At 34.0% G+C, this 72,089-nt stretch overlaps 5 protein-coding genes and 1 long non-coding RNA gene across 8 annotated transcripts; 1 reads left to right on the top strand and 5 right to left on the bottom strand.

Moving 5' to 3' along the window:
- On the bottom strand, positions 14,086 to 16,823 carry LOC109710539. Of its 2 annotated transcripts, none has more exons than XM_020233205.1 (5): positions 16,331 to 16,823; positions 16,142 to 16,198; positions 15,817 to 16,050; positions 14,800 to 15,722; positions 14,086 to 14,547 (listed from the first exon to the last, which is right to left on the bottom strand). In XM_020233205.1, the coding sequence occupies exons 1-5, from the start codon at positions 16,524 to 16,526 to the stop codon at positions 14,236 to 14,238; spliced, it is 1,722 nt and encodes a 573-aa protein (XP_020088794.1). In that variant the 5' UTR covers positions 16,527 to 16,823; the 3' UTR covers positions 14,086 to 14,235. The 2 variants fall into 2 exon arrangements, with proteins under 2 accessions (XP_020088794.1, XP_020088793.1); XM_020233204.1 differs by having other exon boundaries at positions 16,142 to 16,213; positions 16,331 to 16,822.
- LOC109710022 lies at positions 21,172 to 24,077 on the bottom strand. 2 transcript variants are annotated; one of them, XM_020232435.1, is made up of 7 exons: positions 23,627 to 24,077; positions 23,486 to 23,548; positions 23,290 to 23,391; positions 23,059 to 23,181; positions 22,835 to 22,957; positions 22,604 to 22,726; positions 21,172 to 22,523 (listed from the first exon to the last, which is right to left on the bottom strand). In XM_020232435.1, the coding sequence occupies exons 1-7, from the start codon at positions 23,772 to 23,774 to the stop codon at positions 21,343 to 21,345; spliced, it is 1,863 nt and encodes a 620-aa protein (XP_020088024.1). In that variant the 5' UTR covers positions 23,775 to 24,077; the 3' UTR covers positions 21,172 to 21,342. The 2 variants fall into 2 exon arrangements, with proteins under 2 accessions (XP_020088024.1, XP_020088025.1); XM_020232436.1 differs by having other exon boundaries at positions 23,290 to 23,385.
- Positions 30,173 to 32,877, top strand: LOC109710062. Its single transcript, XR_002216274.1, has 3 exons — positions 30,173 to 30,954; positions 32,243 to 32,427; positions 32,538 to 32,877. It is a non-coding gene; the product is annotated as an uncharacterized LOC109710062 (long non-coding RNA).
- Positions 36,513 to 43,853, bottom strand: LOC109710020. The gene is made up of 5 exons (XM_020232432.1): positions 43,549 to 43,853; positions 42,831 to 42,890; positions 42,117 to 42,251; positions 41,649 to 41,783; positions 36,513 to 37,907 (listed from the first exon to the last, which is right to left on the bottom strand). The coding sequence occupies exons 1-5, from the start codon at positions 43,670 to 43,672 to the stop codon at positions 36,727 to 36,729; spliced, it is 1,635 nt and encodes a 544-aa protein (XP_020088021.1). The 5' UTR covers positions 43,673 to 43,853; the 3' UTR covers positions 36,513 to 36,726.
- On the bottom strand, positions 46,979 to 52,155 carry LOC109710796. Its single transcript, XM_020233555.1, has 4 exons — positions 51,878 to 52,155; positions 51,693 to 51,758; positions 51,339 to 51,473; positions 46,979 to 48,301 (listed from the first exon to the last, which is right to left on the bottom strand). The coding sequence occupies exons 1-4, from the start codon at positions 51,999 to 52,001 to the stop codon at positions 47,121 to 47,123; spliced, it is 1,506 nt and encodes a 501-aa protein (XP_020089144.1). The 5' UTR covers positions 52,002 to 52,155; the 3' UTR covers positions 46,979 to 47,120.
- LOC109710092 (protein O-linked-mannose beta-1,4-N-acetylglucosaminyltransferase 2-like) lies at positions 66,271 to 69,766 on the bottom strand. The gene is made up of 3 exons (XM_020232524.1): positions 69,308 to 69,766; positions 68,445 to 68,510; positions 66,271 to 67,614 (listed from the first exon to the last, which is right to left on the bottom strand). The coding sequence occupies exons 1-3, from the start codon at positions 69,432 to 69,434 to the stop codon at positions 66,440 to 66,442; spliced, it is 1,368 nt and encodes a 455-aa protein (XP_020088113.1). The 5' UTR covers positions 69,435 to 69,766; the 3' UTR covers positions 66,271 to 66,439.

Here is a 72,089-nt window from a genome sequence, read left to right as displayed (position 1 = left end):
ACTCTTTCAGATTTAAACTGTATCCATTATGATGAAAGTTACACTCTTTAAATAAAAGTTGTACTCTTTGAGAGATATTTATACTGTTTCTCCTTTTCTTACACCATTTGAGATTTAACTGCATCCCTTTAAAAGATATTTATACTGTTTCTCCTCTTGCTGTACTGTTTCTCCTCTTGTTGTACTATTTTTTCTCTAGTTACACTGTTTCTCCTCTTAAATGGTGCAGTTTAAGAAGAAAAAAAGTGTAACAATAGAAGAAATAGTGCAACAAGAGAAGAAACAGTGCAACAAGAGAAGAAACAGTATAAATATCTCTTAAAGGGGTGCAGTTTACATCTCAAAGAGTGTAACAAGAGAAGAAACAGTGTATATATTTCTCAAAGAGTGCAACTTTCATTTAAAGAGTGTAACTTTCATCTTAATGGATGTAGTTTACACCTAAAAGAGTGAAATAAGAGGAGAAACATTATAAATATCTCCCAAAGAGTGCAATTTTCGTTTAAAGAGTGTAATTTTCATCTTAAAGCTGCAATTTACATCTTAAGTAGTGTAACTTATATCCAAATAGTGCAACGTTTTCTAAAACAGTGCAATTTTATTTTAACGGTGCAATTTTATCTTCATATTTCTTTTTCTATAATTTTTTATCTTTATTTTTTTTTTCTTATTTCTTCTATAGTTTTTTCTTGTCACCCCTCTCAGCCAGCTCCGGCGACGACGCCGCTAAGGACCCCTCACTCCGAGGCTGCAGCAACCTCCACGGTGTCGGCGTCGACGAAGATGCGTCGTCGGCGAAGATGCGTCGTCGTCAAAGACGGCAGAGGAGGAGGGAAAGGGAGAGGACGTAAAGGGCGGGGAAGGGCGCGAGAGGCGTCATCGTCGGAGACGGTGGAGGAGAGTCGGAGGGGAAAAAAAAAAAACGAGTTGCGACGCGGCCTTGGGAGGGTCGGAGGCGAGGAAGGTAGGGGGTGCGCGGGCGAGAGCGAGGGCGAGAGCATGAGGGTGAGAGGCGAAGCGGGCCGTTTCCGCTTCCGCCTCTGCCTCCGCTGCCTCTTCGGCGAGAGAAAAAAAAAATGAACGAGAGAAAAAAAGAGGAGAGAGAAAGAGGAAAGAGAAAAAGTAATAAGGGTATTTTGGTCAGTTTGCTGAAAATCCGATGCGAATCTATAAAATTGAAAAAAGTGGCCAACTTTTGCAAAAGTGCAAAACTAGTGGATTTTTTATGCAAATTGGCCTTTTTTTGTTAATATTTATGTATTAGCAAATAATTTAGAAAATCATTAGGGCAACAAAATGTTTGTAAATTAATTATTCATAAAAGAATTACATGGTAAAACAAATGGAAAAATGCGTGTTTGATACATTTAAGCTTAGATTTATTGATTTGCTATGCTAAAAGAAATAATTTTTTTAATCCTATCAAGTCGTTTAATTTCAATGATCAGAGTCCAAATCAGTAATCAATACGGTAAAATATGATTTACAATATTTAAAGTGATGCGTTCCAAATCCCCTCTATTCAGATTGTTATCGTCGCACCTTCATATAATTCAAATTCAAATTTGGGTTCTGTAAAAATGTAATGCTTTTAGGAAGGCAATAAGATCTATTGACACCTGAGGGGAGAAATTAAAGAGTACTGGCGCAACAGGATGCCTATTAAAGAACCATGTTATGTACTATAAATATTTGGTATGCAACAACTCGGCACATCACTGACCATTTCTAGTGCAAGTAGCAAAGAACTTGATGGTTAGTACTCGAGGTGCCAAGCTCGAATCCTAATTGATTCACATTTTCAGCTAAATTTATTTCTAAATGAAATAAACGAAACGGATAGCGTGCTACCTATCTCTAAAAAAAAAAAAAAAACAACTTTGCACATCCAATGCCCCAGGCCTAGACTCACCAAGTCAACTAACCAACTGATCAATTGAACAACACAATATCTCCACGTCCTACCATCCACTTTCGAACCCTTATGTGCTATTCTACCCGGGCACATTAGGGGTGTCAACGAGCCGAACACAAGCGGGTTGCGGCCGGCTCGTGTTCGGCTCGTTAAAGTATCGAGCTAAAAAATTCAATTTATGTTCGGCTCGTTAATAAACGAGCTGAACACGAGCTGACTCACGAACTGACCAATGAACAATAAATTAAATTGATTAGATTGAATATATATAGAGTCCGGCTACTATACTATTATGAATATGATCGCCCTCATACTCATAAGTTGTTTTCGATGATAGAGCTTCCAAATCGACGATCCACACCGTTAAATGTTATTTACAGCATTTAAAACTTCTAGAAATTAAATTTTATAATTTTTCGACATCATTTACCTTACGATCAAGATGTCACAAATTTGATAATTTTTAATGGTCGGTATGGGATACTTGCTAGTTTAACGGTGTAAAAGAATCGAAATTTGTTGAATTTTTGATAGAAAATTCTATTCACTACATAGATAAAGATCAATAACTCCGATCTTGAATTGAAGGTTCCGATCATCCTTTTTAAGGACGTCGTTCGATTTTGACCGTTCATTTTATGCCCACTTGATGGACTTTATTATGATTTCAAAAATTTACGAAATTTATTTTCTAGAAGTTTCAAATACTCTAGATCATATTTAACGGAGTGGATCGTNTATATATATATATATATATATATATATATATATATATATATATATATATTCTAATTGACTATTTAGAGGAGCTTCTAACCACATAGCAAATATAGTTACGACAGGATAATTAAGTACAATAATTAACTAAATAAGACTACAATAAATATGCGGTCATTGGATGGGCCATAATAGTTCGTTTAATTGGGATGGTATGAGCCCACGAAATTATAAGCCCAATCCATAGAACACATTTGGGCCCTTCACATTTACTTAGCCTATATGACACCTTTTCGTTTTTTTAAAAACAAGGCTCACGGGTTCTCTCAAACTTGATGGGTGGTTAGAAAATTAGTAGCACAAGAATTGTTGTGCTCCTAATAGCACAGTAGCACTGCTATATATATATATATAGGCTGGAATACTATCAATAGCACCAAACTATTGATGCTATTAGTTTTTTAGCCTTTCGATTGAGAAATGTGTGGTTAGGATAATGTAGGGGTGTAAACGAGCCGAACACAAACGAGCTGGGGCCGGCTCGTGTTCGGTAAACGAGCCGAACACGAGCTCGCTGGTTAAAGTATCGAGCCGAAAAATTCAGCTCGTGTTCGGCTCGTTAATAAACGAGCCGAACACGAGCTAGCCCACGAGCTGGCCAACGAACAATAAATTAAAAGAAATTAGATTGAATATACATAAGAAATAAATTTAAAAAATCTCATCCATTAGACTTTGATCTAATAGTTGAAGCTTTACATATAAATGAGTCTTTTTATAATTAAGCTCGCATTTATATTTTTAGTTTGCTAAAAATTAAATAATAAAAATATATATTATATATAATTATTTATTTACATATAAAAATATAAATTAAATAAATTATATAAATATAAAATATATGTATTTGAGCTGTTATCGAGCCGAACACGAGTGAGCTGACTCCAGCTCGTGTTTGGCTTGTTTAGTAAACGAGCTAAAAAATTCAGCTCGTGTCTGATTCATTTACTAAATGAGTGATTCGATTTCGAGTTTATTTTGAGCGGAGCACGAGTTGGCTCGCAAACAGCGAGCTGGATTGCCACCCCCTAGGGCTCATCATAACATACTTAACACTCACCTCAGACGTACATCATTCGGAGTAATACAATAACGTACCTCGCTTGTTATAACGTTTAAGATATAATAGGGCTAAATCTTTTAACATGACTATAGCAATTTGGGCGGGCTCAAGAGGTTAAGAGGGTTAAACGTGCTAGAATTAGAGTAGTTCTAGAATGGGTGATTTTTTGGAAAGTACGGTGTCATAATTGATATCAGAATCAATCACCAGTCCGAAGTGTGATATAAGTTTCGACTGAGTTAGGGTAACATAGTAGGCAGAACACGACTCCTCGGCTGCTGATTTTTATAGGTGGAGTATGATTCCCCACAAGGTTGTCTATCGTTAATGAGATGTGTCTCACATCGTATTATGCTTGTGAGTGTACTGAAGCTTGACGAGAATATCAGGGTTTAAAGGAGAGAAAAATATAATGACCCTAGAATTTAGAATAATAATCGTATATATAAGATATGATAGAGTTAAATCTCTTAACCCGGCTATAAAATTTTGGGTGGTTGTTACGCCCAAGAGATTAAAAATGTTAAATATGCTAGGATTAAAATAGTTCTAAGATAGATGACTTTCTAGAAAGTAGAGAGTCCAATATAATTGAACTAACGTGCCCAAATATCCCCCACAGACTGTTCGAGGTGATCCAACAACGTAGCGACGGATTATCAAATGCAAGGTTGGGATTATCAAATATGATCTAAGATAATAAAAAAAAGAACTCTTCATCAAAAAAAATTCAACTAATTTTGATTTTTTATACCGTTAAACGAGCAAATGACTTATATAGGCCTAAAAATATTGTTGCAGTTGAGGTCTTTCAATTGTGATGTAAATGACTTTCAATAATTACTAAATTCTATTTTTAAATATTTCAAATATTATGGATCAATTTCAATGGTACCGATTATCAATTTGGACTTTTGATCATTACAAATGATTTAATAGGAAATTTTTTTGTCCTTGTTTAATGATTAGTACATAGTTTATACTAAATTATTATCTAGAGGGAGAAAACTAGTCAATAAAATGTAAGATTAGGAGCAAAAAATACATCTATGTACCACATGCTTATTCTTTTGTAATGGATTTATGATTATCTCATTTTCAGTTAGTTCACATGTTAGACTGCCCCAAATAACAAGAAAGTAACCAACTAATTTGCAATTGGCATCAATGAAACCCCTCTTTGACTTGTGGAAATGAAAATGAAGGGCAAACAAAAATGAAGCTAACTACTTTGCACTTAAAATTCAGGTTGGAGAGTACCCCACAGAAACCCTATCGATTATAAAATGGACTGTTTAAAGCTTTATTGGAAAGACACAGGACATTAGAGAAGTGCTATTCTCATTGATTACAAAAGGTAATGAGGCTGTGGCATTGATGTCGGATCGTTGGCGCTAATTATTAATCTAAAAAATTCGAGTTATTAGAAATACGTAATAAATTTATTTAAAATATGCTAATTTAGATAATAAATTCAAAACTTTTAAAAAAATTAAGCTAAGGAATTAAAATAGTTTATAATTAGGTAAATTCTGTACAATTTTGTCGAGATATAATAAAAAGCAGCATAAGCAATGCTATTGTGCACTCTACAAAATGGGTGTAAATTTTACGCCCCTTATTTAAGGACCAACTTTTAAATCTTATCTTGTCATAAATTCTTTCTTAAAAATATAAAAATTTAAAGAGTTTTGTGAATCCTAAAATAAAAGAGTGCAATTTTTACATCCTTTTTGGGTGGATTGGTAGCATTTCCCTACAGTCAAAAATATTAGATGACAAATGGATTCGGGTTCGTGGGGCTCCTACCCTAGTCGGTCTTGCATTGGGTAACAAACAGAGACTAAAAATATATATATATATATTAAAAAAGATAATCTATTCCGAATCCGACCCTATCGGCTAAGGAAAATATTGTAAGAGTCAGAGGACCCATTTCCTTCTTTTAATCCGCCTCAATTAATCAAAAATCGACTCAACATCCACTCCCATTCTAACTCAATCCGAATGAAGCGTTAAGTAAGAGAAAAATAAAAAAGAATAATAATCAACTCATTTTAAATCCGTCCTGATCAGCCAATAAAACGGAGTGAGCTTTGAGGAACCCCTCCCACCGCGGATCCATCCTATTTGCATCTCACTATGTATTTTACACCCCTAAAATTAAGAATTGGTACAACTCCTTAGAATTTGGTAAATAATAATAATAATAATAATAATAAGTTGAAGTACAGAGCAAAAGTCAATAAACATAGGTTTTAGAGAGTCAGACTACTGTATGATCGTCTTCGTACTAATAAATTATTTTCGATGATAGATCTTTCGAATCGACAATCCATATCGTTAAATATAATTTAAAGCATTTCAAAACTTCTAGAAATTAAGTTTCGCAATTTTTCGATATTATTTACTATACAATCAAAAGACACTAAAATTTATAATTTTTAATGGCCGATATGAAATACTTGTTGCTAGTTTAACGGTGTAAAAGAATCAGAATCAGTTAAATTTCTAATAAAAATTTTATTCACTATTTAGATAAAAATTAATAATTTCGATCTTAAATTGAAGCATTCAATTTTTTATTTTTAGGAGGTCGTTTCATTTTAATCATTCATTTTATACTTGTTTGATAAACTGTGTAATAATTTTAAAAAATTACAAAATTTATTTTTTAAAAATTTTAAATGTTGTATATCATGTTTAATGGTACGAATTGTCGATACGAAGGTTCTATAATAAAAAATAACTTATAAATATAAAGGCATCCGTATTCGTAAGAACATAATAGCTCTACTTAAGTTTTATATTTGTTGATGGTTTGCATTGCTAATAAAGTTTCACACAATTTTACCAATCCAAATCTAATTAAATATCTTGGAATTTATCTACTCGGCCACGTGAACCCAAGCCAACATAGGCTTCATTTGGGATTGCGGGGAGATTGCGTTACGTGCGGTGAGAAAGTACGTTGGAAAAATACCCTATTTGTTTTCATATGTAATATTGCGTTTCACATATCGCGATGAGTCGGTTATTATATATTTTCTGCGATCCCACCGAAGAATACAGAAACATATCCCTATATACTTTTTTCTTAACTCTATTTTATCTAATAGCGTTAGATATGCCTCAATACCAAACTAAACCATAATTATGTCCTTAGTATTCACCAGTTTCATAGTTTTTATTTTTTTTTCCATGAAATTTTGCTTATTTATTTTTGATTTAAAATTTTTAAATTTCTTCTAAAATTATCAAAGTATCTTTCTAAATCTTAATTTTTATTAATAAATTCTAAAAATTAAAATTTTTTTAAAAAAATTAATAAAAATATTTTGGTTAACACTTAACAATCAGGAATATATTTGAGAAAATCGTCTTATCTATTCTTGTATTTATCTTATGTGTCGATACTTTATTAATTTTTTATTTTTTATAATATTTTGAGCGAAAAAAAATGTAAGGAAACATTTTTCAAACTGTTTGAAGCCGGAAGAATATAGTAGGTTTTTTTTTTTTTTTTTTTTTTCCTTTATATATAACAATGACATTTGTTTTTGTATAAGTTTTAAGTAAAACATAAATGAGGCCCAATAACTATAAGCCACTTTGAAATGACCCTGGACTTTAATTTGATTGAGACTACATAAGTTTTTTTTTTAAAAATTGGTGATTTTGGTTGAATAAATGAATTTGTCAATTTTAACTTTTATTAGATCAATAATTTAATTATTTTGTATAATTTTTTTTTTTGAGAGATAGGTAGCACGCTATTCGCTTCGTTTATTTCATTTAGAAATAAACTTAGCTGAAAATATAAATCAACTAGGATTCTCGAATTTGGGAACTCGGGTACCAACCACCAAGTCCTTTGCCACTTGCGTCAGGATAGTCAGTGTAAATAAAATTAGATTAGTTTAATATATTTACCGAATCTTTCCGGATATGAGACGATAGTTGAAAAATAGACTAGATAAGAGAGAAAAAGAAAGGAGAAAGATGGTGATGGGTATAGAATTGACAAATTTTTTCACGGGGATTCTTGCGTAGATCCATTTCAAATGACACGAGGGCTGGATGAGCATTTTTTTCTTATTTGCGGGAACATGACGGAGTCGAAAGTTCTAAAAATTTGTAAGAACAGGAACAAAAAAGGGACGCCTATGCACTGCTCTATTCAAATACCATTTCTGTAGAAAATGATGTAAAATAGTTAAATTTTGTCATTTGTTAAAAAAAAAAACTTTAAATGTCATTTCTGTAGTTTCACACTTTCTCACTTTCATATCATGTGGTTTAAAATGTATCAAATTTGTGTTCTGTGATTTTATTTTTATCTTTTTATTATTTATTTCACTAATTTTTTTCATTAAATCAGTAACAAAGTTAAAACTAAAAAGTACCAAAGTAAATATTCGATAAATCTAGATGGAATATCTAAAATTTTTTGTATATAATTTAATGAAATATTAACAGAGAAGCTGACGAAAAGATAAAAATGAAAGTGTATATTAATATTAATGATATAAAAAAAGTTGACGTACATATAAGAATTTGTATAACATAAATTAATGTAGGTTGATTTGTTCGGTATGACAAGAAAACAAACCAAGTATAATTTCTAACTAAAACGAAGACATTTTAAAACGATAAGACATAGACACGAACCGTATCCTTTATATTCAGAATTTTTTTTTTTTTTTTCTTTTTCTTCTTTTCCTATCGTTTTTTAATAGGAGAACACCACTTTCTTAGTACATAAATTGTTTTCCATTTGAATTTTATTGTGAGTACACCAAAATATTATAAAAGAGTGAAATCATAGAACATCAAATTTCATATAGTTCAATCACGAGACACCNGGATATAGTAGAATTATTAATAATTTGTTTGACTGTATGCAGTTCAGAAGTGTATTGATTTTTTTTTTTTTTTTGTTTAAAAAGGTCATAATGATGGTAAGTTTATATCTTGTTTAAAAGTTTCTTTTTTTTTTTTTTCCAATTGCTCTGGTTGTAATTGCAGCTTATTTGGACATATAATTTCAACTGCTGTAGTTAAATCTTCCCACGCAGTTCTAACTGCAATGATTAAATTTAAATGGATCAAACTGAACACTAAATTTGAATTTGTATATAATTATTGTTAGATGTACTTCGAAATTCGGTTATCGATTTTGATTTTGTGCTCCTGGTTCGCCAATAGTTTCGCGGTGTGACAAATTTTAAAAACTAATTTGTGAAGGAAAAAGTTGATGTATGTGATAGAAAGCGAAAGGTTTAGGCCGACATGCCTGATCGGGTCCGATATTGAAGGAACTTGATAAGGAGTAAATCCCTCATTTTTTCTTCTTTGCCCTAGAGGCATGATCGCATGATAGCATGTTGTAATCTTCGGAAATTGTACTCTCTTTTTCGCATAATAAAATTTTCTTCTCCACCTGTCCTTTTTGTCTGTAAAAAATTTTTCACATAAATTTTTATTTTTTTATTATTTTATAATTTATCTATTTTGCAATCGTTATTTTTTGACTTATATATATTTATGCGGTCGTCGTAACAGTGCAGTGACCATACGCGCAATCACTACAACAGAATTAGGTTATAGGAACACATGTTTGGAACACTTTTGAGTAAGTGTCCAATTTATACTAAAATTTAAAAAAATATCTACTAATGCCTAAATATAAAGCCTAATCTAACTAAAAATAAAAGATTACTCTACTCAACCCACCACACCCAGTCCATTTGGCCTGATTACAAACAGAAAAGAAAAAAAAAAAGAAAAATCAATTACCATCTTTTCTTCTCTTTTTACTCAATCCACTGAAATTCTAGACGAAGAGCCTTTCCTGTCGTCCTCCTTCGCCACCGCAGCCAACGAGATAGAGTTTCGGCGGTTACTAAATGCTTAAATAAGTGTTGGTAAATTAGCAGCACTCTTTTAGGTTATAGCGACACTCTTTAACTGTCACTATATACTTAGCGACCCCACATATAGCAACACTTTTTAAAAATATCGGTAATTTTAGCTAGTAGCACTTTTTTGACATGTACCTATATTTAAAAGTGTCGCTATAGACCATTTTTATTGTAGTGAATTAACCAAATCCTCAGCTTTAAATAGTGAAACAAAGAAGACAAATATAAAGTAAATATTAAGTACATCTATTATTGCACATTGTGCCAAGTATTTAAAGAACTAAAATACAAAAAAAAAAAGAAAAAGAAAAGAAAACTATTTATAAGCTATTAATGCAACTTGCATGTTATCTCCCATGTTCACAAAATTCAATGTTTTCTCTCACATGCTCACCCATTAATTCCGGTGCTTTTTTTTTTTTTTGTCTATTTATATTGTTGCGTGACAAATTAGGATAGTATAATATAATATAATATAATATCATACATTACATTTTGAAGGTAAAATTGTTTCGAGACCCCCTCCATTTTGTTACAATTATTTTTTTGAGTTATTGTAACTAAATAAAGTTCAAATTTATCATTAAATTTGGTGACTCTAATACTTTGATATTAACAGCTATATAACTAGATAAAATTATTGATGAATTTAGATATTTAATCCTTAATTTCGTATTTTTTTATTTTAATATCTTATAATTTAAAGTATTTCAATTTAGTACCCGTAGTTTCTTTTTTTTATTATTATTTCTCCACTAATTTTTTTTGGTCAAATCAGTCATAAAGTTAAAATTAAAAGATGCTAAAGTGAATATTCGATAAACTTAAGTGGGATATCTGATGTTTTTTGTACATAATTTAATAAAATGTTGACGAGGAGTTGACGAAAAGAGAAAAATGAAACCACATGGTACTAAATTGGTACACTTTAAATCACATAGTACTGAAATAAGAAACTGCAAAACCACGGGGTGGTATTTGAAGTTTACTCCTAATAAAAAAGTAAAATATCCAACGTTAGAAGAATAATGTTGAGGGAGTTATTTCAAGTTTGCGAACAGTTGAGGGGCTCTTGACACAATTTTACCAGTAATTAATATTTCGTGGCACGTTCGACGATGACTTTTTTGGCCGTTGGTGTGATGGCACGACAAAAGCATTGAGACTTGTAATTTTGTCACCGTATGGCTCTAGAACGTTCCCATTCAATACAAATTAATATACAAAATAAATAAATAAAAATAATGTTTAAATAATACTTTAATATACTCTTAATCTTAAAAGGATAAATTTCAAATACCATCTCTATGGTTTCGCACTTTTCCACTTTAATATCTTGTGATTTAAAGTGTATCAAATTAGTATTCTGTGATTTTATTTTTATCTTTTCGTCAGCATTTCCGTTAATATTTATTAAATTATATACAAAAAACTTTAGATAGCTCACCTATGTTTATCGAATAATCACTTTAGTATCTTTTAATTTTAACTTTGTTATTAATTTAACGAAAAAAAATTAGCGGAGAGAATAATAAAAAGAAAAAAATAAAACCACGAAAGACTAAATTGATACACTCTAAATCATATGATATTAAAAAAAAAGTGTGAAAGCATAGGGATGGTATTTGATATTTTTCTTTTTAAAAATATCTACTATATATATCTCTGTTGACAAAAATATTCTTATTAATGTTCAAAAATTTCTTCAAATATTTTTAAATTTTGAGAGTTTACTAGTAAAATTTGAGATTTAAAAAGATATTTTGATAATTTAAAAATAAATTTGAAAAATTTTGAATCGCAGTCAGGGATAAATAAGTAAAATCTCCAAATAAATATAGCTTAACTATACTCTAGCACACTATACTTTAAAGAATTTTTTTTCTTTTTTTTTTTCGCTATACTAATTTATTTTCAAAGATATCGTTGTATTATTATATTTTATTAATCTCTACTCTATATTTTAGATTTATTTATTTTTTTCTATCTTGTACTATTTTTTTCATAAATATTACTAAACTATTTGTCCCTCGCCAATCTGTACATTTCCATTAATATATCTACATTACTATCGATAAAATTTATTATTTAAGATAAGATCGAGCAAATTTATTACGAAGCTCGCATTACATGATAGAAAAAAGTTAAAACAAATTTTTGTGATAGACTCATTAAAAATTTTTATTATTTTATTTTCATCTATCTTTTACTAATTTTACGTATTTATTTATTTTTTTATCAAAATAAACTGAATATATACTCCACCATTTTTAGTATGTATTTCTAATAGCTTTTATTTAAAATTATAGGTTTATTACTTATAGTGCATGATGTGAAAAGAAATTGATAATTGAGTGATGTGTTTTAAAAAAAAAAAAATCGAACAATATAAAAAATGAAAAAAAAAATCTGTAAACTACAGTATAGTATAATATAATTAAGCCAATAAATATTGATAAAATTACATGGAGATTCCCAATTAGGTTTTTCATTTCTTTTTTGTTTATTTGTTCAAATATTTTTTTCTGATTTGATTGATATTTTGTGTAATTAATGCAGTTTTCACCTCATATTAAAATTTTAATTGGTAAAATATCTGTAACTCTAGCTATAAAACCAAAAAGCCTAATATTATCTTCCACTTCTGATTCGAAATTATTTTTTATCTCTTAATTATCTTAATTTAATTTTTTTAATTTTAGTTTAAAATTTTGTAAAATTAATGTCTGCAGTAGCTATTAGACATATCGGTTAATGAAATAAACAGTTTGGCTAATAAAAGCACCATAATTTAAAAGTACTTAATTTACTATACAAATTAATTAATTAATGCCACTTAAAGAAAAAATTAAAAGTAAATGGATTGTCAATTAAAATAGAAATAGTTGAGGTGTCTATTTCAAAATTGGCCGTAGTATCTTGAGGTGGTGCTTTTAGTACATTCTTACCAAAAAAAAAAAAAAAAAAAAAAAAAGGAGGCAATTGTACAAGTGTAGTAGCCCTTTGTTTAAATGTTCTAACTAACATAATAAAAATAATCATTATTATTATATTGGTTCACCTATTTTTAATTTACTTTAAAATTATTAAATATTTTTCATGATGAAATTTTATTTTATTTTTTAAATTATTAGGGACTAACTAAAGTACTTCAATGTAATTAAGAAAGAGTCTAGAGAAATTAAAGGAATTAAAGAGTATATATAGGGACCATCCTTATAATATTATTCTACCTTAATTGTAACAACCACTATATGAGCTTAATTAAGAAGAAGTGCTTTAATTAATTTGGGCATATATATATATATATATATATATATATGTGGAACATTCTGATATTCCTCTCAAAGCACTTTTTCCACAAGCATCCAATGGTTGCTTTGAATCTCTTCTTTTAGGAATCTAACCTTTTTAAAGTTCCATCTATTTTCTCTTATTCAAATTGAATACCCCCAACTAACACCAAACATAAATGGTACAAACTTTAATGAAGGAGAAAACACTACTTACACTAACTTCTTGTACTCAACAAGGAGTAGATTTTGATTAGATAGTAATTGACCTTTTTTTTTTTTTTTAGAAAGAGAGAAAGTAGCAATTTACTCATCTAAAAATGCGAAACAACTAAACTGCGAACTTAAAATCTCAGATATTAGCCAGCTGTACTAGATACAGTCGTTAAGAAATGATGTTCATGTGAAATAATTATTGTGCTATTTAACACTCCTTCTTATGTCCTTAGCTCGAGACTTTTTTATAAAACTCATGACTTGAACTTAAATTAAATGGGAAAAATTAATAGTACTAGAAACCTAACGTGACTCGAACTTAGGATCTTCTATTCTGATATCATGTGAAATAACCGTTGTACTCTAAAATTTTAAATCGTTAGAGAATGGTGTTCATATATTTTTCTATTTAATAGTCCCAAATAAACGATTTCAATCTTAGGTACGAAAACAAACAATTCATTTCGGGCCTAATTAACTTTAGGGAGAAAATTGTTGAACTATCTCATTAAGAAAAGCTTTATATATCCTTTAGAATAGTTCTACTTAAATAGCAACTTAGTGAAAACTCGGGTTAAGTAAAACGAGTCCTTAGTATAAATGAAAATTGGATACTTAATGTAGTTCAATTATTGTCTATTTTTTTATTTTTTGGTCACATGGTATGTATACAATGAATTTGATCCAAATTAAATCCATTCTATAGTTATTATTATAATTAATTTATTTTACTTTTGTGCTAATGATTGGTTTAGATTGAGCCCTCAATCTCATTCGTTATGCAACGCTGCACCTAATTAGCTAATCTCTACCATTTCTTTTTATTTTTTTAATTTTTTCCTTGTTAGTTACCGGTCACTTTTGCACATCTCTATCCATACTTTTCAACAAGAAAAATAATAATTCAAAACTAAGTTTCCTTTTCCGTGAATCAATCAATGTAAATCAGCAATTCCGATGTAGCAATAATAATCCTTTTAAAGAGAGAAAAAAAAATTAGAAAAAAAAAGATTAAACTCACGCGCGCAAAATTACAATTAAGCCCTTCTACTCTTGCAAAAGATTGAGCGTCTCCAGGAGAGTCGGTCTGAACCTCCACAGGTCCAGCTTCACATCCTGGGTCATGATAATGTCAGCCAGGGCTTTCCATCCCTGGCCATGGATGGCCAACGGGTTAGTGAAAACCAGGTGATCCTTCGGATACCGATCGATCAAAGTGCTCTCTTCTCTCGATATGTAGTACTCGACGTACTTCAGGTTCATGTCGCGCGCCGGCTGCCCGTAGAAGTTCGTCGCCATCCAGTCCATCTTCCCCCACGGCACGATCTGGACCATCACCGCCCGCGTCGGCAGAAACACCTGAGTAATCAAAAAAGTGTTAAACATAAAAATGTTTAAACACCGTTCTCTAACAGTTTAAGTTCTTAGAGTACAACGGTTGTTTCACATGGTATCAGAACAGGAGGTCCTGAGTTCGAGTCATGTCAGGCTTCTAGCATATTAATTTTCTCCCATTTAATTCAAGCCCACGTCATGCGAAAATTTACAAACTGAACAGCCAGCGTATCTTAACTAATAAGAAACGTATAATTCATTCTTGTTATATGGGACCTGGTTGGTGAGGCCGGCGCCGTGGACGGCGAGGAGGACGTCGCAGGAGTTGACGAGCTCGGCGAAGCGGGGGACGTCGGCGCCGGCCTCGGAGACGTCGACGCGGAACCCCATCTCCTCGGCCATCGCGGCGACCTCGCGCAGGTTGAGCAGCTTCCGGGTGCGGCCCCGCGATATGATCAGCATCCGCGGCTTCCGGCCGGGCTCCTCCCCGAGCGCGGCCGGCAGCGCGCGGGGCAGCCCGTAGGCCGCGCGCATGAACCTGGTGAAGTCTACCATGGAGTAGTTCCGCGGGTTGCGGGTCGGGTTCGGGTAGATGATCAGGTCCCGGTCTCTCACCAACCCGATAGTCGCGTGCGAGAAGCAGTGCACGCCCGAGTCCGAGTCGAAGTCGATGGGCTCGTAGCGGCTCAGCTTCCGCAGCACCGGCTGGTACTTGTGCACCCACCACGGCTTGTAGTTCGTGATGAAGAACTGCACTTCTCCCTTGTAGTGAGCTGAGGTCAGGAAGAGCGGGATGAGCACGTCCGCGGTGTCGTGGAAGAAGTTGCCGGTGTATCCCGCGACCGAGAAGACGACTGCAGGCACGGCGTGCGTGGTGGTGCATGAAGGAGCAGAATTGTCTGTTCCGTCGGTGCCGGCGGACTTCAGCACGACCTCTCGCACCCCCGGGAGGAGGAAGTTGTCCTTCCGGGCGTAGGGCCGCAGCCGGCGCTCCCCCGAGGGGGCGAGGGCGGGCGGCGTGGAAGGCGAGACGAAGAACGCCGTCAACTGCTTCGGGCTGATCCGAATGTCGCCGCTCATGTCGCAGTACTCGGGCCGCGCGTAGGGGAATCCTTCGTCCACGCTCTTGTCATCGCATGTGAGCTTCGGCTCCGCCCGCGGCGCCGCCGGTTCGGATTTACTCTTGTCGTTCTTTCCGTCTGCGCGTGAATTGTGAGAAAAAAAGTTATATACATGTAATAATTAACTAACGATTGTGATTAAAGAAGGTTAAGTTAATGAAATTAAGATTACATAGTTCAGAAATGGTGCTCTTTGAGGATTCTTCCGGAGCTGTGGAGGGGGTAGGATTGGTCGTGCGAGAAACTTTATCTCCCAAATTTACGAAATCGTTTTCTTCGGTCGGATCCAATTCGGGTTCGCGCTGCTGTAGCTGGTCCACCTCCGTAGGTTTTTTCGATGTTTTCTCCTCATCTTCTTCGTTTGCGTCTGGTTTTGTTTCCACTGTTTCATTCCTCGCAACAATCTCTACACAATATAGCAAAAAAACAATTAAATTCCAATTAAAATCATTTGAATTTCAAAAGCTCTTGTTCGTGTATTATTCATCTGATCTTACCTTTTGGAAGAGTTTCTGTATTAGAAAGTTTCGTCGGAGCCTGATCCTCCGATAACCCTAATGACGGTTTCGTTACCGAGAAAGAAGAAGAAGATGAATGTGAAAAACAAGATTGCAGATTAGCAGCAATATGAAATTTTACGCGGGACCGGAGAATCGGCAATATGAATGAATATATGATATGCTTACAGAAAACAGGCGAATAGATGGCGAAGAACTTCGCGAGGGAGATGTAAGTGAGGAGCACCAAGCAGCACCCCGCGACCAGCCCGATTCCGATCTTCTTCGGCTCGATCTTGCTTAGATTCTTCACGAGCCGCCCGTCGTACCGCGACTTCCGCTCCAGCGAATTCTTCTGTGTTCTACTATATGCAGAAGAAGCCATCTTTAATTTTCTTCAATAGGAGAGAGTTTAGGGATCAAGAAGAGATCACAAATGGTGTTTGCTATAGCACCATTAATAGAAGAGAAGAGAGCTTTGTAATGGTTTCTTGGGTATTCATATTCACAGTATATTAGTTAGGTTCTCCCACATCATTGACTGTGTCTGATTGAAAATAATACTATTAATTAGGTCGATGATCTTGATTATTGGTATTTGTTTAAGTTTGTTTGCTCTTTTTCTTTTTCTTTTTTTGTTTTTGGGGCAAAGGAAAAGTCAAATCAGACCTCTAGGTGCCCAAATGAAGACTCAACAACACTGTGGTTGGTTTTTGCTTCCTCCTTTTCTCATCCCCTCATGTTGCTTTCAAAGGGTGAGCTGGATTATTGTATTTTTGTCATAGAATACTAGTTGAGGGAACCCATAGTTTCTCTACTGATTGAAAGGGATCTTAGATTCATATGTATCCATGAAAATTATATATGTATGTTGCAAATATTTTTGGTCTAGTACAAAATACAAAATTATATATATGCCGTTCGCGTGCTGTAAAAGTCATTTACTTTAAAAAAAATTTTAAACAAATTATTTTTAATAAATTTAAAATATGAAATTAAATTATATTAGAAGTCTCATGGGATTTGAGCTATGAATTTATATAGGCTCTGATACCATAAGCTGATAGGGAGTTTTATTTTAATCATTTGAATTCAACAATGATTATCATCTATAATTTTTTTATTTTTTTATTTTTTTATTTTTTGTATATGTATGAAACTGACCTTTCCTTTCACTGAAAGAAATATTGAAACTGACAACTGAAAATGTGTGCATGAAAATTAAAAGTTTGTACAAGGGTATTTTGGTAAATATGCTATCTCTCTTAAATTTTTCTACACAATGTAGAGACGTCATATACATTTTTGTCTATTTTTAATTAATGGGCCTAACACATGGAACATGTCGAGAAGATGGGGATGGTGGTTGGAATGAGAACGTCCAAATAATATGCAGTAGAAAAAGTCCAATGAACAACTAATTAGGGATTTAGCCATCACTCTATAATGACATGTTCCAAATTTGAGTTAGGTTCTCCGAGAGAGAGAGAGAGAGAGAGAGAGAGAGAGAGAGAGAGAGAGNCTAATTTTCAAATCATATACTAATAGAAATAAGCCCGGCCCGATGTGACACCAAATGTCGATGTCATACGGGCCGAATCTATTGGCTACTGGACTTAAACTTAACGCATGGGCTTTTGCCAAGCCCAAATCCCTAATTTTAGGTTCTCCGAGAGAGAGAGAGAGAGAGAGAGAGAGAGAGAGAGAGAGAGAGAGGACATTATTTTCTGGTGCATCTGTATTCTGTTGCATCGTACTCTCTGTTAGCTCTATTTTATCTGATACTTCAATTCTAATCACGAGATATAGCTACTGTGACTCATATGATCATTCAACACTCTATTTATGTTCATAATGGATACAAATAGGATTAAAGTTGACAAACGAGGTCTCGAAATATTAGGATCTTAATTAGTACTGACTCTGATACTAATCCAAAAGTTAGATATGATAAGACAGTTTAGAAATACAATCTGCATAAAAGTTGGATGGCTGGATATCAAAGGCGTGCAACAAGCTAGGAGTTCTGCTCAAGAATGAAGGCTCCATTTGGAACCCTATATTTTAATTTTTATTCTCATATTACTACTGTATCTAACTAGAAATTACGCTTTTTTTAATACCGAGAGATGTGGTACGTGCAGATAAGCCCTCACAGCATACGTATCAGTATGTCCCTTATATACGCCAAACTTAGTAAGTAAAATGCTTCTGGAGAGCTGTGTATGAGATGTACAAATACGATCGACTAGTGTAGGACCGGAATAATTTGGAGAGAGAGAGAGAGAGAGAGAGAGAGAGAGAGAGGGATCATGCTCCCACGGCTCTTGCAAAGCCCTAATGTACATCACAATCATGTGGTATGTGGTACTAACCCTTTTTTCTTTATTGCATTGGTGAGATGCATGAGATATTCATTAATAGGCAACTTGTCTCTTCCCACAACTGCGCAAGTTCAATAGAATATGTATCATGGATTAGATGTGGTGGGGGATTGGAGGAAACAGTCTCAAGAGATGCAAACAAAACATTATATAAGAATCTCTATGACTTCGTGGGGTTAATTACATTCAAATTAATGCATAGTCAATGAGTTTGGGGAGCATGAGGAAAATTTTGTATTATACCTAGCTACTTTATAGTCACTATTTTATCTCGGTTGAGAAATTATTGCCCAATTATATAAGTTTTCTCTCCTGTGTAATCCAATCACTAGCTAGACCAAAAATAAAGCAATATATGATCAATTAAATGCCTATGAAATTACACTATATTCGACATGCAAGTCATGATTTGTTCGGAATAAGATAAATCATCGCCTTGTACGTAAAATGCATGTGCTGCGCGCCCTGACAAATCATGACCGTCAAAATTTAATCCCTCAGCGTAATCGTGTAATTCCAATATTGATTATCGGTAGATAACTTGTTCTGACACACTAACATGTCCTTAAATGTAAGTCAATTTGATCGAACACTTTCAACTTACTTAACCAACATAAAAAAAGACTTATTTGGTCTATTAATTAATTAAGCATGTATCGCGAATTATATCGCTTGATATTCTAAGTTTTTAATCAGTCAATTAACTAAAGCATTATATATAAATCAAACTTGTCCGGTCTAGTTAATAGATGTGATGAAAGCAATTACGTCAAAAAAATGGAAAGAAATTAATGGAACTAAGTACCTCATATATATATAAAAAAATTTAAATGATAAAATAGAAAATAGGGTTAAGTGAAAAATTAACTACAACTTGAAGCCCTACAGCTACAACTTTGTGGTGTGGGGGATCTCCCTGGTTTGATACTTGGAGATTTTTCGAATCCGATTTCGTTATTATTTAGTCTATCCAGATTCGATAATTCTATCTTCTCGATCGCAATACTCACAATACTTTCTGAGTCACTAAACTCTTCTTTTGTCCCATCATCATTTTCTCGTCGTATTTTATCCAATTCAATCTTTTCTATGTCCTTATTAGCTCCTTAGTAAGTTGGTTTTGGGGTTTGTGAAAACTAGAAAAATAATGGGCCTAGTTATGTGTGTGTGCTTGTTTAATTAGGTGCACCTTTTGAGAAAATTTGCTTATAGATAATGTAATTAGTTATATGATTTAAGTCCAATATATGCAAACACGAATTGTAGACCAAGTTGATAAAATCTAGGAGAGAATAAATGAGTTAGCTTTTCCACATTGAATTTATAAAAGTTTTGTTGATCTCTTCAATAGTTCCTTAATTTTGATGCTATATTAATGGGAAGAGAATCCCTGGATGCTCACATTAACCTAACAAAGGGTCACGAGCCTAATATTTAAGTTTATACGCAATTTGACTACTCAATCTGAAGATATGCATATGAGTACCTAATTAACCATTAATTGACCATTCTGTGTTAATGGCTAAGGCAAGTGTGAAGAGAAACTTTAGGCCATATGTTTTCTGTCGGATTGTTGGCGCTAACCATTAATCTCAAAAGCTCGAATTGTTAGAAATACGCAACTAATTTACTTAAAACGTATATATAGTGCCCACGGGTCTCGATTGTGACTAGCTCGGCCCAACCAGCCTCACGGCATTTCGAACATGATTCGGTCCAATATAGCCTCCCGCCATAGGATAAGATGCTGGCCCATTTAAGACAATATTTTCCACTCTAGTTTTGATGAACTTTTGGATTCGCCCTTTTAGTATTCATACTCCATTTGCATGTTTAAATTGCGAATGTTTTTTTTTTTTTTTTGAGAGAGAAAAGTAGCGTGCTACCCGCTTCGTTTATTTCATTTAGAAATAAACTTAGCTAGAAATGTGAATTAACTAGGATTCGAACTTGGGTCTCAGGTACCAACCACCAAGGCCTTTGCTACTTGCTCTAGGGACGGTCGGTTTTAAATTGCGAATGTTGAAATATCTTTAGGAGCTATATATAGATATATACTCCTTTTCTAGTGAAATTTTTGTTTCATCTTTGCCTGTGGACATAAACTTTGAAGAGGCACGACGTAAATTCCTCATTTCTTCTTTCCTCTACTTGATTCTCTTTGCGTTTTCCATATATCAAGGGCCTAGATGATGCTGGGAAAAGCTCTAAAAGCTCAACCCTCGTGTCGGCCATTTGGTGGGTGGTCAGGATAGAAAGGAACAACTACATCTTCAACGACAACTATCCTCTTCCTTACCACTCGTTGGAGCATGTCAAACACTTGATCACAGCGTGGAATGACCTATCCGCCGAACCCTGATCCTCTCTCCCCTATCACTTAGCTCTTCACTTACCGCGCTACCTCTCTCTCTCTTTTTTCTTTTTTTCTTTTTTCTTTGGTTTACTTTTTACTTTTTTTTGGAAGCCTCGGCTGCTTTCCACTATGTAAGCCTAGTTCATTTTACCCAATGAATGAAGCAGGTAGCTCGCTACCTTTTTCTCAAGAAAAAAAATAAATAACATTCTTAATGAGGAACAAGAAAAAAAAGAAATTGATGACAAGTGAACATTTGTGCATTCTTGAGATAGATGATTATTCCATATTGAAAAAAACCAAACTTAATGGTTTATCAACTAGCTATTTGATCTTCTATACAACACAAGGAAAAAATCCCTCTCCAAAAAGAGTTCAAAAAAGAAAAGAAAAGTTTCAAAAGAAGAAGAATGTCAAATTAATGAAGTGAATGCACCAAATTCTACAACAAACACACTCTTTTATTGGAGAAGCTCTAGGGCTTTCAAAAGAGTAGGTTCAAACCTCCTTGTATCAAGCCTTATATCTTGTTTCCCCAAGTAAAATTCCCCTACTTTCTCCCACCCACTATTGTGAATTGCAATTGGATCCTTTATAATTGGATGATCCTTCCCAAACATGTCCATCAATGTACTCTCTTCTGCACTAATGCTATACTCCAAGTACTTCAACTTCATGTCGATCGCCGGATCGCCAAAATCCATCTTCGCCATGTGCTCGAGCTTCCCGTAAGGCACTACTTGGATCATCACCGCGTTCGTTGGTAAAAAAACGCAATTCGTTAGCCCCGCCCCGTGCACGCCCATCAGCACGTCGCATGAGTTCACGATCCTCGCGAATTCTCCAAGTTGCACGTCGAACTTTGCGTCTGCCACCACCACCTCAAACCCTAGCCGCTCTGCGGAGCCAACAATCTCCGGAACGTTGGTGAACCGCCGACTTAGGCCCCTCGCGATGATCAAAAGGCGCGGTTTCTTGCCACTAAGGTTTTGGCTTAGCTTGATAGGGTTGTCCCTCTCTAGAGAGTAAGTGAGCCTCATGAACTTTGTGAAGTCCACTATGGAGTAGCCATTCGGAGCTCTTGCGGGATCGATGCTAAACTCTTTGTGGCTTAATATACCGACGATGACGTGCGGGTAGCACCGAATAAGATTATCCTTGTCCATGTCGATGAACTCGTAGCGCGACAACTTCTTGAAGATTGTAGTGTACTTGCCTATCCACCAAGGTTGGATGTTGGTTATGAGGAATTGAACTTCTCCGCTGAATTGTCGAGAAGTCACAAAGAGGGGGATTATGATGTCGGTGAAATCGTGCCAATAGTTCCCCGTGAGCCCACCGAGCGCGAATACAACAGCGGGAATGCGCTCTTTAACCGAACAAGGGGGAGCTTCATGGGGACCATTTAAGGATTTTACGGTCACTTCCTTTATATCTTGCATATATTTTCGCGAGTAAGGTCGAATTTTCCACTCATGAGGATTTGGATAGCTCATTTGGTTAGGTACATGTAACACCGTCGAGGCACTTCCAATGACTCGAACATCGCCGTTCATCTCGCAGAAGTCGAATTTCGCGTCCGACATGTCACAAATCGGCTTTGTTTGAGGGCCAAATTGGTTGGTATTTTGATTTCCTCCACCTATATAGAAATGAACACTTAAACTTAGACTTTTTTTTTCTCTATGTTCAAAATCAAATTTGGAGGGAAAATGAAGATACCGAAGGGCATGAAATCGATCGCGTCTTTTTTCTGCGCATCTTCTGTCATGAAAGGATTAATTTGTTGGGGGGTTTTCTCATTTCCTTTGTTCTCATGCCATTCCTCAGCTTTTCTTTCATTGCCTAAAATAAGAAAAAAAAAAGTGACTATAATTGAAGAAGCAAATGTAGTGGAGAAAAAACAAGTTACATAATGAAACAATAAATAGTTCGCAAAAGATAATGATGTACCGAATTGATTCGAATCGATCGGATCCTTTCTCGGTGCATCATCATTCTTAAAAGGGTTCAATTCCTCTCCAAACTTGTCGATTCGATCTTTTTGCTGTCGATCCTCTGGTTTTCTTTCAGTTTCTGGCATAAAAAGATGATGTTTTAATTAAAAACAGCAATTCCAACATTTCATTGCAAAAAATGAAGCAACAAATAGTTCAGAAGATTAAAAAAGAGCGTACCGAAATGATTCGATTCGATCGCATCCGTAGTCGGTGCATTATCACCCTTGAAAAAGTCCGGATCCTGCTCATATTTCTCTGTTTGATCTTCTCCCTGTTGATCCTGTGGTTTTCTTTCATTCTCTGACAAAAAAAGATGAGATTTTAATTAAAGTTACAATTTTGATGGTAAATTTTAAAACAAAATTTAAACTAAACTATTTTCTTTGTCTAATTGTAGAGTTTTACTACCGGTGTCGTGATCAGTCGAAGAAACCGATGTTTTCCTCTGCTCTTCGATGTCGTCTTCCTCCTCGAAAGGCTCCGATTTTCGATCTTCTTCCAATCCTGCATCTTCTCAATACCAAACAATTACATCATTCACCAAAGCAAAGACCCAAAAAAATAAAAAGAACAATTCAAAAGATCATCATAAGCTTTGGCTCACTAGTCTTATCTTGCACCAAGGGGCTCATGTTAGCTCCGTAACTCGGCGATAATCGCGAAAAAGCTGCGAAATTTAGCATAAACCTTGAGCAAAAAACTCAAATTTTAAAGTTCAAGTGTTGTTTGAAGTTCATAGACTTACTGCCATTCGGAGCCCGAATCGCGAATTGCTCGGAGACCATGCAGTAGGTGAGCAAGATCAAGAAGAACCCGACGAGCAATCCGAACCCGAGGTAACTTTGCGACGCGGCGCGGGTCAACTTCTTGAGGATCTTGATCTCAGAGCCCATGATCTTGTTGATGTATCTCAATATCTCTACTTAAATTTTGACTTCTTAAAGGCCACTTAGAACCTCATGAGAGGAGGCTTAAGAGATGTAAACTCTATAATAGCTAGAAATTATGATCTAATAATGAGTTTGTTGTGCAAAGGCATGCATATATGGTAGTAGTTTTGTGGGGGAATGCCATATTCAACTATTTGTTGTTGGATTACTCTAATGAGGTGTGAAATATGTGAGTTGACGTGCTATTTTCTCTTCAATCTATAGCTTTGTTATGAAGACCATTTCCTCACAACAATGCTTTTTTTGTTTTTCTTTTTTACTTGATATTTTTTTTTTGGATGAATAAGTCTTATTGATGTTATTGATGTTGGATATAAATATTAGGGTTAAATACATTTATGTTCCTGCAAACATAGTTAATTATAAATATGTCCCTACAAAATTCAACTTTTATATATCGTTCCTGCAAACGTTCTAATATTTTCAAATATGTCTCTCTGATTTGTTACCGTCATAGAACTACTTATATTTTAAGTGAAATATCAAATTTGCCATCACAAATATATTTCTCCAAAAGCCACAACAGTATAATATAAGAGAGGCAAAAATATCAAGTTATCTCATAAATTAACAAGAATTAAGTACTTAAGATATGGTTAACTAAAGTTTTCTAATGGATTCTAACAACAGGAACATATTTAAAAATATTAGATTTTTGTAGAGACAACATATAAAAGTTGAATTTTGTAGGGATTTATTTGCAATTCACTATATTTGCAGGGTCCTGTATGAAATTAACCCTAAATATTAAAATCACCGTTTAGTAAAAGCTTATATTCTTGAAGAAAAATAATGGTGTCATATAATTCAATATTGTAACAGAGCAAGGAGACTTTTAGTACTATTAATTTCCTCGCATTTAATTTCAATTTACATTTTAGTCCAATTAAAATGTTTCAAATCTAATGGTTGTTTCATATAATTTAACACTCGATAAAAAAGCAACAAATCATGCATTTTAAAACCTTATTTGAAGTTTCTGCATCAAACTAAAACTAGGGAAATTTTAGAATAGATCCGGAAGATGATTCAGTACATAACTGAGTATTAGATCCAGAAAATGATTTTTTTTCTTTTTTTTTTGAGAAACAGGTAGCGTGCTACCCACTTCGTTTACTTCATTTAGAAATAAATTTAGCTGAAAATGTGAATTAACTAGAATTCGAACTTAGGACTTTGGATACCAACCACCAAACCCTTCGCCACTTGTGCGAGGAACGATCCGTATTCAGAAGATGATTTAGTACATAGTTGAGTATAGGCATTGCATATTTCTTTTTTGCAGTACCATTTTTGTTACTTTTGAGGAAATTGATTATAGGATGGTTCCTTGGAAACCTCATGTGGAAATTAATATGTGAATAATTAGTTATTCGAGGCAAAGTACTAAGTAAGAAATTTAATAACATGTTTGAAAAATATAGAATACAGTGAGGACACATCAGAGTCTCCAATGCACAGTCTACAAGAAATAATGAGAAGGTAGTTGAAGAGAGTTTTTTAAGGGGCAATTTATTACCTATCCTTAAAAAAATTTGGACTTTCTTATTTATCTCCTTTTAAAAAATTAATATTAAAATTATTTTTTTAATATTTCAAGTTATTTCAAATATATTTTTTAAAGTTAAAATTTTTTAATAAACTGTTAAAAACAGTTGTTATCCCTGTGAAATTAAAACTTTAGAATTTAGAATTTTAAAATTTTAAATTTTAGATTGAAAATTTAAATTTGACATTTAATATTTAAATTTAAAATTTTGAATTTTGAAGTTTGAAATGTAAATGTTAAATTTTGAAATTTAAAAAATTCAAATATAAAATTAAAAAATTGAAATTTAAATTTAAAATTTGAATCTAAAATCAAATAAAGAATTTGAAGTTTGAGTTTAAAATTAGAAGCAGATTTCAGAAGCAGGATTCTGGATCTTAAAAATCAAAATTAGATCTTGAAAACGAGTTTGTCAAATGTTTTATTGAGCCAAAAATCACTTTTCTGCCCAAAATCACTTGTTGAGGTGAAACACCTTTTAAATCATTGATGGCAAGACTTTTGAATAGACAAAGAATCAAACTTCTTAGTTACAACCATATTAGAAAAGCTTTATATCAGATAAATTATTATTCCTGAACAATTTATTCTGACATTCAGATTGTGTTAAGTGCGATTACGTGCGGTGAAAAAGTACGATGGAAAAATATTCTGTTTATTTTCGTACGTAATATTGTGTTCCACATATTGCGATGAGTCGGTTATAATATATTTTCTGCAGTCCCATCGGAAAACGCAGAAACATAACCCTATATGCTTTTTTCCTAACTTATTTTATCTAACAGCGTCAGATAGACCTCAATACCAAACTAAGCCTTAAAAGTTTAAAAAATTATGCATAGGGGATCTAACACATAAAAAAACTAACTTAATGGTGGTGTTTAGTAACTATTTAATGTATAGATAATGGAGTCTTCAATAATCCCAACAAATTAAATATTAGCAACAATATATACTTAAATAATAAGAGTGTGATAGTATAAGATAAATTTTTACTTTCGTGCAGAGTAATGCTTTTAATTTTGAGTATCCTAATAAATGATCTTATGTGTAATAACTAATAAAAGACTCAAAAATTACGCGACTGTCATTATAATATAGAGAAGTGCTAATTCATCAGCAATACTTGGGGGAATCTTTTGGTGTACTCAAATCCTTAGTTAGGTACAAATATATTGCCATCTTACTACAATATAATTAGATTATAGAGACAATTTTTTAAAATATTATTGTATAAGTGTTCCATTTATGTTAATTTTTTTTTAAAAATTTAATAAGGCCTAAATATAAAGCACAATTCAGCTAAAAATAAAAGGTTTCTCTATTCAACTAACCCCAGCCAACTCACTCGGCCCAATTACAAATAGAAAAAAAAAAAGAAAAATTGATCATGATCTCTCTTTCTTCTCCTTCGCCACCGTAGCCGACGAGATAGGATTCTGACGGCTGGAGTTCGGCCATGAGGCTCTCGTAGGGACCATAGAGAACTACGATTGCGATATGTCCCTCCGCCATAAGTCGCTGGAGGAGTCAGTGCCAAACATTAAGACGACCCCACATATAGCGATCCCACATATAACAACACTTTTAAAAAGTGTCAGTAATTCAGCTAGCAATATTTTTTTTGACTTGTACCGATATTGAAAAGTGTCGCTATACACTATTTTTGTTGTGGTCTCTTTCTCTCTCTCTCACAATATGGGTGACAAGCCTAATTATTTGTGTAATCTTAACAACAATGGTTGGATTATTTAAAATAGGAGAAAATGAAATATAGTTTGCTTCTTGTTGATCTTGCAAGGTATGTGTATTGATTGGCACAAAGTAACTACTATGTATGAATATTTATGTTGTTGTGAGTGCACGATTTGGGCTTCATCTTTGATATTATTGGGATACTGGAATACTTTATTTGGCATTTATAATTTGTTTGATTTTAGTCAAAAAAGTTAAAATTTTTCTTATATATTTTAATAATTTAATAAAATTTAGTAGCTTTAATTATATTTTAGCAAACAAAATTTTTAAAATTTGTGGCTAATTAATAGCAAGTAGAACTACCAATTAACATAATTTTCTACTTAACTAATTAGAAAACTCAATTAAATCAGAAAAATAAAAAAATTAAGTGAACATACAAGTTAAAAAAAAAACAGGTAAAAACTTTGATATGGCTGTTTTATATTATAAAGTCTATATTGATGAAAACAGCCTACTTCATAAATTCATGTGACAAAATTTTTAAATCTTAATTAAAGCTCTTTTTGAATGTATGAAATATTTTATTTTATATATGTATATCTTTTTGATTTTGTTGGAAAGCTTATAGCACTTTGTAGATAAGGAACGATCGAAATTGTAAATTAAAATACAATTATATGAGTTTTTTTTTTTTCGTAATAAGATAAATTATTTCTCAAGTAAAATATACGTACTATATTATTACCACGTCATAGATATTTTCAAACAGAAAAAAAAAATTAATATTTTAATTTTCAATCACAAATAAAAATTTTTATACTGAATAAATTATTATTTATTGACTTGTTTTTGACATCCAAACACGACAGGAAGTAATCTGAGTGCTTTAAGATTCGTGTCAACAAGGTCCAAATTAGCTGGGCTGGAACTAATTGGGCTGTCTTGATCCATTGACATTCTTATATATCCAACTGAGTTATAAAAAAAAAAAAAAAAAAAAAAAAAAAGTTCACTAGTCCCACTTATATTCAATGTAATGTTGATCACACAATTAAAACACAAGGTGCATGCTTTTTATGTTGCAGGTCATGCGTAAATCAAGAATTTTTCCCAACGACGCTACTTATAGGAGGAGTATGGTATAGAATTTTCTGCCTAAATTAAAAAAAAAAGGAGATTTTGAAAAAGAAATGAAAATGATAGATAAACAGACACTATGTCCTTTAGAACAAGCATTTATTTACTTAATACAATTACGCGTATAGTGTGATATTGGAGCAAACTAAATTATAAGTAAAATTATCACTAATACAAGTTGAATTTATTAGATAAAATAATAGTCATCACTTTTTGCGTAGAATAGGCTTCTCACCTGTTTTTGATCTGATTTTGGCTAAAATTTTTCTGAGAGTTTTGCATAATGGAGACGTTAGATGTTAAATCTTTCTGCACCTATGGAATTCAAAATGAATAAGTCACAAATGTTCTAACCAATTTAATTTACAGAAGAAAAAATCTGAAGATAGTGCGAAGAGAAGTAACGAAGGAGTGTGGCCCACTACTATTAAATATTTCGACTAAACCAATTAGAAACTGCCGAATGTACATGGCACAGGAGTCAAGATGACCCTCATTCAACTCGCACGTGCGAAGGGATGATTCAGTTGAAACATGTGATCGAACTCTGTTTTTGGCTGATAAGAGGGTAGGAATGCAAACGGATCCAAGCTGGTAAAGTTCTCGCCCCCGATCCGTCCCGAATGGGGCGGTAAACGGGAGAAAATAAATAGATTCGGAGCGGAAAACGGGATAATTTTTATGATTCGAGACGGATTCGAGGCAGGAAACTGTAGAAATTTTGACCCGCCCCGAATTCGTCCCGAAAACTATTTATATTTTTAAAAAATGTCCCTAAAAAATAGTGTATTTACAAAAAAATACAAACTATAAATAAGTTACTGCTCTCATTTCTCATGTATTTGAAAATTTTGACTTTTGCTTCGAATTATGATTGATATTTCTAATTTTTATAATTGATGTTGTTAATTATGTATATAATATTATTAAAAATTATTAATATATATTTGATAAAATATTAATAATATTTTAAATTTATAAAAAAGTATTAGTTGGCGGGGCGGATTCGGAGTGCCGGCAGGAGGCAGGTTACGAAAGCTATCACCGATTCGGGACAAGGGGCAGGAGGCGGGGTGGCTCCCACCCCTAGATCCGCCCCATTTGCATCCCTATGAGAAGGTGATTGTTGACGATTAATTTAGATTGTTACATTCAACAAGTGACTGATAATATGGGCCGTTGATATTTGTAATGTAACGAATTTTAGCTAAATTGGCAAAATATGGATTAAGTCATGTTAGGCATGATTAAAATGAGTTTGGATTGAATTAAACTAAATTCAGATCAAAATATAAATTTGTCTGATGTAAATAAGAAGATTTGATTTGAGGGGTTTGCTTGTTATAGTTGCAACCTTATAAACGGGCAACTCACTGTTTGCTCTAACTCACCACCCTCCACTCCCTCTCTTATTTTCTCCCTCTTCTCCTTCTCTCTAGAAACAAGAGAAAAAATTCTAGATCACTTTGAGAGAATTTGAGATTGATCTCTTTGAAGACTAGGAGCTGGCTGGGAGTTTCAAGAGAAAGTTCTAGCCATTTGGAGCTTGGCTAAGATACGGAATGTCATCGAAAGTCGGTGATCTCTTTCTTTGTCAATAGTTTTTTTATTTATTTAGCATGTTAAGTTAGTAAATAATACTCTAAATATAATTTAGTTGCATGTTAGGAAGAAAAAGAAAGTAGGGCTTTAAACCCTTTGTATGCGAATGAAAAAAATCAAAAATTGAAACCTAAAATGTCGGTTGAATTGTGTGGCATCTAACTTAGGTAAAACCTAAGGTGGAACATAGAGATTGTGAACTCTAAGTTAAAGGTGAACTGGAGTATGATGTGCGTATCAACCGGTTGGAGAGTAGTGCTTATCTTCCTTGGCTCTTCATAAGACGTGTGTCAGTTGATCGGAGAGTGGTACGATCCCTCTCGGCTCTCCATAAGGTGGAGAAGCGTCCTTTTCCTATTTCTTGAGAGAGCAAATTTGATTCCACTAACTTGCAAGAAGATGTCCTAACCCAATTGGAGAGTAGTACAATTTCTCTTGGTTCTCCATAAAGTGTATGTGTCAAATCAATTGGAGAGTAGCACGATCTTTCTCAGCTCTCTATGAGATGTGTGGTCTAGTAGTATAACCCAAGGGGTTATTGAGCTTAGGGTATCATGATGTGTATGGTTGACCTTCCAGAAGTTTCCCGTGATGCTGATCAACCCTCGATTTCCTCATATGCATTGGGAAGGCTGATTATCCCTTGTTGCAACCTTCCAAAAGTGTCACGAGAATGCCAATCATCCCTCGATTCCGCCATATGCATTGTGAGGGCCAATCAGCCCTCAACTCCTATTATGTACTAGAGTGCCGATATCCCTTGACTACAAGCACCAATCAATTGGAGAATAGTGTGTTCATCCCTCGGCTCTCCATGAGGTGTGTGTCAATTGATTGGAGGTGGTACAATCATCCCTCAGCTCTCGATGAGATGAATATCAATCAATCGCAGAGTAGTACGATCATCCCTCGGCTCGCCGTGAGGTGTGTGTTAACCGATTGGAGAGTAGAAAGATCATCCCTCGGCTCTCCATGAGGTGTGTGTCAACCAATCGCAAAATAGTACAATCATCCCTCGGCTCTCCATCAAGTGTGTGTCAACCGATCAGAGAGTAGTACAATCTCCTTCCGCTCTTCGTAAGGTGTGTATAAACCGATCGGAAAGTAGTACGATCTCCCTCAGCGCTTCATGAGGTTTGTGTCAATCAATTAGAGAGTAGTTCGATCTTTTTCGGCTCTCCGTGAGGTCTAAAGTGAAACATAATCGATCATTTAAATGGTTAGAGACATGAGATAGATGGGTAAACCTTTAAACAAGTGGCATAATAGCATCTTGAATAAAGGAGGTATTGTAGTTGTAAATTCACTCACTACATATCTAGTATAGAAATATTTGTTATTATTATCATCTCTCTACTAATGCCTTCCCTGGACTGTGTGAGCATAGAACATCAATTCTTGGTGATTGCACTCACTGAGAACTTTCAGTAGTTCCCATCTTTTTGTAGTTTACCCCTTTTTCAGATTCTAACACTACCAGCAAGGAACGTGACTACGTGTGACAACTCAGGATTTAGAATAGTTCTATATATGAGATGTTATAGGGCTAAACCTCTTAACCCAATTATAGCATTTTGGATAGTTGTGAAGCGCAAGAAGTTAAGAGAGTTAAGCCTGCTAGGACTAGATAGTCTTAAGATAGGTGACTCCCTGGAAAGTGGGGCATCACAGTGAGTATCAAAGTCAATCACCAACAGAAAATATGAGAGTCTCGGCTTACCCAGGGTTATACATCGGGTAGAGTGTGGCTCCCCATGCTGATGACCATTGTGGGTAGAGCGCGGCTCCCCATAAGGATAGCTAAAGATTAACGAGATGAGTTTTACATCGCCTGGTGATTGTGAATGTATTTAAGTCTGACGATAACGTCAGGGCTTAAAAGTAGGAAGAATGTAACACCGATTTAGAATAGTCCTATAAATGGGATATAACGCAGTTAAACGTCTAACTCAGTTATAACATTTTGAGCGGTAGTTAGATCCAAGAGTTAAGAGAGTTAAGCATATTAGGGCTAGAGTAATCTTAGGATAGATGACCCCCGTAGAAAGTAGAGTGTCACACTGTGGCAAGGGCATTGTGGAGTAGAGGACCTAGTAAGATCTATCGCACCCCTTATGTAACAAGAAAAAAACTAGTAATATTTTGGAGGCCAAATGATAGTAAAACTTAAGAAAGTTTATTTAGTTGAATGTTCAGATTAGTGGTGCACTTTGATATTGTACTTGTGAACATATTGTTAGTATTTCCATATATTGTGGCCCAATTAATTATATTCAAATCTGGATTTACTATAAATAAAGGTTAATCCTAACAGATATAGAACTACTTGATATGGTATATTTTATCCTATCCCATCTATTTTAAATTTAAATAGAATTCTAATCAGACTTTGATGGGAAGTCGATTTGGACTCTATATAAAGGGGTATTGGTCCTGCCACATTCTCATACGTATTCTGGTGAAGAATTACCATCGGTTCCACACCATACGGTAGAGTGCCTGAGGTAGGGGGAGAAACCAAATCACCGAAGTTCGGTTCGTGACTTCCAGATTATAGCCGGACTTCACGCTTCAGATTGATCAGGAATTTCTTCTCGGCGGCGCTCTGTGAGTTATCTTATTTTATTTTGATCCTGGATTTTGGTATGTATTTAATTTCTGTCTTATTTTACATACCTATATATAAAATCTAGCGCATATCGTATATGAATTTACAGGTTGATGGTTGTTACCGCTTCGTGCTTGAGCAGATCCAAACTGGGCGATCTCGGAGCGTGACAATATTTTGATGAGATATTAGTTTGATTAGGGGATAGAAATTGTGGCCATAGGATTTGAAGTAAACTGGTGATTTCTATCGTTTAGTGTAACAAAAAAAAAAAACTACGATCGGAGATCTCCAAAATTTGGCTAAATTTGGCTAAATATTTAGATGAGCAGAGAATTCCTTTTTCAAAAAACATACAAACATTCAATATTGTAATGGCCCAATTGTAGTTCGAAAGTTTTCGGTGTCATTATTTCTTCAGTAGTTCAATTATTAGTGAATATTTTCAATTTCTATCCGAAATCCTAAATTTATATTCACCCTTTTATTATAATTCTTTTGTTTTGGAAATAGAGTTTTTCGGCTTCTTTTATTTTTGCAAACAGGTTGTGAATTTCACGGTACATTATACTTACCTAATCTTTATCAATTTTGTTTTTAAAAAATCTTTATTAAGGGGAGAAACTGAGATTACATGATGATTACATGATGTAAATAGGGTATATCCCTGTTCAATCAAAAAAAAGGAGAAACTGAGATTACATGATGATCAATATATTTATTATATAGAGATGATCGATAAAGCTAAATAGTAAATACTAGACATCCAGGAATAAAATAAAGATGATAATAATTAAATACTGTGTATATACTATCAATAAAATTCTAGCTCTGTTTTGATCAATATTTTATTTAGAGCCTCTTTAGGATGATATGTTAATAGTTTATCTGAATTATAAAGTTTGGTATAGTGATAAAGAATTATTAAACAAGCGGTCACATCTAAATAGTATATGAGAGGATGCAAAAATTTATCCTCTAGTTACCATTTTTTTTTTTTTTTTTTTTTTTTTATATATAGAGGCCTTTAAAAAATAATAATAATAATAATAAAATGGCCTATTGTAGGAGACAATGGTGGGCTTTAACTCATTAGGTTTTACCTTTAGTTACTTAATTAACATAATAATAATCACTTGTCTTAATTTAATGCTCGTCACACTATTAAATCATAAAATGCACGCATTTTGTGTTGCTGGTCATGCATCATGTCATATTTCTCCTTACAATGCTAGCTATAAAAGGATGCCTAGGTTTGACAAGGAAATAAAAGATAGCGACAAATATTAAACCGAAATTTTACTCGATGAGTTTTGAAACTAGTGTTTTTTTTAAAAAAATTTATCTATATAAATACAAATAGCTGTGATATTGGAGCAAACTAAAATAAAATTTGAACAAGTATTATATTTTATTTTATATTGAATTTTAGCTTCATCCTAATCTAAACTATTAATAATTGTTACTTCTGTATTTATTTTTTTTGATTAAAAAGGGATATACCCTATTTGAACAAGTACAGGAGAAGGACAAAGAGAATCAGGAAAAATTTAGGAAGGCGAACAAAATAGAGAAGCAAGCAAAGGCGCCAAAGCGGCAAAGGCGAACAAAAAAGACGAGCAAACAACATTCATCACCCAAACCAAGAAAAAAGCGCAAACTCTTAGCTGCCGTCCGCGTCCTCGAGTGCAGCTTTCCACAATCGCACTGTGCAAAGAATGCACTGTTACTTTTGTATTTATAACAACATAGTTAATAGATAGTAATATAGAAGTCTAAACTACAAATAATTGTTACTTCTGTATCTATAACAACATAGTTAATAGATAGAAATACTGAAGAGTAATAGCAAATAGCAAGCATAAAAAGGGAAATAAAAGAATGAGAGACAGCGCTTATGGAAGTCTGACGAAGGCCGCTAATGGAGGTAGCAGCCAAGGCGAAAGACGGTCACAGCGGCGAAGAACGAGAAGGCGACAACTTAGGCTTATCCGGAACACGAGCTAACAGGATCTAGGCAGATAAAGTGGATGGGCGGAAGTACTTAAACCTAGTTAACAAATCGAGTGGTCGGGAGCGACGGATCTGACCGTAAAGCCAATGAGGCCAGCCAAAATATGCATCCAAGCTTAGGCCGGATTATTAAGAGAAGAGGCCACGCCAAAAAAGCACGTTCCTCTGTGCTTCAGTTCAATCCAAGAGCACAAAATTCCTCACAGATTGGTGCATTAGTGGCCCATTTACCATTTTTTAACTTTTACAACTTAGTCTTCTATGTTATACTATTTTATATTTCAGTACCTTTTATATAAAAGGATAGTATAAAAATAGTAAATGGGTATAAATGAATGAAATGAATTAAGATTCTTCTCCCCAATTAACTCTTCCTTCTCTGTTCTTCTCTCCTCTGTTCTCTATTCTCTATCTCCAATCTACTCTTCTCCCTAATTAACTCTTCCTTCTCTCTTCTTCTCTCCTCTCACTCTATTCTGTGTCTCCAATCTACTCCCATCTAATATCTCTCTTTCTTTTCTATTTTTCCAATTTTCTTACTCAATTATCTCAATTACCTTAAATCCCCAATCCGAACCTCACCATCATTCCCGCTGCCATCAATCCGAGCCTCACCATCATTCCCACCGCCACCAGTGTCTCAGAGCATTCTCATCACTGACGAGTTGCGACGAGTCTGGAACATTACATTATCCTTATGTTGACACTATTTGGAATAAGCGGGTGATAGAGCAATCTCTGCGTTAATTATGTGCAAAAGAGTACATACTCGGCACGCACCCATATTTATGAGCAGGAGAGATTGCAATAGTACTTATTAATACAGTCTATTTAAGTATATTTAACTTTGATGAACTTATTGATATATATAGAATTTTATACGCTTCTCTATTTATCTATAACATTATAAAAAATGATTTGCGTGGTGTATTATGATTTATGACAACAAATGGTATTGTTGGGCACAATGAACTAAAGCAGTTATAAATATATATATTTTGTTTGGTTGAATGCAGTAAAAAGCGCTAAAATAATAAGTAAATTTTTTTACTGCATATAATTGAGAAGTATGTTTGTCAATTTTATCACTTTATACGTTTATTTGATGAGGTTACCTCCAAAATAAAAACGAAAATATTTTCTATTTAAAGAGTGATTTGGGAGAAAAAATTTATTTTTTGTTTAAAGCTACTCTCTTCAGCTGCTGCAGCTAGAATTACGGTCAATTTAAGCGTAATTCCAACTATCGCAGTTGGGCATCCCCATCCAGCTCCAATTGCTGCAGTTGGATTTAAATACATTGAAACAAATATCATATTTAAATTTGCATGTAATTATAACTATAATAATTTGGTTTCAATTACATATATACAACCAAACAACCTCTTAATAATTAAGTTAGAAATGTCACGCGAATTATCATTACCATAGAATATTTATCATTCAGTTAGATTTATCAGGTGATCAATGATTTTTTTGTTTCTAGTCATGCATTTAATATGACTTTATCTTGAAATACTAGCTATATATATAAGATGATATTTGCATAATTTGAGAAAAATATAAAAGATTGTAAACAAAAAAAAGCTTACTTGTTCCTAATCATCTGGACATGTAAGTAGTAAGTTATTCTTTATTTGTGCAACAGTAAGAAATTATTGTGATATTAGAGTAAACTAAATTTTAGTTAGAACAGTATGAATAACAACAGGGAAACAAAGATTACCCATCAAATTCATGTCTCAAAAAGTTATGGTGACTTCGTTCGATCATTACTAAGAAATAGTAATTAAGATTTGATAGATCGAAATATTTGGTTTCGCCGAATGTCTTTTCAAATGTAAGTTATAATGAGCCATATTAATCCAATCGGAAAATTAATCTTCTACTAATGATTCTACCCAAGATGATACTAGCATGGAAGAAATAATACAACAACGTAGACATATTTAAAATTAGAGATAATTTCATACAGCTCTTTAAAAGTAACATATCAAATAGCAAATATATTCTTACAAAGTTTAAATAATTTGAATTATCGCTCAAGCATTAATTATGAAACAACAACCAATTATTTAGAAATTTTTAATTTAACTACCTACCCTTGCAATGCTCTCGAAATAATTACATATTTGATTAATTTAATGCATCATACACAAAGGGCAGAACCAAAATATGCAATGAAAAAAATCATCAAATTATTCAAATCAAACAAATTAAAATATTAAATAGTAAAATTTAAAAGTTAAATATATAGTTGTTTCGAATGCTCTCCATACGCCCCACTATTCACGAAGAAGCGCAAGAGCCTTCAATAGTGTAGGAGCAAATCTCGCGACATTTAGCTTCACATCTTGGTTGAACATGTAGATCTCCCCCACTGGTTGCCACCCACCCCTGTGAATTGAATCCGGATCCTTAATCACAGGGTGATCTCTCCCATATTTCTCCAACAATGAGCTCTCCTCCGCGCTAATCGTGTACTCGAAATATCTCAATTTCATTTCCCTCGCGGCCCAACCGAAGAATCCCTCGGCCATGAACTCCAGTTTCCCGTAGGGCACCACTTGGAGCAGCGTGGCGTTCGTTCTGAGGAAAACGATGTTCGTTAGCCCTGCGCCGTGCACCCCCATCACCCCGTCGCACGAGTCCACCACCTTTGCGAATTCCGTCAAGTTTACGTCCATCTTCGGCTCGACGACCACCGCCTCAAACCCTAACTCCTCGACCGATTTTGCGATCTCCTCCACATTCATCCACCTCCTAGTTTTCCCCCTATTTATGAGCATTAGTCGTGGTTTCTTCTCCGGCTTATCTCGATAACTTATCGGTACGTCTTTTGGAAGCGAGTAAGCTTCTCGCATGAACGACCGGAAGTCGAGCATTGTGTACCCTTCTGGAGGGGAATCGGGTAAGATCCCAAAATCGCGATGGCTCCAGAGGCCAACTACGGCACGCGGGTAGCAACGGATCTCCTTGTCGCTATCAAAATCAATAATTTCGTACCTCGAGAGCTTCTTGAGTATCACACTATACTTTTTGACCCACCAAGGTGCGAGGTCGGTTATGACGAATTGAACCTCGCCGTTGAACTGACGGGAGGTGAGGTAGAGGGGGACGATCACGTCACTAAAGTCATGCCACGTGTTCCCAATGAGGCCACCGAGTGCGAAGACGACCGCGGGGACATTGTGCCGGACCGTACAGGGAGGAGCTTCGAACGGGCCACGTAACGATTTTATTGTCACAGATTTGATCCACGAAAGGTACTTGCGAGATTGTACTCGGATCTTCCACTCTTGAGGTTCGGGATTGGTGATTTCGGGGGGAGGGACATATAAGACCGTCGAGTTGCTGCCGAGGATTCGAGCGTCGCCAGTCATGTCGCAGACGTCGCATCTTGGATTTGTTGTGTTGCAGATCGGCTTCAGCTTTACCGGTTGGTTGGATTTTTCCTTGCCTTTGCCTACATGAGAAGAGCAAGAATTTTCATCAAATCACCAAATTTTAATCTAGTCCTCAATAATTAACTTTTACCATTGGGTGTACCTTAATTTTTGCTAACTCTCTACAGTGTGAAGTGAACTAATTAAAATTAAAATGTCACCGTTAGGTCGAAAGTATATTAACTCTACTCGCAGTGATACGAGCTGTACATGTAACATAAGAAATGCAGTGAAATAAAAGGTTAATGACATGGTGATTAGGAATCAATTTAAAAGTTTGCTAAAATTAGTTTTGAGGTCTCAAACACCTGATTATTACCTAAATTGTACCAAATATATATACTATGTTCAGTTTTTAGAAATGAACGCAGCTAAATAGATGAAGTAATCAAATTTGGGACTCCAAATACCAAATCCAATCCTTAGCTAACTACGGTAGGTATGACTGGTATATATATATAGAGAGAGAGAGATGAGCTGGAATACTATCGGTAGCAAATGGGCTTCGTTACCACCTATTTGTTTTCGATGACGGAGCATCCAAATTAATGATCGGCACCGTTGAACATGATCTATACACTTGAAGTATCTAGAAACCAAATTTTAAATCTTTTTGACATCATTAGCCAAATGATCAAAGAATTTCAAAATTTATAACTTTAATGGTCATTATAAGACGTTTTCTCGTTTAATGGCGTAAAAATATTCAAATCAATTAAATTTTAATTAAAAAATAAACAACCGAAAATGAATATCCTTTAAAAAGTGATGATAGGAGTCTTATAATCAAGATCAAGAGTATAGATCTTGTTCTAAATAGTTTAAAGAATTTTTTAATTAAAATTTAATTGATTTGAATATTTTTACGCCATTAAACGAGAAAACGTCTTATAATGACCATTAAAGTTATAAATTTTGAAATTCTTTGATCATTTGGCTAATGATGTCAAAAAGATTTAAAATTTGGTTTCTAGATACTTCAAGTGTATAGATCATGTTCAACGGTGCCGATCATTAATTTGGATGCTCCGTCATCGAAAACAAATAGGTGGTAACGANTCTCTCTCTCTCTCTCTATATATATATATATATAGAGAGAGAGAGAGAGAGAGAGAGCAGGGTTGCTGTGCTCTCAGGAGCACGGAGGCCTTCGTGCTCTTGAGCCGTTTTCGATGATGAAATTTTCGAATCGACGATCGGCTCCGTTAGACTTGATCTAGCGTATTTAAAGTTTCAAGAAAATAATTTTTGCGATTTTTTGATATCATTTACCTAGCAATCGAAAGGATTCAAAATCAATAATTTTTAACGGCTAAAAAATAAAAATCCTATAAAAAGTGGTGATATAACACTAAAATTTTCGATCACAAATATTGATCTTGTTGTAGATAGTATAAAGAATTTTGTATCAAAATTTTATCTGATTTGAATACTTCTACACCGTTAAACTTGAAAACGGTAGATATCAACTATTAAAAATTATTGATTTTGAATTCTTTTGATCACTAGATAAATGATATCAAAAAATTGTAAAAATTATTTTCTAGAAACTTTAAATACGCTAGATCAAGTCTAACGGAGCAAGTCGTCGATTCGGAAGCTCCATCATCAAAAACGACTTAGGAGCATGGAGGCCTCCGTGCAACTAATAGCACACAAGACCTACTCTCTCTCTCTCTCTCTCTCTCTCTCTCTCTCTCTCTCTCTCTCTCTATATATATATAGAGTACGTCTCCTATACTTTTGAAAGTACGGAGACCTCCGTATTTATAAGTTGTTTTCGATGATAGGACATCCGATTCGACGATTGGCTCCGTTAAGTATAATCTACCCTTTTCGAACTATCTAGAAACTAAATTTTATAATTTTTTGACATCATTTACCAAGCGATCAAAAGGTCTCAAAAATGACTATTTTAACGACCGATGTGGCATGTTTTTAAGTTCAACGGTGTAGAAGTATCCAAATTACATAAAAATTTAATAAAAAATTCTACTTAATATCAATAGCAAGATCAATACTTCCGATTTGAAATTTGAGTCCTTTATCATTGTTTTTTATGAGATTTTTATTTTCGGCTGTTCATTTTGAGGCTACTCGTTCACTAGACAAACGAAGTCAAAAAATTATGAAATTTAGTTTTAGATAGTTCCAATAGCGTAGATCAAGTTTGGCGGAACCGATCGCCGAATCGGATATCCCATCATCGAAAACAACTTACAAGCACGGAGGCTAGACCTGGCAAATGACGGGTTGGGTAACCCGCGGGCGGGTCATTGTACCTGCGGGGTACTTGGGAATGGATAAAATTTATCCACAAATTTTTGGGTAGCCAACATCATTACCCATACCCACCCGTGGGTGAGCGGATGGGTATGCGGATTACCCGCAATTTTTTTTTCTCTTATATTTTTTAAATGCAATATATATATATATATATATATATATGACATAACTCATTATTTAAAATATCATAACATATAATAAAAATATTTAAAGTCTTAGAGCTTAAATTCGTAATATAAAAGACGCAATAAGAAATTATAGTTAAAATTTTTAGGAAGGATAAATAAATATATATGTATTTTAATGAAAAAAAAATATTTTGTAATTAAAAAATATGTGTGCTGGTATCCGTAGGTACCCGCGGGTTACCCAAAATACTCACAGCTTAATGGGTACCCACCCGTTTTATCCGTAATTTGCTTTCGAAAGCATAGGAGCCTAGCTCTATCGACCAGTATCTTGCAAAACAGAGGACTAAGGGCAAAGTGAAAATTTTTTGACCTTTGATTTTTTTAAAGAAAAATTAATTAGAAGAGCTATTTAAAAAGATGACTTTCTAAATTTGAGGCCTTGGACAATATATATATATATATATATATATATATAGAGAGAGAGAGAGAGAGAGAGAGAGAGAGAGGCTTGTATACTATCGGTAGCAAGGAGGCATCCGTGCTACCGAGTTGTTTTCAATAATTTTGCTTCCAAATCGATGATCGGCTCCGTTAAACTTGATCTACACTATTGAAAGTATTTGGAAACTAAATTTCATAATTTTTCGACATCTTTTACTTATCAAACGAGTAGTCTAAAAATGAACGGCTGAAAATAAAAATCTTATAAAAAATAATGATAAAAGACTTGAATTTAATATCAGAGGTATTGATCTTACTCTAAACAGTGAAAAGAATTTTCTATAAAAATTTTATCAGATTTGAATTGTTTTACATCGTTAAATTCGCAAACGCATTACATCGACCATTAAAATTGTCAATTTTGAGTTCTTTTGATTACTAGCCAAATGATATCAAAAAATTATAAAATTTAGTTTCCAAATACTTCTAGTAGTGTAGATCAAGTTTAATGGAGCTGATCGTCAATTTGAAAGTCGCACCATTGAAAACAACTTGATAGCACGGAGGCCTCCGTGCTACCGATAGTATACCAGCCTAGCTCTCTCTCTCTCTCTCTCTCTCTCTCTATATATATATATATAAGGGTTTTTTTTTTCCCTAAAAGCTAATCTATTAATTGCTGTAATTTTAACCATCTTTAGTTAATCAACCATCATATTGCAAAACAGAGGACTAAGGGCAATGTGAAAATTTTCTGATCTTTGGATTTTTTAAAGAAAAATTAATTAGGAGAGCTATTTAAAAAGTTGTCTTTCTAAATTTGAGGCCTTGGACAATTAATATACAAAATTATTAAATTTTATTATTGTGTAGAATTTTATAGAAATTAATTAAGTGTCTCACCTAATTGTTGAGTGTTCTCCAAAGATTTTGGTGTTTTTTTCTCTTCTTTGACCTCTTTTTCCTTCTTGAAATTTTTTGATTTTGGTTCTGGCTCGTCACGGCTCGCCTTGGTTTCTTCTACTGCATCTTTCGATCCTGCCATTTATCATTCGCCATTTAATTAATTTTTTCATTAAAAATATAACAAATCAAAACAATATATATATTAGGGTTTTTTTTCCCTTAAAAACTAATCTATTAATTGTTGTAATTTTAACCATCTTTAGTTAATCAACCAGTATCTTGCAAAACAGAGGGCTAAGGGCAAAGTGAAAATTTTTTGACCTTTGGTTTTTTTAAAGAAAAATTAATTAGGAGAGCTATTTAAAAAGTTGACTTTCTAAATTTGAGTTCTTGGACAATTAATATACAAAATTATTAAAATTTATTATTGTGTTTAATTTTATAGAAATTAATTAAGTGTCTCACCTAATTGTTTAGTATTATCCAAAGATTCTGGTGTTTTTTTCTCTTCTTTGATTTCTTCTTCCTTCTTGAAATTTTCTGATTTTGGCTCCGTCTCATTGTGGCTCGCCTTGATTTCTTCTACTGCATCTTTCAATCCTGCCATTTATCATTCGCCATTTAATCAGTTTTTTCATTAAAATTATAAAAAGCCAAAATAATATATATATATATATATATATATAGAAAGAATTAGGCTGGAATACTATTAATAGTAAAACGCTCTTTTTGCTATCAAGTTTTTAACTCTTGGATGAAAAATTGTATGGTCAGAATGATATTAGTCGGTTAGAGTTGAATGGTCCCCCTAGGGTTGAGTGGTCCCCACTGGGTTATAGTATTTAATCTAATAGTTAGAAATAATGAAAAGAGTTGATCCAAAGGCTAAAAAACTGGTAGCAACAATAGGATTTAGCTACTAATAGTAGCCCAGTCCAACTCTATATATATATATATGGGATTTTTTTCCCCTTAAAAACTAATCTATTAATTGCTGTAATTTTAATCATCTTTAATTAATCAACCATCATCTTGCAAAACAAAGAAATATATGAAAATAATTAAAGTAATTATATGTTAATTTTAACGGTGCTTCTTTAATTAATACACTATTATATTATAATTAAACAAAGAAAAAAAAAGAAGGAATTAAGGTAATTACATGTTAATTTGTCTCACCTACATCCTGTGCAGATGGAATTGATACAACTTCATGTTCCGTCGATGGTTGCGAGAAAACTACAACATTCAAATAATCTCATAAGAATTAATATTGCCCAAAAATAGGAAAATAATAATAATAAAAGTTGTGACATCTCTAGAATTTGGAATAATTCAATATATGAGATATAATAGGACAAAATTTTTTAATTCGGCTATAAAATTTTAGGTGATAGGCAGGCCCAGGAGGTTAAAAGGGTTAAGTTTGTTAGGATTTGAGTAGTTGTATGATGGGTGACCCTCTGAAAAGCGAGGAGTCACAGTTGGTATCGGAGCATATCACCAGCCAAAAATGTGATATGAGTCTCGGTTGAGTCTGTTGCTTGTGAATGTGTTTTTGCCTGACGAGACTGTTAGGACTTAAAAGAGGAAGGGAGGGTATAATAGGACTAAGAGCGTTAGGATTTAAAAAAAGGAGGGTATAATAGGACTAAGAATCTTAGGACTTAAAGAGGAGAGGGTAATAGGGCTAAAACTCTTAGTTTGGCTATAAAATTTGGAGAGGTGGATAGGCCCAATAAGTTAAGAGAATTATGCGTGTTAGGGTTAGAGTATTTTTAAAATGACCGACTCCTGAAAAATGGGGCGGCACATTAGTATTACATGTTGCTCGAACTCCTCTAGCTAAGTAACATGAAAGGATCAAACTATCTGAGCATAGATAACTACAACTCACGATTTGGAACGCGGATCGCAAACTGCTCCGACATGGAGAAGTAGGTGAGCAAGACCAAGAAGAAGCCCGTGAGCAACCCCGCACCGACATGGCTCTTCGACAAGCTTTGAGCAAAGCTCTTCATCACCCCCAAACCCTAACTTTCTCGATCGATATACCTTCTCGATCGATCTCACCACCACCCTTTCAATTAAACTCTCTTCACGACGACGATAGCAGAAGAAGCTTTACACAAATTGCGATGACATTCGCATTCTTCGACCGCGATGAGCTTATAATAATCTTGGAAGATATTGTAGAGTTCTCCTTAGCAGGTTGCTTCGTATAATAACTTTCGAAGGGGAAAATGTTGTACGTGTTCAATTAATGATCCTCATATGTACATATTTAAGTAACAATCCAAACTATAGTCGAAAGTGCATATTTAACTTCCAATAATAGTAGTGAATCATCCTACTTGGTTAATATATATAAGGAGAGTACACTTAATTTTGAGTAAAATGGATCATGAGTAGTACTTTTCATTTCATTATTTTTAGTACGAAGAAAGCTTTAATGCGCAAGCTAGGGTGCTTTTAGAAATATAAATATATACACCTCTCTGTTCATCAATTAATTTAGAATATTTCAAGAATTCAGAAATAAATTTCATAATTTTTTAATATTAAATATGATGATATAAGACTGAATTTTAGATCATTTTGCACCGCATTTTAGACAGTGAATTTTTTTTTTTTTTGTTTATTACAAATATATGTTAGTCCCTCGTGATTAGAAAGTTTTACTCTTTACTATGAAAACGACCTTTAACTACAAATAATAATGACTCATTTTAAGAATAAATGGACTTTACGTGCAAAATTTGCACATAGCTCTTGTACTATCATGGTAGTACAACAATGACTCACACCGACCGTTTTTAGAGCAAGTGGCAAAGGGCTTGGTGGTTGATACCCGAGGTTTCAAGTTCGAATCCTATATAGTTGATTCATATTTTTAGCTAAGTTTATTTCTAAATAAAATAAACGAAGCAAGTAGCGTACTCTCTATCTCTCCACAAAAAAAAAAAAAAAAAAAAAAAAAAAAAAAAAAAAAAACAATGACTCACTTACGAAAGTTCTACCATATGTGAATATGAACTGAACCATCATGTCCATAAATAAATATACCTCGTACAGAGCTACGGGAGTTCCAACTTGCAACGCCCCTTTATAGAAGGTGCACTCTAGGGTAGGAATCTAGTTCGTTGTTAACGCACCAATTCATGTTTCGCTCGAAATAAGTTTGAGATCGAATCGCATGTGTAATAAATGAGTCGAACACGAGCTGAATTTGTCAACTCGTTTAATAAATGAGCCGAATACGAGCTGCGATCAGCTCGTTCGTGTTCGGCTCGATAACAGCTCAAATACATATATTTTATATTTATATATTATATATAAATAAATAATTAATTTATAGTTTAATCTAAATATAAAGTCTAACTCTTACAAAAATGTCATTTATATGTAAAGTTTTAACTATTAGAACAAAGTTAAATGGATAATATCTCATAAATTTATTTTTTATACGTGTCCTTCGTAATTGTTTTAACTTATTGTTCATGAGTTAGCTCGTGCTTGACTTGTGTTCGGCTCGTTAATCGAACACGAGCGAGCTAAATTTTTTAGCTCGTTTAATAAACGAGTCGATCACGAGCTGAGCTGAGGTCAGCTCGCTCATGTTCGGCTCGATAACAGCTCGAATATATATATATATAAATATTATATATTATCATATATATTATATAGTTCTACTATATATATATGTGCATGGGGCTACTTACTCATTGAGAGTATAGAGCTCTTTGTATCTAAGTTTATCGACAGTTCAGCGATGAAAAAATATACATTTAGGATGAAAGTTGATTACTGTTAGGTTGATAGTGGGCCCCCTAGAGTTGAGTACTGGGGTAGTTTGGTTGAATAGTATAATTTAACAGATAAAAATGATTAAGGGTAGATCTTAACGGCCAAAATTTATGAGTATAATAGGCTCTATACTCATAAAGTATAGTAGCCGGACTCTCTCTCTTCTTCTCTCTCTCTCTCTCTCTTCTCTCTCTCTCTCTCTCTATATATATAAAATTTTTAATGTAACATAAATATAAAACCCAACTCAATTATGAAAAGGTCATTTATATGTAAAATTTCAACTATTAGATCCAAGTTAAATAGGTAAGATCTCATGAATTTATTTTCTATACATATCCTTCATAATTCTTTTATTTTGCTAATCATGAGCCAGCTCATACTCGGCTCGATACTTAATTTAACGCGCCAGCTCGTGTTCGGCTCGTTTATGAAACAAGCCGAACATGAACCAGTCTCAGCTCACTGGTGTTCGGCTCGTTGACACCCCTAGCGCACTCCATACATTGATCACTTTTTTTTTTTAAGTTTCACGTTATATATATAGAAAAAAGGGTTAATTTCATACATGACTTTCCAAATATAGTGAATAATAAATATATCCATAGAAATTAAGTTGAACTTTTATATATTGTTCTTACAAAAGTTCTTATGTTTTCAAATATGTTCCTGCCGTTAGAATCCGTTAGAAAAAGTTAGTTAACCATCGGTTAAATACTTAATCCTAATTAGTTTTTGACATTTTTACCTCTTTATATAATACTAGTATGGCTTTGGAAGGGATATATTTATGATGGCAAAATTGAAAATATAAATAGTTTTCTAACGATTCTCTAATGGTAACAAACCAGAGGAACATATTTAAAAACATTAGAACTTTTGTAGCGACAACATATAAAAGTTAAACTTTATAGATATATATTTGTCATTCACTATATATATTTGCGGGGATATGTAGGAAATTAATCCTAGAAAAAATAATGAGAATAAGAATAAAATTTTTGGGCCAATATTTTTGTAAATAGATATAAGTCAAAAGGGCCTACTGGTCTACCTTGCTTCACCACCTGCATTGTCTTGGGCTGCAGATCATAGCAAAACTAGTTTAAGAGTCTGTTTACTTCACAGTATATTTTAAATTTCATATTTATTTTATTATAGGAATATATGGCGCAATAGGATTTAAAATGTTTCAAGAAATCTTATAATCCCTTAAAATATATGGATTTATATGTAAACAAACCTCCTCCCTTAATTACAAATGGATTTCAATTTTTCTTTTGTTCTTTTTTTGGTCGATTTTAGAGTAAATATACGATTGAATTTAAAGAAGAGATGGATGAAAGAATAATTTTGAAACCGAACTACAAGAACAAATTGCCCTATAGTTGCAAAAGAAAATAAAAGGTAATTTGATTTATTGCTCATCCATTAACTGTGAAACAACAACCAATTTTTAAAAATTTTCAATTTAAATGCACTTGAGCTAATTACATGATGGCCGGTTCTTTTTTGTTGCATATTTGAGTAATTCACTGTGTCATACACAAACGCCAGAACCAAAATATGCAATGAAAAAAAACATTAAATTGTTCAAATTAAACAAATTAAAATACTAAATAGTAAAATTTAAATGTTAATAAAGATCCTCACATGCACCCACTATTTGCGAAGAAGCTCTAGAGCCTTCAATAGTGTGGGAGCAAATCTTGTGACATTTAGCTTCACATCTTGGTTGAACATGTAGAACTCCGCCACCTTTTGCCACCCACTGTTGTGAATTGAATCCGGATCCTTGATCACAGGGTGATCTCTCCCAAATTTCTCCAACAATGTGGTCTCCTCAGCGCCAATCGAGTACTCGACATCTCTCAATTTCATTTCCCTTGCGGGCCAACTGTAGAATCCCTCGGCCATGGACTCCAATTTGCCGTAGGGCACCACTTGGATCAGGGTGGCGTTCGTTCTGAGAAAAACGATGTTCGTAAGCCCCGCACCGTGCACCCCCATCAGCGCGTCGCACGAGTCCACCGCTTTTGCGAATTCCGTCACGTTTAGGTCCCTCTTTGGCTCGATGACCATGACCTCAAACCCTAACTCCTCGGCCGATTTCGCTACTTCCTCCACATTCAATAATCTCCTAGTTTTCCCCCTATTTATGAGCATCAGTCGTGGCTTTTTTTCCGGCTTATCTCGATAACTTATCGGTACATCTTTTGGAAGCGAGTAAGCTTCTCGAATGAACAACCGGAAGTCCAGCATTGTGTATCCTTCTGGAGGTAAATCGGGTAAGATCCCGAAATCACGATGGCTCCGAAGGCCGACGAGAGCACGTGGGTAACAACGGAACTCCTTATCGCTATCAAAATCGATAATTTCGTACCTCGAGAGCTTCTTGAGTATCACACTATACTTTTCGACCCACCAAGGTCTGAGATCGGTTATAAGGAATTGAACCTCGCCGTTGAACCGACGAGAAGTGAGGTAGAGGGGCACGATCACATCACTGAAGTCGTGCCACACGTTCCCTATAAGGCCACCGAGCGCGAAGACGACTGCAGGGACATCGTGCCGGACCGTACAAGGAGGGGCTTCGAACGGGCCGCGTAATGATTTTATTGTCACGAATTTGATCCACGGAAGGTACTTGCGAGATTGTACTCGGATCTTCCACTCTTGAGGTTCAGGATTGGTGATTTCGGGGGGAGGGACGTATAAGACCGTCGAGTGGCTCCCGAGGATTCGAGCGTCGCCTGTCACGTCGCAAACGTCGCATCGTGGATTCGACGTGTCACATATCGGCTTCAGCTCTACCGATTGGTTGGATTTGTCGTTGCCTCCACCTACATGAAAAGAGCAAGAATCTTCATTTGAGTGTTCCTTAATTTTTGTTAATTCTCTACAGTTTGAAATTAACTCACTAAAATTAATATATCACCATTAGGTAAAAAGTAAATTAACTCTACTAAGCCTTATACATATTAATAAGACTTTGGCTTATTAGTTTATCCTTGACTACTATTCAAAATTTCAAATTTACTCTAATTTTACCAAAATTCCCCTTTAAATCCCAAAGCCTATTAGTAATCCCTAGAGTTTGGGGATATTTTTAAAGTATTTTTAAAAAAAATCAAAGAGGGCATTTTAGCCAACCAGGTGTATATTAGATATTTTTGAAGTTTTTAAGGACATATCAGATATTATCACCTAACGTACATGACACTATTACTCTAAAGAAATGGAGAAATTTAATAATGAAAACATTAGAAGTGCAACGAAATAGAAAAATTAGTGACATGGCGATTAGGAATCAAAATAAAAGTTAAAATTAGGTTTTAGGTCCCAAATACCTGATTATTATCCAAAACGTATCGAAATGCTTCATTCAATTTTTAGAATGAAATAAGCTAAAGATATGAAGAAACCAAAAAGAGTTTTTTCCTTTTTCTGGCCATTGCCGTACGAAAAATTATGCATAGTGAGAAAAAAATAGCGATAAAAAAAATTGAGCAACTTTTCTATTTGAAAATCAGCATAGATTTAAACTTTTGAAGTTGCAAGAAACTAAAAGACTCACCGACCGTCCCTAGAGCAAGTGACAAAGGGCTTGGTGGTTGGTATTCGAGACCCAAGTTCGAATCCTAATTGATTCACATTTCCAGCTAAGTTTATTTCTAAATGAAATAAACGAAACAGGTAGCGTGCTACCTATCTCTCAAAAAAAAAAAAAAAAAGAAACTAAAAGACTCGTAGATAAGGGTGCGACTTGAACAAGTTGAGCTATATATTAGACCAAACGAAGTCGATCGCGCGCAACTGAACAAAATGCATTTTATTACTGTGTAGAAAATTATTAAATTTAATAATCTAAATACAGAATAAACACTTTATGTCCGAAGATTCCGATTTTTATTTTTGGTGGTTTTACATTGTCTTAGTTTGAAAATATATTCGTCAAATATACCTGCTTTATAATTTAGAGGGTTCAAAAGACTCGCAACACGAATAGTTTGGATATCCAAAATAGAATTTTAGGCTAGGGTTGGGCCACCATAAATGGGTCCCAAATAATTTTGTTTTTTTTTTATTCAATTCAAACTTACCAAACCAAAGCCGGCTCGAACCCGACCCGAATCCCAAAGCGGATGCGTTTTTCGACGCAGTTCTCGAACTAGATCTTAATGGAAGGTAAGATAATAGATAGAAATTTCAATAGAAAATATGAAGAAACTTGTCCTGAAGCAACATGTCTTTATGTGGATTGGAGCTTTCACAGTACAAAATTATCAATCACTAAAGAATAAGTTAAGCTTGTTTTGTGGGACAAAGCCAAAATTAATTTCCCTATACCATGTGGAAAAAAAAAAAAGAAAAAGAAAATTAACATAGAAAATAATACATGTAAATTAGAAATTCTTCGAAACAAATCAAAGTCCTATAACTCAATATGCAGAAAATTGCTACACGCAATCATCTCTTTCATCCATGTGAAAGATATATATATAAAAGCTAGGATGGTATACTATCGATAGCACGGAGGCCTCTGTGCTACCAAGTTGTTTTCAATGATGCGGCTTCCAAATCGATGATCGGTTTCGGTAGACTTGATCTACACTATTGAAAGTATTTGGAAACTAAATTTCATAATTTTTCTGTATTATTTACCTATCAAACGAGTAGTTTAAAAATAAACGGCTGAAAATAAAAATCTCATAAAAAATGATAATAAAAGACTTGAATTTAAGATCAGATGTACTGATTTTACTCTAAATAGTGAAAAGAATTTTCTATAAAAATTTTATCAGATTTGGATTATTTTACACCGTTAAATTCACAAACGCATCACATCTATCATTAAAATTGTTAATTTTGACACCTTTTGATCACTAACCAAAATATGTCAAAAAGTTATGAAATTTAGTTTTCCAAATACTTTCAATAGTGTAGATCAAGTCTAACGAAACCGATCGTTGATTTGAAAGCCACATCATTGAAAACAACTTGGTAGCACGGAGGTCTCCGTGCTACCGATAGTATACCAGCCTAGCTCTCTCTCTCTCTCTCTCTCTCTCTCTCTCTCTCTCTCTATATATATATATATATATATATATATATATGGAGTCCGGCTATGGTGCTTGTAAAAGCACCAAGCATTTGGTGCTTGTAAATTTTTTATCGTTAGATCTACACATTTGATCATTTTTATCCGCTAAATTATACTATTTAACCAACCACCCACTCAACCCTATGTGGCCTACATCATCCTAACCGGCCGCTTGTCCCTTAATCCAAGGGCCGAAAACTTACAAATACCAATCACTTGGTACTTTTAAAAGTATAGGAGCTCAATTCATATATATGTATATAGAATTATGCTACTATACTATCAACAGTATCAAGTCCTTAGTACTATTGAGTTTTCGGCCGTTGGATGAAAGGATGTGCGGTTGATAAAAATCTTGTCTTTTGCTAGCTGGACTATGAGATCACTCGATATATAAGTAGAAGTAAAGCAAATTATGATGATCTTGTAGGGGACTAAGGGCAAAGTGAAACTTTTCTGACCTTTAGTAATTTTTTTAAAAGAAATTAATTAGACGAGCAAATTAAAAGTAAACTTTCTAAATTTGTAGCATTAGATAATTTGAAAAATTATTATTATTATTATTATTATTATTTGAGAGATAAGTAGCATGCCATCTGCTTCATTTATTTTATTTAAAAATAAATTTAGTTGAAAATATGAATCAATTAGGATTCGAATTTTGAAACTCAGGTACCAACGACCAAACTTTTTACCACCAAGCTCTTTATCATTTATTTCATTTAATATGGAAAATTATTAAATTTCATTAGTGTGTGGAATGTTAAGTGTCTTACCTAGTTGTTGAGTATTCTTTGAAGATTTTGATGTTTTTTCCTCTTCTTTGATCTCTTCTTCCTTTTTGAATTTATCTGATTTTGGCTCCTGCTCGTTACGGCCCGCGTCGATTTCTTCTACCGTATCTTTTGATCCTGCCATTCATCATTCGACATTTAATTAATCAACTTCTTCATTAAAACTATAAAATTTTAAAATGATATATACATATATATATAAGGTTTTTTTTTTCCTTAAAAACTAATCTATTAGTTACAGTAATTTTAACCATCTTTAGTTAATCCACTATCATCTCACAAAACAAAGAAAAAAATGAAAAATAATTAAGGTAATTATATGTTAATTTGTCTCACCTTGCTCTACATCCTGTGCAGATGGAGTTGATATAACTTCATGTTCCGTCGATGGTTGCGAAAAAACTACAAAATTCAAATAAGCTCTCATAAAAATTAGTAGTGCCCAAAATATGTTGCTTGAACTCATCTAGCCTTCATGAAATGATCAAAATGATTCAAGAGCATAGGTAACTACAACTCACGATTCGGAGCGCGGATCGCGAACTGCTCCGACATGGTGAAGTAGGTGAGCAAGACCAAGAAGAACCCCGCGAGCAACCCCGCACCGACATGGCTCTTCGACAAGCTTCGAGCCAAGCTCTTCATCACCCCCAAACCCTAACTTTCTCGATACGTATCTTCTCGATCGATCTCACCATGCACCACCCTTTCAAACTCGATCTTCGCGACGACTATAGCAGAAGAAGCTTTACACAAATACTTAGCATGTTGTTTCTTATAATAACTTTGGAAGAGGAAATATGTTGTAGATGCATGTTCAATTAATGATTCTCATATATATATATATATATGTACTTTATTTAAGTAATAATTCAAACTATAGTCAAAAGTGCATATTTAACTTCCAATAACAGTAGGGAATCATCCTACTTGGTTTATATATAAGAAGAGTAGACTTTTGGGTAAACATGGTTGGGTAGTACTTTTGACTTAATTATTTTTAGTAGCAAATAAGCTTTAATTAGTTAATTAATTTCCGAACAATAATAATGACTCATTAATTCTACTAAGTTAAGGTGGAGATAAATATACGTGCGTGTAAGCTGGAGTTCTTTTAGAAGCACGAATGTCACAATATTTGTTAAGTTGATTTTGATAATGAAATTTTCAAATTGACGATCAGTTTCATTAAACTTGTTTTAGAGTATTTCGATATAATTTATTTAATGATTGAAAAGGCTAAAAAATTAATGGCTGAAAATATAAAATCTCACAAAAGTTTATGATACAAGACTAAAATTTCATATCATATTGATTATGTGTTAGATAGTAGAAATTTGTTTATTTTTTATTATAAATACACTTTAGTCGCTTGTGGATAGAAAATTTTACCTTTTATTATGAAATGACCTTCATAACTTATATTTTGAAGAAATGGGCTTTTTCGCGTAAAATTTGCGCGTAGCTTCTTGTACTATCATAGTATTGCAACTAGATCTCTACACTTCCTCCTTAAATAAAATAGTCTCAGAAAAAATTACACATATAAATACAAAAATTTGGTCTTAATCACCTTAAACGATAATTTTAATTATCTCTCTATAGAAGAAGATGTTTAGTCTTATTAGGGCTAATAAGCACTACACACGAAAGATTTTAGAATAGTATATAGTTTTTAGGGTAAATTAGGCTTATGCTCCTCAGATTATACAACGCATGACAGTTGGGTCCTAAAATTTTAATTTGTGATAATTTCTGATCTGAACATTCCAAATTATCACAATCACATTTATTAATTGACTAAATATTGACAAATTATTAACATAGAAGTAGTTTATCATCTTAGTGATTAATTGTCGCATTATCAATTACAATACTTTTATATATATATATTATTTCTACATCAACAATTTGTCAATATTTTTAAATTGAGCTAGCTATATAACTTGATTGTAATAATTCAAAAAGTTTGCACAAAAAATTACAATAAATTAAAATTTGAGTACCAAAAGTGTAAATTGTCCAAGTTTTTATATTAAATATACAGGGACCAAGGTTCAATATCAGGATAGTATAGGTACTACCAATTAATAATATTTCCCTAATTAGATCTAATTAAGAAGAATAGTATCTTAATGCTTGATCTCCCTTAATATATATAATAATAATAATAATAAGCAAAAATTAGTCATTTAATGATGGGGACTATAAATGCTTCGTGCACGAATATTGAAGGGGCTGGTGGAGAACGACAAAGAAGTGCATAGTTAGTAGTATTATTATAATAACTTGAGTTATTTTTATTTTTTTTAAAATTTTTTAGATTCTCGTTGGGCCAATGAGGAGTTTGCAGATCCTATCTTTCTAAAGCGACACGTGGCCACAACGCATTAAAGTCGTACATAGTTAAGGGCCAATCATTTTCCAACACGTGGGGGTTAAAACAATGTTGTGCACAGTCCCTCTAGTCTCTCGATATAGCAACTTGGTTCTCGTGATTATTAGTTGGTAAAATTAATACTTTAGCTTTTGAATATTTACGCAAAGTAAACTAAAATAAGTGATTCGTTAAAAATTCGTGAAGGAGAAAATTAACTATTTGGTGAAAAAAAAGAAGATAATTTTACTACAGGAAAGTTTGAAAAGCTAAACATTTTTAAGTGAAAAGCATAGATGTTTAGTCGCAATATTTGGATAGTACAGGGTGTTCTCGCGCATTTTTAACCGAAGTGTTAAACATAGGGATGCTGTTCCTAATCCTGATCAGGAAATAAAAAAAAAAAAAAAGCATAAAGAGGAAAAAGGAGAGAAAAAGAAAACTAGAGACAAATTGGAAATAAAAGAGAAAAAAAAAGGGAAAAAAAAGTTCCTTTTCTTTGTCTTTTTTAACAGAACTTACTGCCGTATATTAAAATCTATGCTAAATTATAAAAAATCTTTATGTCAATATTCGTATTTTTACTTTTATTTTTCTTTCATTCAAAGCTTTATATTTTATTTTTTAAAAAATATAAAAAATATTTACAGGAAGATACATTGTAACAAAATGATCAAATTACCTTTCATCCTCTTCGGAATGGGCATGGACGTAGAGGTGGCGAGGGTGAGGACGAGGGTGAGGCAGCAGAGGTAGGCGAGAGTGAGGCAGCAGAGAGCGAGGCGGTGCGGCGGAAGGCGAGACGGCGCGGTCGAGGATGAGGAAGGATGAGGGTTTTAAGAGTATTTTGGGTATCAAAAATAGAATATAAACGAAATCCTAACGCAATACTGACGGCGGGGTCAAAATGAACATTTTTTATTTTTTAAGAAAGCAAAGTGTAGGTTTTGAATGATAGAGTGGGAGGAAATGAAAAAGCGAATATTAACAAAATAATTTTCTGTAATTTTGCCTAAAAGCTAATATAAAAATATTTTTGAATAAAAAAAGCTGATAAATTTTGATCGGTTTATTGAGCAGTTCATTGTTATCTGAGATGTTATTTAAACAATCAAATGTCTAACTCCTACATCCGGATTATAAAATTACACTTCTTAGGTTTAAGAAAATTAAAAAAAAAAAAAAAAACAAAAAGATAAATGGATTTTCTCCACCCCACGCTTTGTATATGTCATCCGAATAAAACATAAATTGATTTACGAATTTTTGCAAACTTGAAATTTTTACTCAAGTATTTAAAAAGGCTCAATTTAACTTAGTTTTCATTATTCTGTTTTTGAGTGTTTGAATATATATATAATTTAGTTATACATGTACTTTGTCCACATGGGTGAGAGGGTGGATTAGATACTCTTAATAGTTTTCGTGATCAACATGGATTTGCAATAGTTTGAATACTTTTTTTGGATTAATTTCACTGGTACCCTTCAAAAGATTGATAATATCGTAAATACACTGACAAAATCAATAATATCATAATTAATTACCCCTCTAAATATATAGATTTTTTCAAATCTACCTTTATTTGCAAACTCCGTTAAATTCATATGGGATTAAAAATTATTTACCGATTTTGCCCTTGATCCTTAAAGGGTGTTGAAGGTTATAGTGAGAAAAAATACATTCTACCCCCTCAACTATAGGCTATTTTGAAGAAGTTTCCTAATTTTTTTTTCCTGTATAAAGACCCATTCAAATTTTATTTATTTCGTTTAAAATAATTTCATTAATTAAATTAAATATTTTGTTCAAAGTCAAGACACTCCATTAGCAACTAATTATTAAATCTAGAATTACACTATTTTTGCAAGTTGAATGAAAATTTTAGTTATTTCATCAAATATAACGGCTTTAACGATTTTTGTTTAAAGACATTATAGATTTAATAGTTAGTTGCTAATGGAGTGTTTTAGTTTTGAACAACGTATATAATTTAATTCGTGGAGTTAATTTAAATCAAAAAAATGAAAATTGAATGGGTGTTTTACACAAGGAAAAAAATTAGGGATCCTTTTCAAAATAGTCTATAGTTGAGGAAGTTGAACATATATTTTCTCACTATAACCCCCAACACCTTTCAAGGATGAAGGGCAAAATTGGTAATTAATCTTTAATCTTATATGAATTTAACGGAGTTTGCAAATAAGGGTAGATTTGAAAGAATCTATATATTTAAAAGGGTAATTACGATATTACTGATTTTGTGAGGGTATTTACGATATTATCAACCTTTTGAAGGGCACCAGTGAAATTAACCCACTTTTTTTTTGTTGAAATAAAGGACATAATAATCCAACACAAAGTTTTGGTACTTGTTTTTTTTTTTTTATTTTATTTGAGAGATAGGTAGCACGCTACCCGCTTCGTTTATTTAATTTAGAAATAAACTTAGCTGGAAATGTGAATCAACTAGGATTCGAACTTGGGTCTCGGGTACCAACCACCAAACCCTTTGCCACTTGCTCTAGTGACGGTCTGTAAGTTTTGGTACTTGTTGAACATATCTTATCTATATTAACCCTACATTAAAAGGATTACAATAACTACGGTGCGAGTTGTCCAAGGACACTTAATCTATCCAATGTCTCATATCTCGATCAGTTATCTTGTGCGACGAGTCCTACTTGATTTTTGCCCCTTCTGTAATGAATATTCAAGTAGTAAAAAATATAAAATGTGTTAGCTCAAACAATTGAAACTAAACTATAACATTTGGATGTTATTTTCATGTTCATTTCAATTATAATTTATCTAAATCTCAGTATTTAAAACTATTGCCAAGCACAAAATAAGAAAACCTGAACTCAAGAATTTTATCAATAGTTTTATTGAATTTGGTCACCATTTACTGGCTAAATTTGATTAGATATAATGAATATATTCTGCCTAGCTCTGATGACACACTTTAAATTCTTCTAAATTATACGGAGAATGAAAGGAGTACACGAAAGTATTTATTTTCTAGCGAATAATTTGAACAAGATGTCGAGCACTTTGGAGAAAGAGAAATGTTACCTACAAAGCTGTTTCTTTTAGTCAGCAAAGATGTAACATTGAAGTATATATATTTGGCATCAAATGGGTCCATTATTTGGAGTTTCCACATGGAGATATTTGATGATCTACACATATGACATATCTAAAATGCCCCACAAAGATGCTTCCCAAGTACTTGACAATGTTGCTAGCTATTGTAACATGCATTCCACAATGCCATCACTAATTATAATTTAGATGCTACATATATGAAGATCCCCTCAACATTTTTGTCATTTTGATAGACGGTACCCAGTGCAGTTTGCTAAGGACTTGATGGTTGACACTTGAGGTTTCAAATTTGAAGCATAGTACTTTATTTTTCTATCTGAATTTATTTCTAAAAATAAATGAGCGCAGTAGATAACTTGCTATCTTTCTCTCAAAAAAATTTACAAAAAAATACTTTGGTTATTTTGTAATGGGTTCCCAACTTGTGTCCATTACTTTAATCGATATATGCCCAACTTTTGATTCCTTTTATCTAAAATGGATGTATTAATAAAATTATCAGGTTTGTTTAGAGTAGAATAGTGTTTCTATGAAATAAAATAAAATAACATAAAGCGAAATCTCTGTCACGCCCCGGGGCCCAGCGAAAGTCCGTCCGGCGCGTGTCCAGACCCGCCATATGTTTAAAACATATAAGGTGTCTACAACAAATCGATAAATAGAGTAATGAGAGAAGAACATCTAGGAGTATCAGAGCAAAGTACATCTAGATTTCTGCAACAAGAAAAGATGAAAGAAGCCAAAACCACTAAATAAAAGTCATAAGTAATACAATAGATATCCCAAAACAAGAACTAAAAAAGTACATAGGTGGTCTCTATATATGGTACAAAAATCTCTCTCTCCAAAATAGAAAAAGAAAGTAACTACCTAAGAGCAAGTAGCTCCCCGCTATCTAGCTAGGCGACACCCTTTCCGCGATCCCGTACCTCCGCCGGTGCCGAAGGCTCTGAAATAAACCATAAAACAGGGGACATGAGAATTATTAAATAATAGTTCCCGGTGGGCAATTACTGACTTCAGTGATATGCGTCACTAGGCTCAAAAGTTACAAAAAGAGTAAGTACGAGTATAAGCAAAAGCGATATATACGACAAGTAAATAAATATGAGTACTTGCTACTACATGAGGTCTCTATTTAGCATGGAATTGCATAAGTAAGAAAGCTATACTATCATGAAAATGCACGAGTATACAACCATCATAATATCCACAATGTAATAGTAAAATGTCATTGTTTACTACTCTAGTCAATGTTCACTTGCATGTTAACTACTTAAAGTTCAATTTTGGAAGACCCGCCCGAAGGCTGTCTGCCCTGTAGACCCACCCGTAGGCTGTCTGGCCGGTGCCGAGCCTAATGGCCCCGTGGTAGTCAACATCCCCACTCTAGGAATGAGCCTTGTCCACGGCAATTTACTTCGGAGCCCAATCCCGCACGGCGAATATGTATCGCGATGGCCATCTCCGGAGTGCCGGCTTGTAGGGAGCGACCCTCACAAGCGTGTGCGAATGAGCACAATGGCAGTAAGCGTAAGATCCGTCTCAAGTCTCAAGTCATCATGTCTAAAACATGAAATATAACATATGTCTCAAGGGCCTATCTCTATATCATCATGTCTAAACATGGAATGTAGTAGATGTCAATGGCCCAACTCTATGTCTCTATATTGCAGCTTCATAGTTTACTAGTTCAGGTGCCCCTTTATGGCATTTTGTTCACTAAGTCAAAGCATGATAATTATGTTCATGAATATATAATTCTAATCATTTTTCTTGCACGAGACATGTAATCAACTCGCATAGATCAACACTTCCACATGCATGCAGCCTACACATATAGCTCTACTATATAGAGTGAAATTTTTATAATATATAACACATGTATTTTAAGTGTTCTAAAATTCACATAAATCCCATTTAGCATGAATATGCAATCAAATTGACGTTACGACAAGTATAATACACATAGGGGCCGTTTTGTCCCGATTTCATGAAGTCAAACCCACCGGACTTCTCCAAACCCTTCGTTTGCTCCAACGAAGGTGCCCACAAGCCTCCTAATACCCTAGAAGCATCAAAACGGGAGTTAAATGAATCTAATGAACAACCATGAGGTTGATTAAAAACCAACTCAAGGATAGGGCTAAAAACTCACCGAAAGCGAAGGAAACTCTCTTAATCTCCAAATGGGAGTTATAATCCTTCCAATACAACCTAAACAAAGGTTTTAAACCCATCAATTAGGTTCCAAAGCCCTCCAAACAAAAATTCCCATTTCTAACCCTAAAATTCAAATTTAGAGTTTCATCTAGCTCAAAGTTCAAAAACTAGAATATAGAGGAAGGAAACTAGCTACTCACCTCTAGGATGCTTCAAACCACACTCAAAGTGCTCAAGGGTTGAAGGTCCTTCCTCCACAAAGCTCCAACAACAAGCTCCAAGTCTCCAATGGTGAGAAAAGAGGGAGAGGAAGATGTCCAAAGCTCCTCCAAGCTTACTCTCCTTCTTCTCCTTCTCCTTCTCCTCCTTCCTTCTCCTTCTTCTTCTCTTTCTAAAGTGTAAGAGAGAGTGTGAGGGAGAGAAATGAGGGAGAGAGAGAGAGGAAAAGCCATATAGGCCCTCTAAAGCAACAAAATTCAGAAAAGTCCCTCAACTTTGCAACCTGCACACAGCAAGGTCTGGGCAAATTTCGGGTGGAGGGACCGGTCTCTCCCCACATGGGACCGGTCCCTCAGGACTCTCTCGCGGCCACGCGTTCAGGAACCGGTCTCTCTGACCCAGAGGACCGGTTGCCTCAGGGGGACCGGTCTCTCCCACTAGGGACCGGTCCCCGAGAGTGAAACTCTCAGAACTTAGCCAAAAAATTCAGAATTTCGAACTACGGGTTGGAACACCGTCTATGACCCTCCACAAAGTGTGGAAAAGCTCGGAATCCAAATCAAACACTCGAACCTCGCAATTTGCATAGGTCCAGTGTGTTACAATCTCACCGGCTGATGTTCGTTGCGGTTGATGTTCGTTGTGACTGGAGAGCGGTTCCCTACAAAATCGTCTAAGATTATGTAACGACCCGACCCGTTAGCAATAATAATTTGTTGGGCCAAGACCAACGGCACAAAATATTTAAGCCCAGTTATTATGCCTAGCCCAATCAAGCTTATATACTCCCACATTTAGCCATAAATATCCGATATGAGACTATTGGGGTGTCACAGACTTGTCTCGCTAGTCTTTGTCATTCCGATCCTAACTTAGCCTGTCAATCATCGACTCTGGCTTAATTTGTCATTCTAATCTTGTCTTAGCGAAGACTCATCTCACACTTCCGGCTGGTGAACTGGCTCTGATACCAAATGTAACGACCCGACCCGCTAATAATAATAACTCGTTGGGCCAAAACCACCGGCCTAGTGCTTAAGCCCAGTTATTATGTTTAGTCCAATCAAACTTATATACTCCTACATCTAGTCATAACTATCCGATATAGGACTATTAGGGTGTTACAGGTTAGCAAGACAAGTCTCACATCGCCTAATGTTTATGAATTTCTTAACCTGGTTATAACATTTGAGCAGCGACTATACTTAAGAGGTTAAGAGAATTAAGTATGTTACGACTAGAGTAGTTCTAAGATGAATGACCTTTTGTAACGACCCAGCCCACTAGCAACAATAACTCGTTGGGCCCAACAACCGGCCCAAAATGCTTAAGCCCAGTTATTATTACTAGTGTCTAAGTCTCTTATAAACCCAATGACAACCCATTCCCATCCGATGTGGGACTATCACACCGTATCTGTACCTATCTCTTAGTTTGTATTCGATACTGTTACATAGGGGTCTCTGGCCTAGCTGGAATGTCTGGGGTTCACTATTTGGTGGTGTAAACTATTTGTTAAATATAAAAGTATACAAAAATCGTTTTCTACGAGTTTAAATTTTTAAAGAATAATAATTATTTTATATAATTTTATATGGTATCAGAGTTGGAGGCCTCGATCAAGCCCAGAGGTGAGAGGGTCGAGTCTAGGAGTCTCCCCTTTATGCTTTCATATACTCATTTATATTTGTGAAAATGGATGCAAATTTAAAGTGTTCAATTTCCAAACCAAAATGATTCTTTTTTTTTTTTTAACCTAAAAATTTTCAACAGAAAGGCCTCCCTACCATTTAAAATGGGCCTTACAATCTAGTTGAATTTAAAAACTTTATGCCTTATTTTTGAAGAACTGTTCTATTTTGACCCAAAATCATAAATTTTGGTTTTTATAATATTCAAATCCTCTATGTCATATTTTTCAGTCGTAATCGTCAAATTTAATACTCCATCGTTGAAAACGAGTCTACAGCACAAAAAGCTTAGTGCTATTAGTAGCATAACAGCTCATCATGGAATATACATATAGCACGACTCTAATTAAGATTTGTCCTTTCTTAGTTCAAAGATTGGTCATTTTCGTTTGAATTATTTCAGTCTCAATCGAATTGAAATGTGTTACCAAGTTTAACAATTTTCTTAGATACTAATCATTAGTTGTTAATCTCTTTAGATTTAATAAAAACACTATATATATCCTACTCATCAACAAACTTGGCAGGTTTACAAAAAGCATATATTTTAGATCAAAGAAACCAAAAGTTAAGGACATATGAATCAAAGAAATTGAAAGGTTGAGAAAATTATTACAAAATGGCAAAATGTTAAGGGGGTGGTCTTGATTGTTTTTAGGAGTTGAGTTTCTGTGCTTTTAAAAGCACATGAGCTCAACGTACTTGTAATTTTTGGTCGTTGAATTGTCTCAAGATTCGTGCAGTGCTAGTAAAAGAGATTTAATAAAAAAAATTTTAATAGGAGACATTGCTAATAGTACTGCACGAATTTTGAGGTATTCGACAGCTAAAAAGTCACAAGCACAAATGCTCATGTGCTTTTAAATGCACATGAGCTCAACTCTATTTTAAATTATAATTAGTGGTGATATGTAATGACCTGACCCACTCGCAATAATAATTCATAATTTCTAAACCACTGGCCCAAAATGTATATATCCAATCATAATATGATTTTCATCCGATGTGGGAATATTAGAATATCACAGGCTCTCTCCGTTTACGCCCTAATGTTTTCATTAGTCCAATCACATACAGAACTCAAAATCACCAGAAAATATGAAATTTGTCTCGCTAGTCTCGTCATCCAGATCCTGACATAGCCTATCATTAATTCCTAGACCCTTTGGTCAGTCGAGACTAATCTCACACTTCCACTTGAACAATCGGCTCTGATACCAAATGTAATGATCCGACCTGCTAGTAATAATAACTCGTTGGAGCCAATAAATGCTTAAACCCAGATGTTATTAATAGGATAGGATCCATGATCCTTTATATATCCCAGCGCAATTTCGTTCTCATTCTATGTCAAATTATTGAGGCATCACATGACATTGCTGAATGGATGCTATAAATAGCCTACATTATTATCTTAGTATTTGGGAAGCACCTGTGTGGGGCATTGTAAATATATATGGAACTTTAAATAGTATGTGGATATACTCCAAATGATGGCCCATTTGATGCCAAACAGTTCATGTTACATCTTTGCTGACTAAAGAAACAGCTTTGTAGGTAACATTTCTCTTTCTCCAAAGTACTCAACATTTTGTTCAAATTATTTATTAGATATTAGATACTATCATATGCCCCTTTCATTCCCCGTATGTAGAAGAAACTGATGTCATCAGAGTTAGGCAAAATATATTTATTAAATATGATCAAATTCAGTCAGTAAATAATGATGGAATTCATTAATTGTTTTACACTATTATAATCATGGACATTTGATTGATCTCAATAAAACGACGTTGATGAGATGTTTTATCTCCATTTTTATTGATAATTTGAACCAAAATTCGTTCTTAATTTGAAAGGTACTTGCAATGTCCTCATTCTCAATAAAACAACAATGAAACAACATTATGAGATATTTTAGTGCCACGAACTGTACCATCCGCACGGGTGCAATTATCTCTTATTTTTGATGAGTGGTTATTCATAGTGCAGATTAGGACCGGGTGAGCATTATTCTGTTCAAACCAAATTATCAAAACGAATCAATTTAAATCAGTTGATTCGGTTCTATTTTACATATAATTCTGTTTAGTTCGACTCTAAAAATTAAAATCCAGAAAAACAAAATAAACCAAGCTAATCAAAATTTTAGTAATTCAATGTATGTTAGTCATAAATTAAAACAAATATGTATTAATTTTCAATAATAATCAAATAATTAGATTATTAGTATCTTAGATTAATAATTTTTAATATAAATTTAAGTACACTATATCATATTTTAGTAGTTTAAAATGTGACGCCCTGCTTTATGGAAAGGTGTGAGACCCCAGATAGTCCTATATATGAGATATAATAGGGCTAAAACTCTTAACCCGGCTTAAGCATTTTGGGTGGTGGCAAGGCCCAAGAGGTTAAGAGAGTTAAGCGTGCTAGGATGGGAGTAGTCCTAGGATGGGTGACCCCCTGGGAAGCATTTTGGGTGGTGGCAAGGCCCAAGAGGTTAAGAGAGTTAAGCGTGCTAGGATGGGAGTAGTCCTAGGATGGGTGACCCCCTGGGAAGTTGGGGCGTCACATACGGGGGAGTGGGAACACAAATGTATGACTAGTACGAAAGACATTATAGCTGATGTTAACTTCTCACGCATTCCAATCCACTGAGAGAGTTTACTGTATAACAACTACACCACATCATTTATATACAGTTAATTATATGTTTTTTCTCTAAAAAAGACTATAATAAAAATATTTCTCTACAAATTATGTTAGGTTGGGTGAATTTTCGAAAAAAGGGATTTGATTGGTTTGGAATGCTACATCACGTATATGACTGCTGCTGCATATTAGACTTTTTCTTGTAATTCAAAGTTTTGCCTCTTTCCATCCTTCGACTTTTTCTGGAAGATGAATTCTTAGATTTGTCTCCTTCCACATTTTCTTCCGTCCATTGCTCCGGTCGCTTCGAGTAATAGGTTATGATGTAGTTGTTCTCCGAATTTTTTCCTCATGTCTCTTTGTTGTGTGGTATTCCAAGTTTGTTATATGAAATAGTACTCGCTCTGATATCGACTATTGAAAATCTGCAATCCATTTTGATGATAATTGCTGCAAATTTTGATACTTGCTTCAGTACCGGTTGTTAAAATTTCACAATGAGTACAACCACAATAAAGAGATTGATTACAATCGACTCTTCTTCTTTGCAGAATAATTTCTACTGGATCCCTTTTTTCTAAATCTCTCTCTCGTATTGAATTATCCATGGCCACGAAAACCATAGTTAATTAGTTAATTCGGATTCGGCAAAAATTTGGTACAGGTATAATACGTATAAAATTTGTTTTCTAATTTTTAAATTCATTAAAAAATTCGGCTTAAAAAACGCATTCGATATAAAATATAAAATATAAGATATAAAATATACGATAATCTATATTCAAATATAAAAATTATAAGTTTTTTATTCAAATTTTTAATAATTCAGAAATAATTCGTGAATAATTCGGCTGGCCCAAAAATTCGCGAATAATTTTTTTTTTTTCAAAAAAAATTCGTAAATGGACCATTAAATTCAAAATTTTAATAATTCGTGAATAATTCGTGAACAATTCGCGAATTAACTAACAAAGACGAAAATCACACGCGTCCTCTTGCTAATTCAGTAGTGCTACCCACATGGCTCTCTCAGTAGTGCTACTCTCATCAATATACGGTTAATCAGCCCACCTTTTATGCATTTTACAATGCATAGGCTACAATGTACCTTGATTCTATAAAATTTAGGATTTGTACTTTTGTGACACGTGCCATAATTGTTTTACATCGAATGAGAATGAAATTATGATTGAGTATATAAGAGACCATGGAGCGTAACATGTGACGTCCCAATAGTCCTGTATCGGATAGAAATGAGATTATGATTGTGCACATAAGAGAGACCATGGACACTATTAGTAGTAACTGGAATTAAGCATTTTGGACGGGTGGTTTGGGCCTACATAACGAGTTCTTATTTATAGTGAAATAGATTGTTATATTCGATTTCAGAGTCAATAATCAGTTGGAAGTGTGAGATGAGTCTCGACTGAGCCAAAGTCATGATGAGGATGTCAAAGTCTAAACGGAGAAAGTTTGTAATGCCCTAATAATCCAACATCGGATGAAAATAGATATTAGTAATAATAAGTGGGTCTAAGCATTTTGGGCCGGCAAGCTAGAGTCGAAAAGACAAGCCTAAGTTAGGATCAGAATGACAAGACTAACGGGAAAGTCTCACATTGCCTGATGATTTTGGACTACGTGTGTAATTGGGCTGATGAGAACATCAGAATCTAAAAGGTACACTAATAATAATAAATAGATTTAAGCTTTTTGGGCTAATGGTAAGACCCAATGATGTGCCAATGCATAAACCATGTGATGAATGATCAGCTGATAGATTGGGCGTTACGAAAAGATGATAGGCAGAATATATTATATATGGATATCATCATGTATTTGAGAAACACATCTATATAAGGGCTTGTTTACTCTACAGTATTGTTTTAGATAACAGCAGAATTGTGAAATTTCATGTTTATTTTATTATAGGAATATAGTGTAATAGGATTTTAATTTTTTTTAACATTTATAATCCCTTAAAACATGGGATTAAAAACCAACCTCCTCCCTTAGTATTTTTTTTTTCCTGTGAAAGTTCTTTGTGCAAATTTTATATCTGCCAAAAAAATTTAAACTAAGTACAAGAGACAAATAACTTTAAGAATTCTCTAAACTTAGTAATGTTTAAATAGATTTTATATTCAAATAGTTATGATTTTATATGATTAATTTAGTACAATGATGTATAATATTAGTTTCTATAGAAATTGGTATTGTGATAATATATTGTAGTTGGAAAATTTCTATATTCAACCAAATGNGATTAATTTAGTACAATGATGTATAATATTAGTTTCTATAGAAATTGGTATTGTGATAATATATTGTAGTTGGAAAATTTCTATATTCAACCAAATGTAGAAATAATATATATATTCTTGTCATTTTTAAGATATATATCAAATAAATATATTCCTACAAAACAAAAATTCTATTATAAGAATACATTTTTTGAAAAGTTAGTTCCGAATAAAAAGTTTAAATTCTATGAATTTCAAATTTGAGATGCGCAAATGGGCCGGCTTCTTTTTTTTTTTTTTGAAACCAAACTACGAGAAAAAAAAAGAGAGTAATTTGAATGATTGCTCATGCATTAATTGTGAAACAACAACCAATTTTATAAAAAATTTTAATTTAAACTATCTAGCTTTGCAATGCTCTTGAACTAATTACTTGATGGTTCTTTCTTAACAAAATTTCTAAACATCTTTTCCGGTAAAGTTTCTCGTGCCATTCCTTTAATAAACACAGACGCATATGCAATAAAAAAAACATCAAATCGCGCGAATTAAACAAATTAAAATATTAAATAATAAGAATATTTAAAAGTTAAGCAGTTGTTTCGAATACTTTCCTTACACCCGCTATTTGTGAAGAAGCTCAAGAGCCTTCAATAGTGTGGGAGCAAATCTTGTGACATTTAGCTTCACATCTTGGTTGAGCTTGTAGAACTCCCTCACTTTTTTCAACCCACTCCTGTGAATTGAATCCGGATCCTTGATCGCGGGGTGATCTCTCCCGAGTCTCTCCAACAATGTGCTCTCCTCCAAGCTAATCGTGTACTCGACATCTCGCAATTTCATTTCCCTCGCAGGCCAACCGTAGCAGCTCTCGGCAATGGGCTCCAATTTCCCGTAGGGCACCACTTGGATCATGGCGGCGTTCGTTCTGAGGAAAACGATGTTAGCTAGCCCGGCCCCGTGCACCCCCATCAGCGCGTCGAATGAGTCCACCACCTTTGCGATTTCCGTCACGTTTAGGTCTCTCTTTGGCTCGACGACCACCACCTCAAACCCTAACTCCTCGGCCGATTTCACGACTTCCTCTATATTCAACAACCTTCTGGTTTCCCCCCTATTTATGAGCATCAGTCGTGGTTTCTTTTCCGGCTTATCTCGATAACTTATTGGTACATCTTTTGGAAGCGAGTAAGCTTCTCGAATGAACAACCGGAAGTCAAGCATTGTGTACCCTTTTGGAGGCAAATTGGGTAAGATCCCGAAATCACGATGCCTCCGAAGGCCGACAAGGGCACGCGGGTAGCAACGGATCTCCTTATCGCTAGAAAAATCGATAATTTCATACCTTGAGAGCTTCTTGAGTATCACGCTATACTTTTTGAGAAACCAAGGTTTGAGATTGGTTATGAGGAATTGAACCTCGCCGTTGAACCGACGAGAAGTGAGATAGAGGGGGATGATCACGTTGTTGAAGTCGTGCCAGATGTTCCCAATCTGGACACTTAGCTCGAACACGACCGCGGGGACATCGTGCCGGACCGTACAAGGAGGGGCTTCGGACGGACCGCGTAATGATTTTATTGTCACGAATTCGATCAACTTAAGGTGCTTGTGAGTTCGTACTCGGGTTTTCCACTCTTGAGGTTCAGGATTGGTGATTTTGGGGGGAGGGACATAAAAGACCGTCGAGTTGCTTCCCAGGATTCGAGTGTCGCCGGTGATGTCGCAAAAGTCTGGATTCGACGTGTCGCAGATCGGCTTCAGTTCTACCAGTTGGTTGGATTTTTCGGCGCCTCTACCTGTGCGAGAAGAGAAAAAAATTCAGCAAATTACTAAATTTTAGTCTAGTTCTCGATCATTAATTAATTTTACCAATGGGTGTTCCTTAATTTTCGCTAACTCACTACAGTGTGAAATTAACTAACTAAAATTAAAATATCACTGTTAGATAAAAAGTGAATTAACTCTACTCATAGTGATAGAAGCCCTATATATATTAATTGGATTTTTGCTTATTCAACCCCGATTACTATTCAAAATTTTCAAATTTACTCTAATTCTACCAAAATTCCCCTTTAAACCCCAAATCCAAGTAGTAAACCCTAAAGGTTTGGGGATATTTAAAAGATTTTTGAAAATCAATAAGAGCAACTTCTCTATTTAAGAATTAGTATAGATTTAAACTTTTGATATTGCAAGAAACTAAAACACTCGGTAGGAAGGGGTGCGACTCAATCAAATTGAGCTAATTAGGCGTGAAAACTAACTGATTGCAAACGAACTAATCTCCATTTGGTATATTTTAGGTCCGAACCCAACTTTTTCCCAACAAATATACATTTTTAATCGATTTCTTCATAAATAAAATAAATAGTAGGAAGCTTTAAGATGCTAAAACTTATTTATATTCACTAAATTAAGGGTGAGAGAAATTGGTTTTTTGTTTCGTTTTTCCTCTATAAAATTCATATAGTTTAGTCACAGAGAATAAACACTTTATGAGCGATAATTTTGTTAATTTTCATGCATCTTTAATTAATAACTATTATATATCTTATAATAATTAGAACAAAGGTTTAAATTAAGTGCTAAGGAATAATTAAGGTAATTTTATTTAAATTTATCTCACCTTGCTCTACATCCTTTGCAGATGGAGTTGATACAACTTCATGTTCCGTCGATCGTTGTGAAAAAACTACAAAATTCAATTAAGCTCATAAGAATCAACATTGCACATAAATATCAAAAAAATAATAATGATAAAAGAGAAGGAAAAAAGAGAAAATAAAATGCTTGCCTAATTTATTTTTTTGCTTTTTTAATTTTACAAAAAAGAAAGATACATATATTAACTATAAGAAAATTAACATTTAAAGATGCATGCTTTATATATATATATATATATATATATATATATATATATATATANCCTTCCGTGCTTCCAGCTCGTTTTCGATGTTGCGACTTTCGAATCGTCGATCGGCTCCGTTAAACTTGATCTAGAGTATTTGAAGTACCTAGAAAATAAATTTTATGATTTTACGATATCATTTGCCTACCGAACGAAGGGTGCTTGAAAATGTTTCAATATAATCTAGTGTCACATTTAAAAGTGTCGTCAAATAACAAGTCATTATTGGTAAAATATATTCTAACGCTTTAAAGCATCAGAATTTTTTGAAATCCTGTCGTTTTAAAGCGTCCTAGAATTAAAAATAACAGTAAAGTTTCTCTTTTAATAAATTGGTTTGATATAATAGAGTGCTCATATGACAACGCGTTTTAAATTAAACGCCGGTATTTGCTATACTATTGGGATGCCTGGGGACGCCTCTCCTAAGCGTCATCTAAAAATCGTTCTTATATTGAGATTTTCTTATAAAATCAATATTCAAACTTGTTTCTCACTACATATGTTGCTTGAACACATCTAGCTAAGTAACATGAAAGGATCAAAATGACTGAGAGCATATATAGATAACTGCAACTCACGATTTAGAGCGCGGATCGCAAACTGCTCCGACACGGTGAAGTAGGCGAGCAAGACCAGGAAGAAGCCCACGAGAAACCCCGCGCCGACATGGCTCTTCGACAAGCTTCGAGCCAAGCTCTTCGTCATTCCCGAACCCTAACTTTCTCGATACGTACCTTCTCGATCGATCGATCTCACCACCACTTTTTCAAACTCTCTTCGACCGCCGCGGAGATGTTGTAGTATATATTCCTTAGCATGTTTGTTTCTTCTAATGACTTTGGAAGAGGAAATATTTTCCACATGTTCGATTAATGATTCTCTTATGTACTTAGCTAATAATTCAAACTATATATATATAGTCGGAAGTGCACATCTAACTTCCTATAACAGTACAATCGTCCTACTTCATATAACAGATTCTTGGAAAAAGCACAACAAAAATATTCGTCTACAATTCATCATGATGGGGAAATTTAATTAATTGATTTGGGATACCTCATCACCTGTATACGACACTGCATCTTATATTTCTGCTACTTCACTTCTTGAAAAGGTGTAGAATGCACCAGTTATAATACTGATATGGCAATCCTAACCAATCAGACTCTCTTCTTTGGATTCATCCATCCTATCACGGTTACTAGAAAAATATTTTATTGTATTTTTTTTTTTTTCAAACCGAAAGATGTGTTTGGCTGGTTATTGATGATGTAGTATAAATGTGCCATAATAGGTAGACCTGACAATCTCGAACCAAATCCGCAGGTGCCCGTGTGTAACCCGCAAATTTGTGGGTGTATATGGTTATCAACTTTTTCAATCCAAAAAATTACGAGTAAAATAAGTGGATACCCATTAAGATGCGGACATTTTGAATAACCCGCAGGTACCCACGGGTACCGGCACATATATTTTTTAATTACAAAATATATTTTTTTAATAAAAATTATTTTTTTTTATCTATTCTAAAAATTCTAATTCTAATTTCTTATTGTGTGTCTTTTATCTTATGAAATATTTTTGCTTTAAGACTTTAAATATTTTATTGTATGTTATAATATTTTAAATAATGAATTATATATATTACGCTTTTAAAACTAATATATATGTTTAATTTGTATTTAAAAAATATAAGAGCAAAACAAAAAAAAAAAAAATGTAAGTAATCCGCATATCCACCCACCCACCCACCTGCAGGGGAAAAAGATGTTGGCTATGCAAAAATTTACGAGTAAATTTTATCCATGCCTAATACAATAATCCGTCCGCGGGTTACCCAATCTAGCCCGTTTGCCGGGTCTAACAATAATGGCTTCCTTCCACTTCTTAGTTCGGCCTAGTAGTTAGGTTTTGGCATTTTGTACTTCAGAATTTTGACTTTTCTTTCTGGAAGACCAATTCGGATATTTCTTTCTTTCTCTCCAAATATTCCAACACCTGGAAAGGAAAGCTATGTCCGGAAACTTTCTCATTTTCTTCCGCCTATTGCTCCCGTCACGTAAGCGCCTCTTAAAGGAATAAGAGGTTTGTGATGCAGTAGTTTGCCAAAATTTTCTTTCTTTCTTTCTCTCCAAATATTCCAACATCTCGATAGGAAAGCTATACGTCCAGAAACTTTCTCATTTACTTCCGCCTGTTGCTCCCGTCAGGTAAGCGCCTCTTATTAAAAGGAATAGGTTGGTGATGTAGTAGTTTTCCAAATTTTTGCGCATGCGTCTTTGTTGTTTGATATGCCAAGTTTGTTATATGAAAGAGTACGCCCTCTGATAGGGCTGGGCAGATGAGCGAGCCGGCTCTCGATCGACTCGCGTTCGGCTCGATATTCGGCTGCTCGAGCTCAACTCGAAATTAAATGAGCGAGCATGAATTAAAAAAAATAAAATAAAATTTAGTTCAAACTGAGGTTGAGAATTATTCGAATTAGGCTAAAAAACACTCGAGTATACACACACACACACACACACACACACACATATATATATATATATATATATATATATATATATTAGAGCTACTATGCTGTCGCAAATATAGAAGATACGATGTTTCTGATTTTTTCGCCTTTAGATCAGTTATTTTAATCATTTCTAATCTTTAGATTAATACTATTATCCTGTGGGGACCACTCAACCTTAGGGGGACCACTCGACCTTAAAAGACTAATATCATTCTAACCCTATAATTTCTGATCCAAGAGTTAAAAACTTGATAGCCAAAGTGGCCAAATACTATCAATAGCATTCCAGCTCAATTTTATATATATATATATATATATATATATATATATATATATATATATATTGAGTGAGAGAGAGAGAGAGAGAGAGAGTCCCGCGACTATGCTATTAATAGCACGAAACACTTGGTGCTACCAAGTTTTCCGCCGTTAGATCTATACTTTTGATTATTTTCATCCGTTACATCATACTATTCAACCAACCACCCACTAAACCCTAAGGGGCCCACATAATCCTAACTGCACATCTCTTAATCCAATGGCCAAAAACTTGATTGCACCAATAACTTGGTGCTATTAATAGTATATTAGCCTAATTCTATAGGAGTCCGGTTACTATGCTNACAACTTATGAGTACGAAGGGCCCAATACTCATAAGAGTATAGTAGCCCTACTATATATATATATATAGTGAGGCTACTATGCTTCTGGAAGCACGGAGTCTTCGGTGCTTCCAGGTCGTTTTCGATGTTGCGACTTTCGAATCGTCGATCGGCTCCGTTAAACTTGATCTAGAGTATTCGAAGTACCTAGAAAATAAATTTTGCAATTTTTCGATATC

The sequence above is a fragment of the Ananas comosus genome, linkage group 5 (genome assembly GCF_001540865.1).
Source record: "Ananas comosus cultivar F153 linkage group 5, ASM154086v1, whole genome shotgun sequence".
Lineage (NCBI taxonomy): Eukaryota > Viridiplantae > Streptophyta > Magnoliopsida > Poales > Bromeliaceae > Ananas > Ananas comosus.
This window is presented reverse-complemented; position numbering and strand designations above follow the sequence as displayed.

Bases quoted from the DNA above. Each gene is read 5' to 3' on its own strand.
- LOC109710022 (XM_020232435.1), bottom strand. From the start codon at position 23,774: ATGGGCTCTGAGATCAAGATCCTCAAGAAGTTGACCCGCGCCGCGTCG. The intron at 23,549-23,626 runs GTAAGTCTATGA...TAAATTTCGCAG, and splicing joins GATTCGGGCTCCGAATGGCA to CTTTTTCGCGATTATCGCCG. The intron at 22,727-22,834 runs GTACATCATTAT...TTCTTATTTTAG, and splicing joins GATCGATTCGAATCAATTCG to GCAATGAAAGAAAAGCTGAG.
- LOC109710539 (XM_020233204.1), bottom strand. From the start codon at position 16,526: ATGGCTTCTTCTGCATATAGTAGAACACAGAAGAATTCGCTGGAGCGG. The intron at 15,723-15,816 runs GTAATCTTAATT...ATTCACGCGCAG, and splicing joins GAGCACCATTTCTGAACTAT to ACGGAAAGAACGACAAGAGT. The intron at 14,548-14,799 runs GTCCCATATAAC...TTGATTACTCAG, and splicing joins GCGCCGGCCTCACCAACCAG to GTGTTTCTGCCGACGCGGGC.
- LOC109710020 (XM_020232432.1), bottom strand. From the start codon at position 43,672: ATGAAGAGCTTTGCTCAAAGCTTGTCGAAGAGCCATGTCGGTGCGGGG. The intron at 41,784-42,116 runs GTGAGACACTTA...GATAAATGGCAG, and splicing joins GGATAATACTAAACAATTAG to GATCGAAAGATGCAGTAGAA. The intron at 37,908-41,648 runs GTGAGACACTTA...CTTCTCATGTAG, and splicing joins GGAGAACACTCAACAATTAG to GCAAAGGCAAGGAAAAATCC.
- LOC109710092 (XM_020232524.1), bottom strand. From the start codon at position 69,434: ATGACGAAGAGCTTGGCTCGAAGCTTGTCGAAGAGCCATGTCGGCGCG. The intron at 68,511-69,307 runs GTGAGTTGCAGT...TGAATTTTGTAG, and splicing joins TGCGATCCGCGCTCTAAATC to TTTTTTCACAACGATCGACG. The intron at 67,615-68,444 runs GTGAGATAAATT...CTTCTCGCACAG, and splicing joins TGCAAAGGATGTAGAGCAAG to GTAGAGGCGCCGAAAAATCC.
- LOC109710796 (XM_020233555.1), bottom strand. From the start codon at position 52,001: ATGAAGAGCTTGGCTCGAAGCTTGTCGAAGAGCCATGTCGGTGCGGGG. The intron at 51,759-51,877 runs GTGAGTTGTAGT...TGAATTTTGTAG, and splicing joins CGCGATCCGCGCTCCGAATC to TTTTTTCGCAACCATCGACG. The intron at 51,474-51,692 runs GTGAGACAAATT...GATGAATGGCAG, and splicing joins TGCACAGGATGTAGAGCAAG to GATCAAAAGATACGGTAGAA.